We start from the raw sequence: 70,140 nt of genomic DNA, 5'->3' as shown, positions 1-70,140 counted from the left end.
GCTTGGCCGCAAAGTCATTCATTGCTCTCAGAATGTCCTCGGCTGCCTTGGCCTGCTGCTCGGGCGTCAGCGATGTCTTGGGCTTGGTGCTCTTCACACTCGTGCTCGATTTGCCGAACCACGGCGAGAACACCTGGTACAGTACGCTACCCAGGGTCAGCACCAGCAGCGCGATTACCAGCTTACGGCTGCCGGCAGCTGGGCCAGGCATGCCGCTGCCCAGGCCCTTCTTGCGCAGCCGCTCGGCCTCGATCTTCTGCTCCTTCTCCGGGTTCAGCGACTTCTTCACGCTGCCGCGTTTGTTGATGTTCTTGTCGTAGATCTCAGACCGCTTGCGGAGCTGTGCTGGCATAGGCATGGTGAATGGTGGGCTATTATTTTGAAGGGTCGGTTGAAAATCAGACTGGTTGATGACAATGTGAGACGGAAAGGAGAAGAGCTCTGTGACATTGGCTGGGCGCTCTGGCTTCCAGCCGCCTCCGACGTTGCACACAGGCAGTAGATCTGATCCATTTCGGAATATTGGAAATCATATCAGCATGTTTTGTGCAAACTTGGCGTGGAAGCAACCGTCTACTGGATGATCGTCTCAACCCACGATATATCCTGCACCATATAAAGTGGTGTTCCGCTCATGGCTGAGTTGTAAATGCCATGTAGTACTAGACTTATCGCGCTCGCGGTTCGATCTCGGCTAGCCAGTATGGTTTAGACAGTCGATAATGTGGCAAGGAGTCTGCCACGGGGCTTCATCGACACAGGCGATGGTGGTTTGGCTCGCCATTGCTGGCAGCAGCAGAGCCATCGGAGGCAGAGTCAGCAGCGAAACCTTGCAAGAGCCTTGCCTGTCTGGCACAGCAGGAGGTATGTGCCCACAAAGAGAGCCCAGCGCAATCAGCCTATAGGTATTGTATACCGATATTTATCGCGGAAGATTTGCAAAGCAAAAGCAGGATTTCATCCCACTATCCAGGATAGATAGTTCTTGCATAGTCAGACGTATCCATCGAGTGGTTGCCGATGCACATCACCAAATCGAGCCCCGCACCAAGGTATGCCGCGGCTGGCAGTCACGAAGATTAAATAACGGAATGTAAGGGAGGGGGTTGTACGGAAGTCGGAATGTGTGGAAAGGGGTGAGGTATTTGAAAAAAGCCAGATGACGCAGGAAGGGCCACTTCTAAATGTAGGATATGTGTTGGCCAGTAAGCCAATGGTGCCTTTTTTAAGCACTCAAAAGCCAATGAGACCGATTGCGGGCCGTGCAGACAACCTGCTATCGCCCCCACCGGCTTAAGCTCATGGTTCCAAGTTTGGGTGCTGATGATGTGGAAGTCGGGCGGTTTGTTTACATTACTGCATCAACAAAATGCGAACTGAGATGGATGGTGCTTTGATAGAACGAAGGTTCTGGGTTCGGTTTTTCGAGTGTTCTCAAGACATATATTTGTCACTTTAGGATCTGAATTCATCGGCCAAAAGAGAGAATACTGTTTTTCTAGGCGTTCGCAGAGTGAGCCACACCCGCTTTCTGTGAGGCTCAAAAGACCTTGAATTTTTCAGCTATTTAACAATGTTCTAGTGGACGATCGGCCACTTTTTGGGCTATAAAACCATATACAGAGGTAAAGATTTTAGAGATATGGTCGGGTATAAGAGGATATGTGGGCTAAAAGATAGACGTTGAAGAAAGGATGGGAGAACGACAAGAAGGAAAAGATGCTAAGCTACAAGGAAGAGGAAGAAAATATATGCGGGTAGATATGAAGCAGCAACAGAAAGAAAGGTGCGTATTTTGTGTAGCGACACTTAGATGCCAGCCCTTGGATTGAACTCGAGGATAGGCGCGCCAATCTCCTTGATCTCCTCAAAGTTCGGCCTCAAGTCGAACGTCTTGCTGAGCACGATCTTGAAAATACTCTTCACATTGATCGAATGCATCGACGAGCAAAAGATAACCGGCGCCCGCATCGCTCGCGCCACAGCCCGCGCCTGCTCGGTAACCACATACCGCTCCTCCTTGCTCACCCACAGATCATCAACAAATTTGTCGTACTTGGTGCCTACCAGGATGGGGACAGCCGAGCCATTGAATGCGCGCGCCTGCCGGAACCACTGGGGAATCGAGTTTAGCGTGTCGCGCCGCGTCAGGTCAAACAGAAACAGGATCGCAGATGAGTCCGAGCAGACAAGAGGAAGCATGTTCAGGAACTCGCGCTCACCACCCAGATCCCAGATGCTGAAGCGCACGCGTGTGTTCCGCAAGTGTATCGTCTTCTCCAGGTAGTTGACGCCCAAGGTCTGCACGATTGTCTGGTCGAATTGGCCAAACACATACCGCACCATTAGTGTCGTCTTGCCGATCTGGGCGTCGCCGAGCATGCCCACCTTGATCACAATCCTACACGAAAACAGGCATGAAAAATCAGATGCAGGCTCAATTGGACAGGCACAAAGCAGCGGGTAGTGGACAAAACCAGTGCAGACATTCCATTAATTGGGACCGGCGCTTGTTGCTCCCCACATCCGCTCATTTACTGCACCGGCTCACCATAACAAACAGCACAAAGGCAACACCTACTCATCGTCTGCTTCCGTTTCTGCATACGCTGCCGTCTCAACCATGCCGCTGTCTATCTCTCGACTCGTCCGCCCCGAATACATGTCTGGAAGACGGTTTTTTGCAGCAAGGAAATCAATGCGGGAATGGATTATCAGTTGCACTACACCCGGCTGTAAGATATGAAGTTCTGGCTGGTGGAGGCGGGGCTTTATGCTTCTTCGCGGGCGCTTCGAGAAATGACGAGGCCAGAAATGCAGAAAGAAGCAAAGAAAGAAAGCAGAAAGCGTCTGTTGCGTAAAAGTACAGGAGGTGAATTCGTGGTGGACCTGGAAAAAAGAGCGAGGGCTGTCTTGTTGGCCTTGCGGAGAACCCAGCTGGTTTGTTTACGTTTGGCCTGTTCTGGAAGGTCTCTCACACTGTCGAGCGAACTAAATTAGCACTAAATTCTGGTCCTCCTATCCTGTGGATACAGCCAACAAAAAGTAAATAAAATCCTGCAACGAAAAAAGGAAAGGAAGCACAGATTGCAGAGCAAGAGAAAACGAAATGAGGCAGCGGCAGAGAAAAAAGAGGGGGAGTAGGGTGCGATATCGAGATACCCAGAAACTCTGCATCACACGGCAGTCGCCCAACGGCCAGCAGCAGGCTATTGTGGCCAAAGCGCATGCGTCGCTGAGACGGGCAGCCAAGAATAAGCAGCGGGTAGAGAGAAGGCTGGATTTGACTGCGTAGAGCCGGGGAGCTGTTACTCATACATACACAGGCCCGTCTCGAAGCAGCTAACAATGGCTGGGAACAATGGCTGGCAAGAGGCCCAGCACCGAAGGTACGATCCGATGAAAGAAAATGGCCGCCGGGCTGGCGAGTCATGTCTGACTGTCAAAGTGCTGAGACAGACTCTGAGGCATGCAAGACTTTGGCAGGGATGCAGCCATCGCCATTCGAAACCTCACTGCAGTCTGTCCGACAAGTTGGGTGGTTCTCGAAAGCCAGGCCTGTTGGCTGTCTATTCGGAAAATACACTGTTCAAAAAGGTATTAACACCGCCTGCTGCTCTTTGTGGAAAGAGGCTCACGTCGACGATGACGCCGACGTGCTGACAGCCAGGGCCGACGTGGGCGCCGGTGTCGAAGCCTGCGATTCCTTGGGCGTCGCTGCCGCGCTGTTCTTGGCCGAAACACTCGTGCGGGTGCGCTTGGCTGCTGGCTCTGGCGTGCCAGCACGAGAGCCACTGCGGCTGGTTACAGTGCTGTTCTTGCGCGCCCTAGGCTTGCGCTTTTCGCGCGGCTGCAATCCACCACGTCGCCCACGGCTGCCGCGCGACCCGGGTCCGCCGCGCTTCAGTAGGAGCTGCATCTTTTGACGCTCAGCCTCCTGGTCGTTTTGCTTCTGGATCGCCGCGTCCAGCACAGCATCAGAAGCGCCCGTGACCTCGGGCAGCTCCTCAATGGGTCTTGGCGGCGGCAGCACAATGGCCGTCTCCCATGGCTCTTGGCCGTCGACAGCAGGCACATTCGGCACGCCTGGGAGTGGAAAGCTGCTGTACAGTCGATTGGAAGTGGCCTGGGCGAGCCGCTCCATCACCAGCCGCTCGTTGCGCACCTTGTCATCGTCATCGGTAGCCTCGTCGAGCAGCAGAGTGACAAGCTCCTTCGAGTTCATCTCAAAGTTGGACGAGAATCCCTCACCGAATGTTTCACCATCGGCTTCGGCGTCGCCCGACCGTATCGTCGATATAGCTGCGGCGCTCTTCTGGTCGCCGCCAGCAATGACCATGCGGTGGATTTCGTCCTTCTGCCGTGCACGCTGCAGAATCCGCTCTTCGACAGTACCACGGGTGATCAGTCCGGTACACAACCACCTGCTTGGTCTGGCCCAGCCGGTGGGCACGGTCCATGGCCTGGCTGTCGACGGTCGGGTTCCAGTCGCTCTCAAAGAAGATGACCGTGTCAGCTGCAGTCAGGTTGATGCCAAGACCACCAGCGCGCGTGCTGAGCAGGAAAATGAAGATGTCGTCGCGTGTCTGCCAGTCCATAACCATGTCTCGGCGGTCGGAGATCCTGGACGATCCGTCCAGACGCAGATACGTATACTTGCGGTAGGCAAGGTACTCCTCGAACAGGTCAATCATCTTGGTCATCTGGAAGTAGAGCAGCACCCGGTGGCCCTCAGCCTTCAGCCGCGTCAGCAGCTTGTCCAGCACAGCCATCTTGCCCGAGTACCGAATCAGCTTGTCCATCGATGGCATCCAGATATCGCTGCCGCCCTGTGCCCGGAACGGCCGCGTCCAGTCGTCGCTCGCAAACGTCTTGCCACCCGTGATGCGTGATGCCAGCGGGTTGAGCAGCATGTAGTCGGCGTTCTCCCAGGCTGCGGACCGGTCGCTGACCGCTAGTTCGATTGGTGGGGCTACAGCTGGCGGCTTGTACGCTGGCGGCACAGTACTAAGCAGCGAGTGAGCAAACTCGCTGGCTGTGATCTGTGCCAGACCGCGCAGGTTGGGTGACACTGCCAGGTTCTCCCGCGTGAACAAGTTGCTCAGCACATGCAGAGCCGATCCCTGGGCAGCATAGCGCAGCGAGTCTGGAACCTCATCACCGTCGTGGCCAGACATCAGCAGGCTCTGTCGCAGACCGCTTTCTTTGGCATCGACGGCTTCAATGTCGTCCAGCCGCTGCGCCAACGAACCCGAGAATGCCCTGGTGGCAATGCTCGCTGACGGCGTGCACAGACGGAGCAGCGACATCAGGCTGGACTCCGACTGCTGCGACGCAATGTTCTCTGGCGTCCACAGCGACAGCCTGTTGTTGAGAATGTGGTCACGCACCGTGAGCACATTGGGTAGCATGGGCGAGTCACGGTACAGGAGCTTGGGCATCTTGAACTCGAGTAGGCTACGTGTTGCGTAGCTGCACCACAGCTCATCGCCCTCGCGGACCAGCGAGCCCGTGGTCGGGAACGACCCACAGACATAGGGGCTCTCGACCTCAGCACGCTCAAACAGCTCCGGGTGACTGCAGACCTTGCGGAACTGCATGACCAGGTTCATTAGGCTCTCGTCCGAGTCGTCCTTACCACCACGCGATCCATTGCCGCCGTTCTGCACCCGCTCCAGCAGCTCAGGAACCGAGATCTTGCTCATGAGGCCGCGATACATGATCTTTTGCCGCTGTGTCAGATCGCACGGCACCAGGTGCTCGATCTTCTCGCCCAGCTCGTGCTGCACGTGCCGCTTGTTGCGTCGCAGCATAAACGGCTTCAGAATCATGTGTAGACGGTGCAGCTGGTGCTGATTCATCACCGACCGATTCTCGGCGTGCGCCTCGATATCGCGCGAGAACCACTCGCTGAACTCCTCGTGCGAGTCAAACAGCGTTGGCATGATAAAGTGCAGCAGCGCCCACAGCTCCTGCATGCTGTTCTGGATGGGTGTACCCGTCAAAAGCAGCCGGTTACGGCAGTGGAAGCCAAGCAGCGTCTTCCAACGTGCCGAAGTTGAGCTTTTGATCGCCTGCGCCTCGTCCAGCACCATGTACTGCCACTTGACGCGGTTCAGGTACGACTCATCCGAGACCACCAGTTGGTACGAGGTGACCAGTACGTGGAATGCAGAGTCCTTGCGCGAGAGGTTCTGCGGGTTATACAGTGACTTGCGCAGCACTTTGCGGTCCTTCTGCGAGCCCCAGTACGGCAGGACCTTGAACTCGGGCACAAACCGCGTCAGCTCCTGCTGCCAGTTGTGCAGTGTCGAAGCGGGGCGCAACCACCATGAACGGCCCCCAGATATTGTGTGTCTCGGCAAGGTACGCCAGCAGCGGAGATCGACTGCACTGTCTTGCCAAGACCCATCTCGTCAGCCAGGATGCCGTTGATGCCCTGCTCGTACAGGTTGGCCAGCCAGTTCAGGCCCTTGAGCTGGTACTCCTTGAGCTGGCACATAAGCATGTGCGGCTGCGCCACTTCGGTACCAGACAGGGTCTCGGGCTGCTGGAAGTCCATCGTATCGAGTGCATTGGCTACATTGCCGTCAGCAGCCTCGCCCTGCTGCTCGGCCAGCTGCTCCTTGCGCTGGGCGTCAAACTCACGTGTCTTCTCCTGCTGCTGCGCCAAAGCATTCTGGGCGCTGAGCTTAGCGTGGGCTTGGATCGATGCATCGTCGGCCTCATCAAAGTCGAGCTCGCCGAACGCAGTGGATGCACCGCTCGGCCCGTCTGCCTTGCCGGTGCTGCCCTTGGATCCGCCGCTGATCTTGTCGCCAATGAAATGGCTGTACAACTCAGTCTGAGTGATCAGGAAGTTGAGCTTGCGCGCCTGTCGCCTGGCTTCACGCGCCTCCTCCTCCTGGCGCTGGCGGTCAATCGCCTCTTTCTCCGCGCGCTTGCGCATCTCACGCTCCTCCTTCTCATGCCGCTTCCAAAACATCAGCATCTCGCGCATGCTGCGCCGAGCCCTTGTCAGCAGCTCCTTGGGTGGTCTCTGGATATACGTCGGCTGATGCGGGTTGAGCTGGATGACACGCGTGGACGGTGGCCCATAGATGCGGCGGATTTCGCGCTGCGCCAGCTGGGAGATCTTGAGCAGATTGCCGTTGCGCAGAACAACATTCGCCTGCATGTGCCGGTAAGCCCTCGGAATGTAGTCGACGGCAATGTGTGCCCACATGCTCTTGCGTCCATCGCTCTCACGCTGAGCCTCGTCCTCGCGACGCATCTGCGCGATTTCCTCCTCGGTCATATGCGGCTCAATGCCACGCATGTCCGACAGAGGGGAGTCGTTGCGGCGGTAGCCATAGTCGTACTGCGCATCGTGCCCATCGTCGACCACGCCAGGCGACGCAGGCCGAGACGGGGTAAAGTAGCCCATCGCTGGCGGCTGCATTGAGCCGAGCTGCGACACAGCAAACGGCGAGTCAAATTCGCCACTCTCACCCCGATAGCCGTTCTGCCCACGACGCGTCGACTGGCTGGCGTTGCGACGGTGGTGTGGCCCGTTCTTGCGCTTGCGTGATCCAGGCATCTGGTCGTGAACGTCGTCCATTAGATCGTACTCGTCCTCGCGCGGCAAGCCCGATGGCTGGTGGTAGCTCTCATCTTGCGTGTTGCGAGTACCCTCCATATGCTCAGTGTACCGCTGCAGATACGGGCCGTACTTGCGCATGATGTGCTCCTGCATGCGCTCATACTTTTGCCGCGACTTCTCCTCGTACTTCTCAATGGCACGAGAGTTGCGTTGCCGCACGTGCTGGATGTACTCTTGCACATGCTGATCAACGCTGGAGTCGCCGTTCTCGAGGCTGCGGTGGATGGCAGTGGTCGTTGTCACGGCTGCAGCACCGTCGCCCTCGTCGGCATTAGGCACTGCTACCTCCTGGTCGCCAGTGGACCTGTGTGTATATCCGTTACCATCAAAGGCGGATGCGTTCTGCTCTAGCACCGACGGATCGTCCTCATCGGCATCCTCGTCGTAGACAAACTGGCTGCTGAGCTCAACCTTCCTGGATCCGCGGCCCTTGCGACCCGTCTTGCGTCGGCCACTACCCTTGGTGCTGTTGGCAGTGCTGTCGTCCCCTGTGGCATTGTTGCTTTGAGCGGCCGTGCCTGCAGAAGTGGAAGTCCGGCGGCGGGTGCCTTGCGCACGCGACTGGCGACGGCGCTTCGCAGGAGGCGGCTTGGGCTGATCAAGAGTCAGGCTGCTCGCTGTGCGGTTGGCCAACGGCTGGCTGTCCTCGTCGCTAAAGGCGGCCATCGACTCACCCGCCTTTCCTGCGGACGCCGGAGGCAGCGCGGGCGTAGCGTCGTCGTCAGATACCACGATGGGGCCCTGCTGCTTCGCATGCCAGGTGGACTGCCGCTTGGCCAGTGGTACATCAGGCGACCGGCCGGAATCGTGCTCTGAACGCATGGGTGGTCCACTTTGCTCCTGCTGCTGCTGCTGTTGCTGCTGCTGCTCTATCTGGTCCTCTGGGATGGGATTTTGGCCGGGGTAGTTCTCAAAGTAGCCAGCCTGCGGATGGTTGTGATAATGCGACGAGGGCGGGGGCGGTGTGTAGCGCTGGAATGCAGACGAAGTGCGGTGCGCATACTCTGCTTGTTCGCCTGCTGCCTCTGCACTGTTCCCAACCAGCTGCGAGATCGACATCATTCTGTGCGAATCCGCATGAGGCTCGCCCTGCGGCTGGTAGCGCGCCTGAGTATCCGCATATCCTGATCCAGGTGGCACTGGGCTCCGGTACTCTCTGCCAGCCCGATCATAATGCCCGTGTCTACCGTAGCTGCCGTTGCTGTACTGGTAGTCGTAGTCTGCCTGGTGCTGGTCGTGCTGGTGGTACTGCTGCTGGGCTGATGCTGACGATGGTCGGTCAGCTAAAAGCGAGGCAATACCAAATCCGGATGACTGCTGCCCATGCCCAGTCCTCTCAACAGACCCTACCCGATCGTTGCTGCCCTAAAAATGTAAAATGCCGTAGAAGCGTCAGTAACCCGAAACTCCATTTTCGTTTACACGCACTCATTCACACGCACTGGCAGTGGCAGTTACCGTGCACTTGACTTACATAGTAGCCCATCTCCACAGTATATCCTGGGTTTGTTCCGTATGCGGACGAGCCCTGCGGCGGATTTGACGACCGCTGGTATTGCTGCGGCTGTGGTGTTGCTCCTGCAGGATCGGGGGTGCGTCCGTTATAGGCTTGACGTGCAGGATCCGGTGTAGTGTACTCATACCCCTGGGTACCAGCCTGCCGGTTCAGGTGCATGTCGAGATTGTATCTGCGGTCAGGTATCTGGCTGTCCTGTGCGTAGCTGGACTCTGGATATCCAGCTGGATACGTCGAGTGTGATCGGTACGCAGTGTCCCCAGCTGCTGGTGCTACTGAGCTGTATTCTGGACCTGACACATGCATCTCGCTCTGCGAATTGCGGTATCCATATCCTGCGGTAGCACCTCCGTCGGCCGCCCCGCTGGTCTGCGGGTACCGATCATAGTAGCTGGTCGAATGGTGCGGGCCATCAGCGCCATTGCCGGAGCTGATCGAATGTTGGCCGTACGATGATGTGGCCGGCTGGCTGTATCCGTAGCGTGCATAGTACTCGTCCTGCTGCTGTTGTTGGTAGTGGTGGCTGTGGTGGTCCGACCGGTACCCAGAGGTCTGCTGGGCGTACCCCTGCCAGCCAGCTTCCCGCCGGTCATAGTCATATGCGTACCGCTGTGCCTCGTAATCATAGTCGCGCTGCCGCGAACTATATGGCTCTTGCCGGTAACCTGCATAGTCAGCATGTGCCTGATCTTGGTATGCCTGCTGCTGGTTCGCATATTCGTAGGCACGATTGTCCTGTGCGTATTCCCGACTGCTAGAAGGCTGGTGCTGCTGGTGCTGCTGTTGTTGTTGCTCTTGTTCTTGTTCTTGCTGCTGCTGCTGCTGTTGCTGTCGAGGGTACTCATACCCAGCCCTGCTGTAGTGAGCGTAATCATCGCCACCATGAGAGTACCCGTGCTGATGGTACGGCTGTGCCCGTGGGCTGCTGTAGGCAGGTGCTGTCTGCCGGTATCCAGGCGCATCTACAGGTTGATAATTTGCCGGTTGCCGGTACGCTCCGTCCTGCTGCTGCGGTTGTGGTTGCGGTTGCGGTTGCTGCTGGTAGTGGTGGTCAACAGACCCGTCCTCGCCACCGCTTCTATTGGCGCCTGGTGACAGGATGCGATTGAGGTTGTGGGCACCGGAGCCGTCGCTGTTAGATGTGCGGTCGTAAGACATTGTGTATAATCAGCCTAGCCCCTTGCGTTATCTGAGGACAAGTGGAAAGGGGAAGTATAAATCACAGAAAAAAGTGCAACAGAAAATGGAGGCAGGAAGGAGAGAAAGATGGTGGTGGGGGCACTGAAATAAGGACGCTCTGGGGCTATTGAGCAATTTTCCGGATGTATTTACTCTGCAGCAAACGACGACACGAAAAACCCGCCGAGACCTGTGATGATGTCTCCTATTTCGCAAATGATGGCGATTGATGGGGAGAAGTGTATGCCTTCTGTGGTTCACAGGGCACGCCTAATGTCTTTTTTATCCCGAGTGCCAGGCTAAAGGACTCAGAAGCGGTGACCGTGGTGTCAGGGCTCTTGGACCGAAATTTAAGAAAAGGGCGGTGGTTGAAGATCTGGTGTTTAGCAATTTAGCTTCAACGCGCCAGGGAGACACTAGCGGTTTAGGCCCACGCGGTGAGAAAGATAATATACGAGGTTTGAAATTTGCCGGGACCAAATGCGAAATTAGGCTGTGGACCGGTTTCTGACAACTGCGAAATCGCGCCAAAAGTGTGCGCTAAAGCCGATATCGAAAGTATAGGAGCGAAAACAAACTGTGGGAAAAAGAGAGGAATAAACGGCAGAGAACGAAAAATTTCGTGGACGGAAAGGAGAACTTGCGAGGCGAACGCAATTCTTTTTTTTAACACCAAGTTTTGCTTGTCAGGGGGGAGGGGCCCGGCTGCCCGGCTGATGCGGGTTGCGACCCGCGCCCATGAGTTTTTTTCAAGATTTTCGCGGGCTTTCCTATTTTCTCGGCATTGTGATTGGGTAGTCAGGATAATGGCTTGAGGGGGTTATAGAAAAGCAACACATCATAGTCGAAAAATCGGCGAAGGAGCCGGCTCCAGAAACGACGATGGCGCTCCAATGGCCCAGTAGGCGCGCCAGCGGCGTTTTTGTGAACCATGGCCCGCGAGTCGCCAGCATACTTGGGGGCTCCAAGGGGACGAGTGCATGCCCGGTCTCAGCTGACTTTCAAAAAAAATAAGCGCTAATGATGAAGGGAGGTGATGGTGCGCGACGGGTTACATGCAGGCCACAGACGGAAAATCATGGACCACTTTTTCCGGACGAAGCAAGGCCAAGACGACGTAAAAAATTTTCAACCCGGGAGAACCGGGGGCTCCTTCTCGTCAACGCCGTCACCAAAGCAACTCGAATTTCTTTTGGCCTTGCAGGCTTTATACCGCTCTGGCACAATCCAATGCAATTATATACGATTTCGGGGCTCAGCCACACCAAGAACATAAAATCACGCTACGCATATGCGCACGCATGGGTGGGTGCCGATGATGGCTTATCGATATGGTGTACCCCACATGGCATTGCACTCGCTGTGTTTACATCCCTTCCTCCCCGTATATACTTTCAGAAGCCCTTGCCAAGGAGTGGAGCACCGGATGGATCCTGAATGCGCTGCAATGGCTGGAAATAGGGATGACGATCTCCCCCACGGGCTGGCGTTGTCTGTGCATTATTGTGAAAATTAACGATCAGAGTGGCGATTGTCAGCAGTCACGTGGACAATGTCTTGTCAAGAGCTTGAGGTGCTATCATTTACTAGGACTAAGCGTTCGCCTACAAGAACACGCGCCGGCGACTTGTCTCCAGGTCGGCCTTATAGATCCACTCGTACTCGCCATTGAGCGGATCATACAGGCCCTTCTGCAGCCACCTCAAGCGCAGCGTAAACCTGGGCCCGATCTCCTGCAGATCAACCCTCTTGCCGCTTCTAAACACATACCGGTGGCGGCGGAAGAAGATAAAGTCTCTCTGGTTGTGGAAGGTCACCGCCTGGCGACCCTGGAACTCGGGCACTTGCGGGAACAGCGCAGCAAACATCCTTCCGACAGTGTGGCCGAGGCGGGTCGTAAACTGGTTCAGAATCAGCTCCGGGTGGTGCGCCGTCGCGCGTGCATGGCCCGAGATCTCCTTGCCGCCCTTGACCCGCGTCAGCCGGAAATGTGCCGTCGGGCCCTCTGGCAAATGCACAATCGTCAGGTGCGTCGGCTCCTTGTGGTCCTCGGACACCACCATTAGGTCGGTGTAGTCGCGGTTGCGGCAAAACTGGATAATCTGCTGCAGCTCAAACTTCTTGCCGCGCTTGATGTACTCGAGATTCGGAATCACAGACAGCAGCTCCTTCACAAACGACACTGTCTTGCCACCGGCATTCGGCGTCGTCGTTATAAGCACCTTGGGCGTTTGTCCGCTAAAGTACTGTGCAAACTCGTCCTCCTCCTCGTCCTTCGCCACCTCCTCGTCGGCATCGGCTACAACAGCCTCATCAAACTCGCGAGTGTTCTCTTGCGTGGCAGGCACGTTCTCGCGCAGCCGCTTCTCGCGCAGCTCGGGGTTCTCCGCCTCCTCCCTCTTCATCTCCTTGCGCTTCTGCCGCTTCGCCTTGGCCTTCAGTGTCTTCTGTTTTCCGTAGATCTCTTCGCGCCGCGCCTTGTTCCGGACATCGGCGGGCCGAATTCTGGGCACTGAATTGTCAGGCATGGCTGCTTTCGAATTTGTGTGTACGATATGGAGTTTTGTCTGCTAAATAGAGAGAAAGAAAATTTTCGGGTGGGCAACCGCAGAAAAGTGCTGAGCAGAAAAAACCCAGACAAATCCAGTGATCTGATTGTGGTGATATTTCACCGACGTCCACGGCTGCCACCAGCTCCGCCGAATCCGCCAAGACCAGGCATGCCGCCGCCGCCCATCATCTGCTTCATCATCTCCTGCATACCGCCCATGCCGCCGCCGCCGCCGCCTCCCATCATCTGCTTCATCATGTCCTGCACACCGCCCATACCGCCCATCTGCTGGATCATCTTCTGCATGCCGCCCATGCCGCCCATCTGCTTCAGCATATTCGGGTTCATGGCTGCAGCCGGATTCTTGGCCATCTGCTGCATCATGTTGGGGTTCATCTTGCTCAGCATGCCCTTTGGCCCGCCCATCCGCTTGATCATCTGACCAAACTGCTGGTGCTGGTGCAGCATCGCCTGGATATCGACTAGCCGCACGCCCGAGCCGCGCGCCACGCGCCGCAGCCGCTTCTCGTCGGTAAACATCTTGCCGTCGCTGTTCAGCTCGTCTTCCGTCATCGAGTCGAATACACACATGTAGCTGCGCAGCCGGCGCGTGCTCTCCTCAGCATCCATGCCCGCCATCATCTCGGGCGTCATGCCGGGCATCATGCCCATGATTTTGCTCAGCGGGCCCATTTTCAGGATGTTTGTCAGCTGGTCACGCATGTCCTTGAGCGTGAACACACCCTTGGCAATGTTCTTCATCATGTCCTCGTTCTTCTCCAGGTGCAGATCCTGCACGGTCTCCACCAGGCCGCTGAGGTCACCCATGCCCAGCATCTTGCTGACAAACGGCCGTGCCGAGAACCGATCCAGGTCGTGCATGTGCTCACCGGTTCCAATGAAAATAATCGGGCTGCTGGTCGCCGCCACCGCACTGATAGCACCTCCGCCCTTGGCGTGGCCATCCATCTTGGTGATAATAATCGACCCAATGTCCACCGATTCCTTGAAGGCGCGCGCCTGCGCATCGGCTGCCTGGCCGATAGTCCCGTCCATCACAAAGATCGTGTTGTCGGGCTGCACAGCCTGGGAAATCTGCACCATCTCGGCAAACAGCTCAGCCTCCTGCTTGTGCCGTCCGCTGGTATCGACAATGATAATGTCAAACTTGTCGGCCTTGAACTTGTCCACGCCCTCCCGCGCAATCTGCACTGGGTCCGCCTCAGTATAGCTTCCGTAGTACGGAATGTGCACGCGCGACGCATTCTGCTTCAGCTGATCGAATGCTCCCGCACGGAACGTATCGGCACACACAAGCCCCACCTTCATGCCCTTGCGCTTATAGTATGCCGCCAGCTTCGTACACGACGTTGTCTTTCCGCTTCCCTGCAGACCAACAAACATGATGACGTTCTGCTTGCCCTTGCGCGGCTTCCACGGCTCCACGCCTGGATCCACCAGACCGCACAGCTCGTCGAACACCGCCGTCTGGATTATCTTGCGCTTGTTGGCGCTCGATGCTAGCTCCTCGACATTTACCCGCTTCTTGACGTTCTGCCGCAGCTGCTGCACGAGCCTTACATTCACATCTGATTCGAGCAGCGCACCGCAGATGTCACGCAGCAGCGCATCCAGAGCCTTGTCGTCAATGACAGACTCCCGCGACAGCGCCTGCAGCGCGCCGTTGATACGCGCTCCGAGTTCGTTCAAAACCATGCTGTGGGATTAGAGTATATGTGGAACGATTTGGATAAAAGGTAATTGTGAATTGGCGAGAGCACACGGAGAAGAGAAAACTCGCTGCTCTTCAGCCAGCTTTCAGCGAAAAAAAAAAACTAGGCGGCTGCCCCGAGTCACATGATTTATACGGGACATGTATTGATTGGACAAATGGTTGAGGGGGCTTTAGTAGCGCGCAGTGATGGCACCGTCGACCCACTTGCCGAGCGGCTTCTTTGAGAACTTGTCCTCCCAGTCGGCGTTGTCCTCAGTCTTGGAGATATCGTAGACGACGTTGCCCGGACTATGGTCTGGTGGACCAATCCCTGGCACTCGCGCTCCTGGTACGGAGTGAGCTTGTTGCGGAAGTGCAGCTTGTCTTTGGTGATGCTGTTGGTCTCCTCGGGGTTCCAGACGACGAAATCAGCATCCAGGCCGACAGCAATCTGGCCCTTGCGGTCCTTGAGACCCGAGTGGATAGCAGTGCGCTCCGAGATCAACCGCACGACATCCTGGACCTTCAGGCCGCGACGCTGGCCCTCAGTCCACAACAGCGGCAGACCAATGCCAACCGAGGCGATGCCGCCCCAGGCCTTGACAAAGTCGCCCTCGACGGAGCCCTGCGAGATGTGGCCGCCGCAGCACGGGTGAAGCTTGAGATCGGGGGTGCAGGGCGAGTGGTCCGAGACAACAAAGTCAATGGTCCCGTCCAGGACTGCCTCCCAGAGTTTGTCGCGGTTCGCCTGGCTGCGGATGGGCGGACAGCACTTGTACTCGGTGCTCTTGGCCGGCACATCTTCGGCGCTGATGGTCAGGTAGTGGAAGCACGTCTCGACTGTCAGAGGCAGGCCCTCGGCCTTGGCGGCGCGGATCGCCGGCAGCGCATCGGCAGCCGACAGGTGGACGATGTGGCAGGGAACGTGGGGAGCAAACTCGCGGCACATCTTGATGACAAGATCAATGGCCTTGACCTCCATGTTGGGCGGGCGTGAGTCCAAGAAGGTCTTATACGCAGTCGGGTCCTGCTCCTCGTTCGACAGTCGCGCCGGTCTCCATCTCGGCGTGGAACATGATCAGCCCGCTCTCCTTCATTGAGCTCGGTCATCGCCAAGCGCAGCTGCTCCTCGTTGACTGGTGGGAACTCGGCAACGCCAGAATCGCACAGGAAGCATTTGAAGCCGCGGGCACCAGCCGCCAGCATCGGGACCAGGTCCTGGGCGTTGCCTGGAACAACCCCACCCCATGTGCCGACGTCAACCCACATGCCGTCCTTGAAGCTGTCGCGCTTCTGCTCGTATGCATCAACGGTGACGGTCGACGGAATGCAGTTCAGCGGCATGTCGACGATGGTCGTGACTCCACCGGCAGCGGCAGCATGCGAGGCGGTGACGACTCCCTCCCACTGCGTGCGGCCAGGTTGGTTGATGTGAACGTGGCCGTCGACGATTCCGGGCATCAGCAGCTTGTCGCCGGCGTCAAGGGTAGCACCAGTGGGCCTGTACTCGGCCTCGATGCGAGCCACCTTGCCCGCGCCATCGACGTAGATGGTGGCGGGGCCGACCTCGGATGTCGAGTTGAGAAGAACGCGCTTGCCGGTGAAAACAGTCTCCTGGCTCATGGTGTGCGATAATTTACTGAAGAAAGCGTGTAGAGTCGAATCGGCAGATGATGAGAAAAAAGGAGCCTCCTGTGGGAGAGAACAAGCAGACAGACGACTGCTCTTTTATAGCTGCTGGCACCCCGTCTTATCTTTACCAAAGAGTCTAGTAGGCGTCACCGAGACAGAATAGGGGAGGGGAACGACGGTACTATGCTCTAAGGATCACATAAAACACCCGCACTAGTGGTTGAGACGGAAATAGCGGCGAATTTCCAAGATCTACTCTTTCTTTGCTCGCTTACTGCCCTTGCGCTCCATCCACAGCCGGTTGCGCACCTCAACCGGCTCGGCCCGCTTGCGTTGAACTATTGGCACGTACTTGCCCACATGCTTGACCTTCCCTCCGCCCAGGATAAAATCTGCTCCACCAGGCTTGGGCGCCGGCTTGTACTCGTTCCACGGCAGGCTCTGGCCATCGCCGACGGGGACCACAGCGTTCTGCACAATATCCAGTAGGGCGCTGGCCATCACGGCCTGCGTGTTCAACTCACCCCACTGCCTCGACAGCTCGCGCGTCAGCACCGTCATATTGCCCATGTCCGTGCCGGGTGTCTTGACGCGGATCCACTGCACGTCCTCCTCGTCATATGCGCAGTCAGCAAGCACCAGCGGCAAGTCAGACGCCATTTCGTACTCGGGCTTGCCATTAGTTGTCTCAACGTCCAGCAGCGTATCGACAATACTCGGCTCCTCGAGCCCCTGACCGACCATCAGTAGGACCGCCATCATGCAGCGCACCTGATGCCACAGGAATGCCGTGCCACGCAGCTCCAGCTGCCACCAGCGCGACGCTGGGTTCTGCGAATCGCCCACGAGCGACACACGCTCTGGCACCGGCCGGATCGCAATGTCCATCACGGTGCGCTCAAAATTTTTGATCTGTTTTGCCGGATCCAGTCGGCAGAAATTACGGAAATCGTGCGATCCGAGGTACCGCTGGGCCGCATCCTGCATGCGCGCAATGTCCAGGCCCTTTTCGGTGAAAAAGTACCGATAGAACCGCCACCGGCACGAGAAGCGCGCGTCAAATGTGGGGCTTACCGGCGACCACGCCAGGATCCGGATCTCTGCTGGCAGTATCTTGTTTAGCATGTTGATATACGGGAGCTCCTTGTCATCCGTCGGCAACCGCACGGGCCGCCTATCATTGCGATCGTCGCGGAACACATCATCGCCCTCAGCCTCCTCCTCAGTCAGGAATTTGCCAGCTGAGCGCACATACAAGGCGATGACCTGCCCAAACCCGCTGACGCCGCGGTCCGTGCGCCCGCACCTGGAGTAATCGCACTCGTCCTCACTGGCAATCAGCTTGCATCTGGCAAGCGCTTTAAACAGCTCTCCCTCAACCGTAGGGTACTCGTCCTCGATCTCGCGCTTCTCTGCATTCGCCAGTGCATTGCCCTGCCGCGCCAGCCCGTGATACGGCCACCCAAAGTAGCTGAACTTGAAGGCAACTTTGCGCTGCGGGAAACTGTCAAAGTTGAACCTGTCTGCACGCCGCTGCTTCTTGGCTTTACGGACCAGCACGTGTTCCGGCTCCGTGGGCTGCTCGGCAGGCTGTTCGGCAGGTTGCTCAGCAGGCTGCTCCAGAGATCGGATCCTGGCAATCAGCGCCTCCTTGCTCCAGGAATCGTAGTCGGGCGTCTGCGACATTGTTGGTGGCCGGGTCGTGTATCTCTGTATTGCAATCCTGAATATCCCGTGTACACGCTGAACTCGTGCAAGCATGAACCAAGAAAATATAAAATGCCTCGACTATGTTAATCGACCATACCGCAGCCGACCCCGTCTCTCGCTCCCGATATCCTCCCAGCATCGCCAAAGGCAATATTTTGGGCTCCTCTCAACACATGCCCATTTTCGATCTTCGATGCATACAAACTGTCCATGTATTTTTAATGCCCTCAAAACCTTAGAACCCAGCCGGCGTTGTGCGCGGGATCGGCCGCTTTGTGAAGTGTGGCACCTTGTGCACTCCCTTCCGGTGGTTCTTGGCCGTCCGCGAGAACGTCGTGTACTTGTCGCGCGCCAGCATCTCCGCCTCCCGCGGCATGTCCTTGACCGCGTCCAGCTGCTTGCACTGCACGCCCGAGGCCAGCAGCGTATCGACGACGCTGTCCACCTCGCGCAGGCGCTTGCGCACGTTGGCCTTGCGCGTCTTGCTCAGCCGCCAGGGAATCCGCCACGCACGGCCGCCGAGTGTCGCCATGGTGGGCTTGAACGCGCCTAGGAAGGACCCAAACATTCTTTGTATAGAGAGGGAGAGGCGATTATGAAATGAGAATTGCACGAAATTGAAGAGCAGAAAACTGCAAAACTGCAAATTTACTGAAGATAAAAAGGCGCGTGATTTGATCACGATTTTGTTATTTGGCCCACTTCCTGTTTGCTGCTGACACGATTGACTTTTTCAGCGGCGTAGCTAGCACGCCCGCCGCACAGATGGTCTGATCCAGCTCTGCACTGGTCAGCTGTCCGCCGAACTTGTTGACAAAATGGAGCATGCACACGCTCAGCTTCCTTGACCTGCTGTTCGCCGGCACTACTACATGCAGCATCTCTGTCCATCGCGCACCTAGCCCGCTGCCTCCGGACACAGCGTCAGATGGTAGTGCACTGATTGCTGCCTCAGCAATTGTCCACAACGCATCGTTGTCGGCAAAGTCCCGCGAATTCTTCTTTGCCACTGCAACAACTTCGCCCAAAACCCACATAACGGTCACCATAGGCATATCCACGGCTTTCAACAGCTTTACTGCCAAGCCTGCTGCCGGCCCTGTCAATTTGCCTGGCTCTTCGATGAGCTTTGCAATCAGCCCCTGTGCAATGGCCATGGACTGTGTTGAGAGCATTGCGCTAAGCTGGCTGTGTACCACAGCTGGAATCACCTGCTGGCTGGAGAACCACTCGCTGGCAGCGGCACGCCCTAGCAAGTAATGTTGGTTCTCAAGGCTCACTGCTGAGTTTGATAGCACGGATTTGATGAACTGCGCAAGAGCTGGGCCACTGGCATTGTGCACGTCCAGGCCAGCATCACATACCCGCCGCAACGTTGCGTTCGGGAGCTGCCAGACACGTATTGCTGCATCATAGTCAGTGATCGCTGATAGCATCTCAATTGCCCAGCTGATATCCTCCATGTCGTCGCTTGCTTCAGGCGACTGCGTTTCTGCCGCCTCCGGTGCTTTCTCCAGATGCTGCTGCTGTCGAGCTAGCTGCAATGGCGTTGCTCGGCCAACAAATGGCGGATTGGTCAGAGGGCTGCTGAGCTGGACATCCGAGCATAGGGTGTACCTTGTTGTCTCCGAAGGATCGCGCGTTTCCTTGAGATACTGCACCACAGCACCCCATGGATCCGGATCGGTTTCTGCTACTGCACGATAGCTGGACATGACAAGCGACACTGTTGGAAAACACACCACCCGTGCGTAACCCCGTCCTAGCATCCCCTGCGATATATTCGCTGCCTGCATTGTTCGACAGAAATGGTTCCATGGACTTCTCACACCTCAGGGCTGGCTTTTCGCAATGATTTATTCATTCGAGCAGGCCCTCTACAAGGAGACACCCGCTGTTATAAAACAATAGTCTTTTGGGTGAAAAGTGCATTGCACACCACGAAAAGGGTGCTGACCACAGCCGTTCGAGCACGAGCAAACGTGCTCAGTGAGCCAAGCCAACGGGCGAAGTGATTAATTTACTTCGAGCGGGCACGCATCTTTCTGCGCTTGCGCTTCAGGCGTCTGGTACGCTTCTTCTTCCACTTGTCTCTCATCTACAAAAGGATACACGTGTTTAGATAAAAGGCTCATCCATGCATGCACGTATCCCGCTTCCTCCCCAAACCCGCGCCCGTCGTTGGTAGCCGCTCTTCCGTCAATGGATACGATCGATTCGCAGTCCAAAAATAAATGGCGATAGATTCGTACCTTTGTTGATTTTTAGGATGAAAAAGAGAATGAGAGAGATCAATCAGCTTCCCCGCGTCAGACTGCTCCTTTATAGATCCCATCACGTGCACTAATCTGTGGAGATTGGATTACCCATTTGCTGATCTGCCAATGGTCTGCTTTGCTGCTGTGCCTCGTTGGGTCAACAACGCCATGCTGTTCGGGGATCACGAACCGCTGGATCCCTCCTAGAAGCGTGCAACAAAAAACATATCTTTTGAGCGGGATCCTGCAGGCCTGGAGCCATGGTGGTGCTCTCTTGCCAATGCCAGCAAGATACGCTCGAACAGCGCGCTATCCTCAAGCTATAGCGAGAACAAATGTATTTGCTACACATTTCACGCCTGCGACCTAAACACCATCGGTCTCAGTGGTGCTGCAAGGCCCGACCGCTGCTACTTCTGAGGGGCTGCCGTCTGGACTGGTGGGGCCCGTACTGCTGCCTGTTGCTGCTGCTGCATTGCCGATCTAGGCCGTGGTCCGCCGCTGTGCGCTTGCGAAAGAAGCTCGCGCAGCCTCCTCACGTGTGCCTCATACTGTTCATACAGACGTGCCTCCAGCAGACTGCTGGCTCGCCCTGAGCTGCCTCCAACACGACCACCATTGTGTCCGTCGCTGTTGCTGTAAATAAGCTCCAGCAGCTGGCGGTAGTTTTCTAGCGAGAACATGGCTCCATTGTCTGCGATATGCTTGAGAATTCCGTCTGCGCCGAGGTTGTACAGCTCATAGAACTTGAGCGCCCGATCCAGTCCGCCCTCTTCCGGCAGCGCAATGTTGGTCAGGTTCTGCTGCAGAGCCAGGATGTTGCGCGTCATCTTGCGACTTCCCGATTCGTTGTAGTGCCGGATATGCCGGATGTTCGTGATCAGAGTGTGTGCCATCAGGATCGAGATACCGCCAAACACCAGGTTTAGGCGGTCTGCTGGCAAGCAGCTCTCCATCTTCTCCTCGATCGTAGAAATGTCGGCGTTGAGTGACTGGATGTATGTGTCGGGCTCCATCGAGTTGGCAATCAAGGCCGATGCGTAGTCTCCCTCGCGCGTGGCAAGATCCAGATAATACGTACAGTGTGCGCGCACCTCGATACGCAGCACAATCAGACACTTGACCGACAGCCGGTGGTACTTGTCGACCAGCTCAGCCCGGTCAGCCTCGTGCTTCTTGAGCAGTGCCGCGGCAGTCGCCTTCTCGTGGTTCTTGGCCAAAACCTTGGCGCGGTCTTCCGAGATCTTGGTCAGCTGCATCAGCAGCCACTCGAGTGTCTGATGCAGCTGCGCAAGCGTCACCAGCCGCTTGACATCAAAGATAAGCTCGTCAATGCTCAGCGACCGCTCTGTACGCAGGCTCTCCTCGAGCCGGATCTCGTTGTCCGTATCGACTGCCAGCTGTGACTTGTTCTGGGCACCAATAAGCTTGATTCGTCTGTCAAATAGCTGCAAAAACTCGTCGGAATTTGCCCATTTGACGCTGGTGTACTCGGAATTCTTGTTGTGGACTGTCTCCAGGAACAGCCGATTGCAGCACTCGTAGAATCTGCCAGACATCTGCAGCAGAATATTCCAGTTCTCGCCGCGTAGAAGGTTCAGGCTGTTGAGCAGCCGGCTGAAGCTGCGGAACAGCGGTACCAGAACAGCGGCACTGCGGAATATCGGTCGCCCATTCCAGTGCGTATTCAAGTCGACCTGGAACGCATCGCTGGAGGTGGTGATCGCGTCAAACTTGCGCATTGCATGTGCTTCAGCACACGGCAAAAAAACGCTCTTGAAGAAAATATGCAAGTATTCCTCAGCCTCAGGCTCCTTGTTCGGGGACCCAGACCCAGGCACCTGCATCGACATGCGGTTCTGCGACGCCTGGTCGCCAGCAAGCATGCTGCGGCGCGCCATTGCTGCTGTCAGAGCCGTGGCCAGCATGGGCCGGATGCGTCGGGTGAACTGCAACGCCAGATTGAGCATCGTCGGCGCATGGTCGATGTTGGCAGGCACCAGCATCGTGTGCTGCAGCCCGTTCTGCTGGTCCGAGTACTCGTCCACAACTGTTGTGAGGCCAATATCCTTACGCTTGCCAGCAATCGATACAGTCATATCCTGGAAGCGGCTTTCGATCTGCGCGTACATGGATTCAACTGCGCTCGCCATCTCGTCAGTGCTCTCCATATGGAACAGGTCCTTCATTCCTGACCGCATGCCGCTGGTACGCGTGATATCGACATTGCTCAGGGCCTGAGTATCGACTGGTACCAGGTAGTCTTTAAGAATTGACAGGATCTCGGTTTTCATGGCACTCCACACATCCAAGATTGTGTACAGCCGCGTGCGCCGTGACCGATCGCCCAGCACGCCATTACTGGTACCTGGCGAAGCAACTATTGAATACCGTTCGCGGCGGTCCATGCTATGCATAACGTCAAGCACAAAGTCGTGGTACTCGAGTACAGTTTCAAGTCGGGCAAACAGTATGCGTGCAAAGTCAATCAAGATTTCGCGGTCCGTGTCCTGGCCCATGGTCTCCTCCTGGGACTGCTGCTGCTGGTTGCTACTGCTGCTCGTCTTTGTAATCAGCGCCCGGTTGCGCTCTTCGACTTCGGCTACGATACCATCGATCAGACGAGACAACTCCAGGCTGACCGAGCTCTTGATCTCCTGCATTGCTTCGCTCGTGTTGTCGAGCGTAACCAGGCTCTCCAGAAGCATCTCGACGTATGCAAACGAGTCAGCCTCAGGGTTGTCCTCATCGCCGCTATCGTTGGCAGAATTGCCTTTGGCAGTGGCACCCTTTGCACGCCTGCCATCACGTCTACCTGCCTTGCGTGGCTTTGCGCTACCGCTACCGGTATTGCTGCCGTCGACTGCTTCCTCAGAGCCCTCATCGTCCTCGCCCTCGGTACCCATCTTGCGCTCGCAGTATGGGCTCTTCAAGTAAATGTGGCTGTGCAGCTCATCGATAATAATCTGTAGCAAGTCTGCCTTCTCCTTCTCCAGCTGCTGACGCAGCCCAGCCAGCGCGTCAATCGGATTCAGTTCCGGGTCCAACACAAACTGCATGTCTTCCACAAGTTTGCTGACAGCAGTCAGGAACTTCTTCTCGCGCACGTACCCTGCGATCTCCTCGGGCAACCTCTTGATCTCCTCCAGGCGATCCAGGATGGCCACAATCGACCCCAGTTGGTTGCTCTTGGTGTACAGCTGGTCTAGGCTGCTGCGCTCCTCCGTAATCATGCGCCGTACTTTGTACAAGTTGTTCTTGACGTGGTTGACCGAGCCTGACGCGCCCTGGATCTTGTCGTGCAACCCGCTGAACGTCAGAATCGAGTTGTTGAACCCACCATAGTATTCATTCACAATGCCGTCCAAAGACTCATTCAAGAGCATGTGGTACTGCTGGAATTCGTCGTAGCTCTTTCCTAGCGAGCTTGAGTCCATCATCTCCAATGCAAGCGAGACCGGATTAAAGTCCTGGCGCTTCAGCCCCTCGAGGCTCCGAGGAAGTTGCCAAATTGCATCTACAGAAAATGTGAATTGCCAATTAGTCTAGATGCCTGGAGAAAAGGCATTCACCCTGGGTAGTGTTCGAAAAGCACACGCTAGTGCTTGCAGACTTGTACCTTCTGCCTGGCGCAAGGCAAGCTCTTTGCGCTCCTCACTGGACGCTATTTCATCTTCAGGCAGTCGTCCAAACTGTGATTGCTGCTGCTGGAACCGCTGTCGATTAGATTGCTGGCGGTGCATTAGTGCAGAAAAATATATTATATTTGTCTAAAAATGTGGAAAAGCGTAAAAGAACAAGTGACACGACACACCCAAGAATGCAGCGATTTTCGCTGCTGAAATGATGCTGGCCCCTTACCCTAGACACTAGACAGCCGGGTTTACCGCCTGAACCCAGCATGCACTCGGGGAAGCAGTCAACCTTCGCCCAAGTAGAAGAAGTTATAGCAAGAGATCGGTATGATTACCTCACCGCCTTTTGCTAACTCCGCTGCCTTTCACTGGATATGGTTGCCTCTTTAACGTAAATTTTGCAACTTGAACCTACAGAAGGAAATCTAGGTAGAGAGGTTAGTACCGTTGCGCAGCTGGTGATGGCAATCATGGTGACACCATGTTAGTTGCCACGTCAACCAACAGCGAGAGCGGCTCCCACGCTGAATTGATGGAGATATCCTGTGGAAGCCTGTGATTATTACAATCACAGCCTGCAGCCCTGGCTTCGCCGATGCGCCCAGATACTGCATAACGACGAAATCTTCAAAGAGGGTAGCGCGCGGCATCCATAGTTTTTTTTCTCCCTTCTCTCGCCTCCTTTTTTCGCTAGTTTTGCAACCCCATATATCTGAAACCACACATAGCAAATGGTAATGGAACTACGTATCATATATGTTTGCAATATTGACACATCACAACACTAGATATTTTGCCAAACATGGACATCAACTTGTTGGAAAACTGTAAGCATTGATTGCTTCAATGTATATTCATTCAATTGTTTTCTTGCGCTCCTTGCCAAGATCGACATGTCTAATTGCTGAACAGAATATGACCAATATTCCACTAAATGCAGCAGCTACGTAAAACGCACTGTGCATGCTGTCAGCCCAAAGATGGATGATTCTTGACTGGATATCGTGCGGAATAGTATCACTGTAAATGTTGCGCTGGTCTCCAAGAGTAGACGCTATATCTGACGCATGCGTAGGGAATTCGTTCACCAAGCCGGTGATACCTGTCTTGATGCGGCTGTCCAGGATCGAAGTCATAATGCTGGTAGCCAGGATTCCACCCAGTGTTCGAATGAAGGCAAATGATGTTGTCACTGTTGCCATGTGCCTGCCAGAAACACTAGCTTGACAGACAATTAAAGCTGGCTGAGATATGAAACCAATGCCAAGACCAGCTAGAAATAGATAGATAACTCGCTCTGCCATTCCAGTGCTCGCTTTGTACAGCAAAAGTAAGGACGCACCAGCTGCAGCAAGGACTGCACCAACACGAATCGGTATGAGGAATCGACCAGTTCTGGTCATGTATATACCACACAGAGGCGATGCCAATACAACCCCAAGGGCCATAGGAAGAATATGCAATCCACCTGATATAGTTGACGCGTGCTTGATCGCGAGTTCCCAGGTAGGAATGACATTTGACAGACCATACATGACCCCACCTGTGGCAAATACCCCCCCTAAGGCTGCAAGGACATTGTGGTTTCCTAGGAGACGTACTGGGATGATTGGGTCAGCAACAAAGCGGTACTCGACATATCCAAACACAAGCAGTACGACAAATCCGCAAATGAGACACGCCAGGACCTGCGCCGATGTCCACTCGTACTGCTGGCCACCCCAAGACAGTCCAAGCAAAATAGGAACCATCCCAATGGTGAACAACACACAGCCGATAAAGTCAATGCGCTTGATTTTCTCCTTGAACGTTCCCTTGGTCTTTGGCAGCTTGAGCGTGAAGAAGATCAGGGCCATGGAAATGATGCAAATCGGAATATTGATCCAGAATACGATTCGCCATGAAGCATGCTCGACGATGCCGCCACCCATCACCGGTCCGACCACAGTGGCAATTCCCACTATAGCAGCAAATATACCAATATATTTGCCGCGTTCGCGCTCGCTGAAAATATCACCCAGCATTACTATCGTCAAACCCATACCCCCTCCACCGCCGATCCCCTGGATTGTGCGGCTGGCGATGAGCATGTTCATCGACTGCGATGCCCCGCAGAGAACGGAGCCAACCAAAAATATGGCGGTACAGGTAAGAGTTGTTTCGACACGGCCAAGGATGTCGCTGATTTTTCCGATAATCGCCTGTACAATCGTCGACGATAGCATGTACGTGGTGATGATCCAGACAGCCTGGCCTAGCGCGTCGAAATCACTGGCAACTGGTACATAAATGCTGGCCATGATAGTTGCATCCAGGGATGAAATGAATGAAAGTGAAGCTAAACTAGCAATTGCGCCAATAAGCTGCTTCTTGGAAAGCGTATATGAAGCCAAATCACCACCGGCTGCTTCGTTGGAAGCAACGGAACTACCACTGGCCGCTTCACTAGAGTGACTCTCTGCACCTGCACCAGCCTCAAGTGCTTTCTCGGAAATAGGCTGCTCATTGATATCTGGCACAGCTTCCATAGCGCCCGAATCCTGCACAGTGAGGGTCTCGTCGAGAGCGGTTTTAGTCCCGGTCTCGGTGACAGACATTATAGATTAGAGAATAAACTTGTAGGGGTGAAGAGTGAGGCTAAGCGTCAAGTTTCTTTCTTTTCAGCTGATATGCTGGCACTCTGCCTCCATGCAGTACTCAAGGGGCTACTCGTCCCATGCCTTGCTTATATCTTTTGTGTAGAGTGCTGAGGCCGAGAAACTTGAGTCCAACAGAAATGGCAAACAACCACACTATACAGTTCCTAACATTGTTCACTCGAATAGCGATTACTATATTGTGTGGACATCCAACAATTTGATTTCGCCACCAAACAAGTAAAATAGCACCCATGCAACAATGCCATATGCCGTTTTGTGGCGGTGGTTGCTTGGCCCACCCCTCTCCCTATTGTTAAAATGTTGACAACAGGGAATTAGCTGGCAGACATGCTGGTGCTCGCACAGGTTGAACCTTTGCTCAAAATACATGGAGGTAGCAGTCTCGTTGTTTGTCGAACGCTCGGCCATCAGTTTCAGGCGCTCTTCCCTGGCCTTTTCAAGCGACATGGGCCACTCAATGTGCTCGAACAAGCAGTCGTTGATTGTAAGAGGCAGGCTGCCAAATCGCGGGAGCTCGAACAGCTTCTCAGCCCACCAGTCCTGCTGCTGCGGGGGAACGACCTTGGTTGATGGGATCCTCATGGATGGATCGATGAGGAAAAATGCAAGGATCTTGCGGTGGCCAGGCTTCGACGGATCCTTGAGCTTGAAGCCAGAGACCTGGTGCTGGTAGATATTTGGGAAGCAAATGCAGCGACCGCTGAGTGCCTCAACGCTGCCGAGTTCTTGAGACAACATAGCATCTAGATTGCCATCCACTTCAATGCCATATCCAAGCCTTATTCCACGCTTATCACCTTGCTCATAGTGAATCAACCTCTTGATGGACTGACGGAAGTTGAGCCTGCTCTCTGTGATATTGTCGACATCGTAGTAGTAGATTCCCGTGGCAACGATATGCTCGTTGGCCATGGCTTCAACATGCCAGCTGCCTCCCTCGTACTCTGGCTTGTCTGGAGTCAGCACGATGTTCGACATCTTGACGATCGCCTGAAGGCGACAACTACGGAAGCTGAAGGCAGGAATAGGACGGTCTGGCATTTTGAACTCCTCTGGAGGAGGCGGAATGAACTCCCTGGTTTCTAGCCACCTTCTATACTCGTCGTCAAACCCAACCACATCACTTTCTCCTGAATCCGCGCCATCGCTTTCGACCAAGTCTGGGTTTCCATCTTCTGAAAATCACGCATATGGGTCAGGTACGACGCGGCGGCCACGCATAAACGCAAGATCCGTGACCACGTTCTCAAACATGGGCACGAAACGAGCAAAGATGTTTGCAATAGTTGGATACAGCCTTGCATGCCTCACAGGATGGAGGTTGTTGATGTACGACTCGACTTCGACCGAACCATCGTCGCGAACATGGAACTCACTAGGGAGCCAGCAGTATTGCCTCGACAAATAATCGCCGTCGACTGGAACGTTGCCCATACCTGAGTCTGCCGTTTCCTTGCGCCACTCATGAACACCGCACGGCCGACACTTGATAGTCAGCGGTTCCAGGGCGGCAGCTGGCGAGGCGATGGGCTGGCACAGGAAAGACCCGTCGTAAAAGAGTGGGTACAGCGACGGATGGATGAGGTTCAGCACCTGCTCGTTCGTGCTCGGGTGCCAGTCTTTCAGCTTGGCGTAGTAGTCGAGTTCTTCCAGAACATACTTGATTTCTAGATCAGTCAGACCCTGGCTTTTGGCCTCAGTAGTCCACTTCTGGCGAATCGCACCGTCCTGCATCTTGACGGTCTAGCCTGGCTTGGCCCTGATAGCACCGCTCATTGTGACCATACGCATCTCCATTACCGTGCGCATTTCAGTGTCCACTTTGGCGTACACAGCACCGCCGCCAAGCTTCTTATGGAGACATTTGAATAGTGTATTGATACTCATTGGAGGAGCAAAGGAGTAGAAAGACGGAATCCAGCGGAAGAAAAGAAGACAGTAAATGACTGGGCTTTGTCGTGCTTGTTTCTGAGTGATGGTCAAAGGGCATTTTATAGTCATTTTCATGGCAAATTATCCGCAGCCATTTTGCGCAGGTTCTGCGGCTTGAGCCGAGTTGCACATCCAGATCATCCATTCGGATATACGGGAACTGAAAGCGGTGCTTCTGAGCATTCGAATATTTATTCAGCAAACAAGGACCTCCACCAGCAGACTGGCACCGTCGCTTTGTGCGTCGCTGATCTGAATGGACTGTGTGTCCATGCTATGCGACTGAATGGCGTTCTCTTCGTCCCCATGATGCTGCGCAGCAACATCCTTGTAATATTGAACCCTGAGATGAAAGTGGATAGAGCTTTTTAAACTGTCCACAGAAATATACATGTCTTCAGGTTTACTCTCAGTACCATTTTGTGGATACTCCGGATGTTCCATCCAATCTTATGATGGATAATCTCCTTATATCCCCAGGATCCACTAAATATTATTTGAGAATTAATGAATAGACCTATATCAAATACCCAGCTAGGCGTACTCACTATATTAATGTCGACAAAACGAATATATTCAAGTTAAAAGTATGGAGCGGGAGCTACTATATCCACCGGCACACGCATAAATTTGTGCTAGAATCCAGGTCCCAATTAGGTCAGAGAGACGAAGGAGGAAAGCACCAGAAGGACAAGCACGGATCTCATGTTTAGACGAGAGCCAACATTAGCCTTGCTCTCAGTCACAGTGGTGGCCACAGTCACAGTGGCACCTTCAGTCTTGGGGGTGACATAAGTGGAAGAAGTGCCTGTAGTGGGGGAGCTGTCTCCGGAAGAAGCGCTGGTCCTAGTCGACAAGCTGCCCTCAGCCAGGGAACTGCCCTTGGGTGAGGAAAACTCCCCGGTGCGAGAATACTGAATAATGGCATTCTTCAGGTTTTCGATATCCTCGCGGGCGGGGTGGTTCCCGGGGCAGTTGAAGTCGCGGCAGTCGCTGCCATTGCAGCACGTGAAGATGTCGAAATTCTTGTTACAATCAATGTTGATATTGTTGACGTTCTTCCAAAGCAGATCAACCATGCCATCGTGCGCCATGAAGAAGGCAGAGTACTGGCCGTTGGCACGTCCGGGCTTGCAGGAAACCATTATTTCGTCTTAGATAGACTTGCTGCTGGTAGGGGGTTTAGAAATATTGTCCAAGAAGTGGATAAAGCTGTGACGAGCTGTGTTGCTTTGGTAATGTGGTACGATCAAGACGGTGGGTGGGCTCTGCCTGCTTTATACTGAAGCTGGTCTCTAAAATAAATGTTCTTTTTTGACCTACTCACCACACCTTTGGCAGGGTGCCCACACAGACCACAGTGAATGCGGAAGCCCTGAGAGGGAGAAGGAAAAATCGCCGCCCTTGCCAAAAATAAATTATCGCCAAGGTGGGCTTTAGAAAAAGCGAACATTCCAGTAATCTCCCTTAGTGAGATATGCAGAAAAGCGAAGGGCCTGCTAGAGTAAGATATCCCCAACAGGAAGCTCTATGGCCACCTATCTGAGCTGCTATGTGTAGTGTGGTTTGAAAATCAGGCTTGGCTGAGATTCTTTAGATCTCAAGACAAGAGCTCGCGGGGATTATATTTTTGGGTAGATTTATTCATAATTCATCAAGGACTGTGCATTTGCGGACTACCGAGACTACTACACTGGTGCTGCCATGGGGAGGTGTTCTATAGGCAATGTATCGGCCGACTTGGCATGCAGATTGCTTGCAGAACTGAATGCTCGAAATTGCCGCCGCAGTTACATTCAGGCCATTCATGGCAGTATCCTAGCTCCACATGTCAGTACCAGATCCATAGCTGGGTGATGAAATAAAGTTATACTGAGGATATGTTGATGAGCTTTGGATATAACATTGCTGCTCAAAGGACAGTAGTTTCAGGTAATCATATTATCAGCGATAGTAATGTATGTAGGCGGTGTTTGTAGCCCAATGGTTACCAAATAAACAGCGTACATGTAATAAAAACGAAAAATGTTGATAGTTATGAGTGTCATATGTAAATATTTAATAGCGACTCGGTTGGAAATGGCGGCTATTGGTTTTCAAGTAAATCCGGTTACTGACTACTGGCAATACGCTTATTGAGCTCACCATGCAAACGGTATACAAAGCGAATTGGTTGATCGATGAGTATTTCTGCCTTGGCTATATTAGGCATCCTGTCCATGATATAATCGCAGACGGCATCCTCATAGCTGTATTCCCGGTCATACAACCTATAGTAGAAGCTCCCGGTAAACGCAATGCTTTCTACACTAGTCCATTGGCCACCATCAAACCCCTGGTTCTGTAGGGTCTCGTGGAAGTAGAACAGCATGGTTAGTTGGACACCAACAACATACATTGCCTTTGCATTGCTGCACATGCCCGAGGACGTGATAAAGGGAATGTTGGATGCCCATTGGTATTTCTGGTGGGCCTCTTCGGTGGCTCGCTCGTTGGGCTTGGTTCTGCTCTGGACGATAATGGTCTGGGAAAGAGGGTGTTTCAGGACATCCATCCATAGGCGGCATACGCAGGCATAGTTAAGGAGCTCGTGGTACTTGAAAATGGTGAGCTCGTCAGTCATCACTTGATTGGCGAGTATGCCTAGTACACGGTATATGATATTGCCGTTTTCCAGTGTGTGAACATTAGAAATGCTTTGGACCATGGAGAGATACAAAAATACAATTGTGTGGGGCTAGTGTTGGTGGGAGTAGATTCGTGTAGTCATGGCTAGTTTTTTCTCAGCGCTCTCGAATATCAATGCATTATGAGATGCGGCTTGCATCACAATTTGCATTGTGATCAGCGTCGATAAGAAATGGAGCATCCTTACATATGGATCAAAAATTGTAGCCCATTACTGGGTTGATGTTGATATCAGGTATAAATGAACATTACTACACACAAAGTCAGCAAAACACCTGTTTTTTTTTAACAATGTCGATATCACCAATTGACCGTGCACCGCCGTGCCAGATGCCACTCATAGCCACTGACTGGCTGTACACGAACGAAGGCAACGAAAACATGGTGTTTGCATACACTGGTACCGACGAAACACTGCGCGGATGGCTACTGCGGTTGACAAAAAGCCCCGTAGGCAAGTGCACCGACATGCCTGAGCACCAGCAGCTCCACTACAAGCAAGATAGTATCGGGTACACAAGGCAGGTAGTCGGCAGTTTGATCGGCAGCGAGTATATTCTCCCGCAGCGTCTAGTATCGGTAACCAAGGAGTTCATAACGGCGCTGGGAGGGCTGGCGGAGGACTCACGGCCTAGCCACCGCAAACACCGGCAGATCGATACTGGGCAGCGCATTGCAGTGGTTACACCAAACATGATCGGACCCGGCATACTTACAGTGGAGGTGAAGCCCAAATGGGGGTATTTGCCTGACGCCGAGCAGATTTCGGCGGCGACGCAGGTAAAACGCACAGTTTGCCGGTACTGCATGCACCAGCGGCTGAAGCACACAGAGCGCATTAGCGGGTTCTGCCCACTGGACCTGTATTCAAACGACCAGCAGCGCGTACTGCAGGCGCTCGGGCATCTAGCCGAGTCACCACAAAACAACCTGCGTGTGTTCGCCGATGGCCGGCAAATCGAGCTTCCCAACAGCAAAACAGTCGACTGGAAAAAGACTAGCAAGGAGATAGCGCGGGTTTTGGAGCAGGAGGGGCTTCTTTTGCGGCTCAAGCAGCTGCAGCAGAGGCTGGACCGGTTCGACATTGAGGGTGTGTTTCCGATGTACCAGCGAGCACAAAGCGATGGCATATTTGTGAGCGGGCAGCCGGACATTGGCGACTGGGTTGAGGCAGAGCGGCGGTTTTTGGCACGTGCGGATGCCGACGTGTGTTCGGACAAACAGGCAGTTCTGGAGTTCCTGCTGGCAACGACGCTGAAGGACATTTCGGTTCTGATCCAGCTGGCTTCATCGGATGCTGCTGCAGACCAGCCTGGGGCAGGCGTTGTGTCATGGAAGACGGCTTCTGTTGCTGGACAGCACGTGCGGTACCGCATGGTGATCATCGACGCCGACCCAAAGAAGCTCTCCAAGCTGCCCGATTACCTGGCAAAGGACCAGGAGATTGTGTTAAATTACCTGCAAGTAGGTGAGGACAGAAGATGCGTTGAATAAAAGAAGAATAACTGTTAAAGTGTGTCTACGCGAGCCTGCGACGCGGGCCGCGGGTTGGCCGGCAACGGCGGCGGCAAACGTGCCGGAGCCAGACTCGTATCCTGAGTGCTGGTGGTAGCGCTGGACGACGACCGATCGCGACGGATAGCCTTTGTCATTTCGTACTTCATCTGGCTGGCCCTCAGCTCCAGCTGCTGGTCGACAAAGGCCGCCGCGTCCTTATCGTAGCGCAGCCGCAGCAGCCGCAGAATCACGTCGCTCTTGTCAGTGACCAGCATGTTCTGGCGACGCAGCTTGTTGGCAGTGGCGGCGTTGCGGTGGGCCCAAACGGAGCGGGTGCGCGCCAGGGTGGGCGTGGCGGGGCTGGGGAATACGGGCGTGCGGACCTCCTCGGTGTGCGAGGGCGTCGAGAGGTTCTCGCTGGACGAGTCGAAGCCGGTGGTGTAGCCGCTGAAGCGCGGGCGCGTCAGGTTATCGGTGTTGAGCGGATGCAGGTCCTGCTGCGTGGGGATAGGCGGCAGTGGCCGCTCGTACCGCGACAGGTCATCGAGTGTCGGTTGGGCGTTCAGCGCCGGCAGAGGTGGCTCGGCGGCTGGCTCGGCAGCCTGGGCAGCCTGGGCAGCCTGGGCACGCTCAGTGGATGCAGTGCGGGCGGTGGCAATGGCCGAGGCATGCAGCTCATGCATGTACTCCTCCATCAGCTCCTTGGTGGTCATAAAGTACATGTCGCGGACGACCTTGAGCTCGCGGAACTTGCGGCTCGTCAGGATTTCTTCGGAGATGCCGTCGTGGTCGTCACCCCCTTCAAAGTACCACTTTAGGAATTGCAGGCAGTCGAAGACGTTGTTGACGTCGGACTCGGTCAGCGGCTTGGCCAGGCCCTTGGCGCGGCCATGCAGTGGTGGCAACAGGATGTCTTCGAAGGCATTGAGGATCTCCTTCCAGACACGGGCAATCACGCCGTTGGCGGTGTCCACGTTGAGATCAAAGAACAGCACATGCAGGTTCTCCTCGAGATAGTCGATCAGCGGCAGCAGCGCCTCGTGGCAGCTCTCTTGGGTCACGCGTACGGTGGCGGGGCCGCTGTCGGACAGCTTCAGGAACTGGATGGAGCGCTCGATGGCCGACACGTTGCTGGCCAGGCGCGTGTGGCGGAAGCGCGGCTTCTGGACGACCAGAATCTGCCGCAGGTAGTCGCGGACGTACACCGCCAGCTGCTCGACGATGCGCTGCTGCAGGTCAGCCAGCGTGTGCTCGAGGCAGCGGAACATGCGGCCGCTGTAAAAGTCGACGTCGTCGCGCTCGCCATCAACGGTGACGCGCATCAGCAGGTGCCCAGCGGGCTCAAGGTCTAGCATAACGTCCTGTGTGCCCTCAGTCTGGCCAGCCATCTGCGGCGACAGCACAAAGTACCCGCGGCAGTGCACCTTCTCCTTGTGGCCCAGCCGCTTGGGGCCGTCACGTGTACATACCCGCACCTCAACCGGCGTAGCTTGCGGGGGTGCTGGTGGCCGGCAATGCCACGTCGAACGACTGGTTCCACCGCGGATTCATGGAGTTCAGTGCTACTGCGCGCGTCTTGCCGATTTTCTCGCGGTGGACTGAGCCGTCGTCGGTCTGCGACGCAATGCTCAGCTTGATGTACGGCTGCGCACTGGTATCCACCTGCACGTCGTGTGCACGCCGGTACAGCTCAAGGTTCTCCCCATGGACTACTTTGAGCGAGAACAGGAATCCGCTGGGTGCCGACGCCGTCAGTGACGGCCGTGTCTCGCCGCCCAGCGCGTCTGTCAGCTTGCGGATCTCCAGCTCGTCGTACAGCTCGTGCAGCCGGTCCATTGCCACTGCAAGATTGTTGAGCTTGACGCACGCATCGCCGCCCACCTGCAGCCCGGTGGCCTGGTCGAGCCGAGCTGCCGCTGCTTGCACCGCCGGGGCCACCGCCAGCGACTGCTCGCGGTATTTGCGGTTCAGCCGTACCCCGCCGAATCCATCGGAACGGCTGCCCGGCCGGTCCTCGGCTGACAGGCTCAGGCTGACCAGGAACTGCTTGACCATTTCGTCGGCGTATGTCTCAAAGCACTGGCACAGCGTTTTCATGAAGTGCGTCAGGAACCGCGCTTCTGCCTCAATGTCGGGCCAGGCAATGCGGCGGATCGTACCCACTTGCTGCGAGAAACACGTGATTAGATCGATGGCGGATGTCGAATGCCGCGGTGCAGGCTCGCTGCCAGCCGGAGTCTCAATGACCTTGTCCATGGCCAGTGCGTTGCGCACCCAGCCGTCCGACTCGGTGGCCAGCTGGCTGAGCCACAGTGCCGTCGCTTCATCAAAAAGGCGCTGCGTGTCGATGCCCTCGAGCGCGCGGTCCGAGTAGCGGCTGTGGATTTTGGCCATGCGCTGCAGCAGCCCAAACAGGGCCAGCGCAGCTTCGATGTTGGCATTCTCAGTGCAGTACCCGGCATGCTCAAGGTGTTGCATCAGATCAGTGTAGAAATACTCGATCTGGAGTTCGCCAACGATCCCAGCAATGTCGAACCGCCGATCGCCGTCGCACAAGAGCGGCTCGGTGAAGATACTCCGGCAGTTTTCGTAATCGCCGAGCACAAGCTCGCCCAGGAACTCGTAGCTCTCGAGCTTTGCTGGACCCGACGGTTCAATGCCAAAGTACCGGTCCTTGAGGCAGCTGTAGCGGTACTGGATTGATCCCTCCAGCATACTGATGACCTCATCGCGCCGCCCGGGGATGTTGGGCATGGGCTGGTTGGGGACTACCGGGCAGGTGACGTCGTTAATGACCAGACAGCGCAGCGTGCGCTTCAAGACCGCATTGTGGTCGGGCCGCTGCTGGTCCAGCTCCTCGATGACGTCCTCGACACACCCAAGCGTGTGGAACTCTATGGCCTTTTCGATGTTCAGCAGATACGTGTAGTGCGAGACCGGCCACTCGTGCGGCTTGATCATGTGGATGATGCGTTCGACCTTGCCAAACGCGTCCAGCAGGTACGCAGCCGGCAGGATGCCCTCGATGTAGTAATCCTTGACTACATCCAGGTAGCAGGCCGTGCGGTAGGGGACACTGATACGCCATGCGATCATGCACTGTTTGAGCAGGTCCTCGCCCGCCATCGACAGCGGCAGAGTTGTTTTTGGGTCTGCAGTGTCGAGATTGCCGATAATGTCGTGCACCACAGCGCGCTGCACCAGCATGCGATAGTGTGATGCCGCACTGGCTGGAATGTACTCAAACGCAGAGTCGGCGTCGACTGCGCCGGCGAGCTCGCTGGCTGGTGGCCGCATGGGCTGCGCTCCCAGCTTGCCGCCAGCAATGAAGTTTTGTTTGAGGGAGCTGGTGATGATCAGCTGCTCCAGCGATGTGATCTCGCGCTGCTTCCAGCATTCGTACGCCTGCCGCGAGGCAAAGTCTGCAGGTGTGCCCACAAAGCTCTGGTCCTGCTTGACTACTGCCAAGCACGCCCGCAGATCGCTCACCGCCTTCTAGAAACAAAGAAGCAAAAAAAATCACGTTGAGTTGTACGTAAGTCGGAGAATGTCCCGCGTGCATTGGCTCTGTACTGCAACTTACCTCCTGTGTCACCACTCGCCGCAGTTCAGCCATGATCGAGTTGTGCTCATGATCCGGCACTTGGAACACGCTCTTCAGCCATGCGCAGATCGACTTGTCTGACTGCGAGCTGTCCAGCGTCGATGTGCCGCTGACCGTTGACGGTGCATCTGACTGTGCCCGCAGCCGGGCTCCGCCCCCCGTCTGCAGCACCGGTGAGTTGCCCTCGCTGAAGTCGTCCAGTTTGAGAAGCGCCAGCCCAGCCTCGCGCGATGCCTGGGCCTTCTTCTGCAGCACCGTCCTGAGCAGCTTGACAAACTTGTCCGCCTGGCTGCGCACGGTACGCGCAACATCCGCGTCATTGACGATGCCCTGCGCATGGCACCGCTTGCGGGCAATGTCCGAAAACATTATCACTAGGTCCTCAACCGTGCCGCGCTCGCCCAGTGCCTCACTGTGGGCACGGCTCTTCAGGTGCACATGCAGGTCTGCGTAGCAGCCGGCAGTAAACGGGTGAACCGACGACTCGCTTGCTGACGTCTTCGCCTGCCGCGCCACCGCCCGCACAATCCCGCTGGTGAGCCGCCCTGCATTGGGGCCCTCGTTTGCATGCGAGCCGCCCACCAGCCCAGTCAGCTTGCCCAGCGCCTTGAGCCGGCCGCCGCCATTCGCCTCCTTCAGCATGCGCGACGCATTGTCACCGAAATCGAACAAACTGGAGCGCCAGTTCTTGTACTTTCTGCCTGCCTGAATGTGCGGCCCCAGGTCCCCCGGCTCGCCATTCTGTGGCCGCACCAGCGTCGGCGTGCGATTGTTCAGGTTTGGTGTCCCGCTGGCCACCCCCACCGTCCGCACTGCAAACTGCGTTCCACCACTCACTGTATGCGCTCCCGACGCATGCGCTGCCCGCGCTGTCCCCGAGCTGACACTCGCTGAGCGTACCCGCAGCTGCTCGTTCTCGGCGTCCAGCAGAATTGCATACCGCAGCGCGTACTGGTATGTGATGCGCTCGTCGATTCCTGCTGGCGCATTCAGGCTGCGCATGCTGTATGTGCTGAGGTTTGTGCTGGAGAACTGGGTTCCTAGGTTGGGTGCCGCGCTGGATGCCGCTGTGCTCTGCCGTGTCATCACTGCCGGTCCGTCAAGAGAGGCAGCCGATCCGTAGAGGCTGTCGTGCCGGATGGCCTGGAGGTTGCGCTGGAAGTCTACTGCTGTGGGCAGTGCTGAGAGGTCCTGCGGGCCGCCGTGCAGTGATGCACCCGACCCACCGTACTGGTCTGTGTATTCGCTCGTGTACTGCTGGTTCATACAAAGAATACAGAAAAATAGGGCTTTAAAAAATGGAAAAAGAACAGAGGTTGCTCGTGTCAAGATGCACCCCAGTGGTGCTCCTTTTCTGGGTCCTCGGTTAAAAATAGCTCAGGGAAAGAAAGCTAAATAGATAAACGGAACGCCAAGGTTTTTTGTTTATGAAATGGAGCAAAGCAAGAAAGAGAAAGAACTCTAGACCGCTTCGTCTGGGCGAGCACATATAATCCCCCACCCCCACACAGGATGCATGCTGGACGGAAGGGATTCACATCTGTTGTGCTCAAGCTGTACCAAGATCGTCGCTGCTTCTGGATGTCAGCAAGGTTCTTAAACCCCTCCTGAGTGTTCTTGGTACAAACCATTCAGAGACAATTGTAACCTGTCAAAACTCACCCACCTGCGCCCGACTATTCCCATGCTAGCGGCAATTGGTGGTCATGCGCAATACATGTTTTCCGATAGCATGCACGCTACAAGCGGAGCAGACGATGCTTTTCTTGTGTTGTTTTGATATTGCTGATGCTCTCCCCAAACCTAATTACAAATGACGGCATTGCCTGCGGGCCCATGCCAGGCGGCACATCGCTGTAGTCGTGCTGCGCTGTCAGCTCCAGCCTTTCTACTCCTGAGCATGCTGGTATGTACAATGCGATTTCTTCCAAAACAAGCAGTCGCCAGGAGCTTTCTCCCCACATCTGGAACTGTGGCGAGTGAAAAAAATCAACGGGATATCCGGCTCCCAGCTCAAGCTCCTCCCGATGACTCGGCTCATCGCTCGTTTTTCACCACCTCTTCATTATCTTAAGCATTCCGACACTCTTGCTCTCCAATTCGACACACTTTTTTACTACACAATTATGAAGATTGACAAAATTCTCTCAGCACTCGAGTCTGGCCTAGGAGCAACCCGCTTGTCGCCCAACATCTCCGGCCTGACACTGACTCTCTCGCAGCGCACGCGTGCCTCAGGCGCCCGCCACTTCTGGCGCGAGCACCTGCGGCGGATCCAGTTCGCCAACCCCGCCCTGCCGATCACAGTGAACTACCCGCGCGAGCCATGCCCGCCAAAACTCGATATCCAGTTCGCCAACGCCAGCGTTGAGACAATCAGCGTCTCGGGCATGAAATCGGAAGACATCTGCAAAAGGCTGCTCGAGAAGAGCGTCTGACAGTTTTTTAGTTTCAAAATAAAATTTTCCCTACTGTGTTGTGCTGATCAGCTCTTGCGCCAGGGCCTCGAATTCGGGCTGCTGCTGCCGGAGACTGCGGATCGCTGCCACCGGGTCGGGGTCGGAGAGCGCTGCTGCGATTAGCGTCCGCAGACTCGGGCTCTGCAGCTGCTCTTTGAGGCGGATCGAGGACGAGAGCTTCTGCAGGTCGGCTGGCTTGAGCCGGTGCTTTTCCTCCTCTTCCTCGTTGTCTATCTCGGGGATGTTGGCGGATACCTGCGGCTTGGGCGTTGGCTTGGGCGGCTCGGGTGCGGGTGCTGCGCATGGCTCGCTCTTGTGGATCTTGAAGCATTTGACTGAACAGTACCCGGCCAAGCACTTTGGGCACTTGTACTTAGACGCCGCGTCGTGGCAGACTGTGCACTGCGCCATGCTACTCTTCGGCTATGAGAATGAAAATAAAAGCGGACAAGGTCCAGAATCGGTCTCATAGCGGTTTGGTAATACGCATGTCTGCGAAACCTGCATTAAAATGGGCTTTCGCAGTCAAGAAACAGCCCAGAACCCATTTATGCAGCGTCTGTGCGTACCCAGCAAAACAAAAAAAAAAAAACAAGCAAATACCGCCCTCGCCCGCTCACATCATTCTGCCCTTCGCACATCTGCCAATAATGCGTGCTCTGAAATCCTACAACTTCCAATTCTCCAACCTACGCGTGCCACACCCGAGCCTGGACTTCCTACGCTTTACGCGTGCGGAGGAACCCGCCGACGACACAAACTTCACCGCCATCGTGTCGACACCGATAACCATCGACCTGTCGGTCTTCCACGGCTACCTGCACGGCTCCTCGATCGCCGAAATCGTCGCCACCCTGCAGACTGAGCCCGACATGCAAGGGGCCCCGGCCTCCGCCATTGCCGAGTACGTCAAAGGCCAGATGTACCTGTTCCAGCACATCGAATATTTCCTGCACCGGCCGCGGTACTTTCTGGAGCAGCAGCACATGTTGCCGCTCAGCATGCAAGCCAGGACGTCGCTGATCGAGCGCTACTATATGTTTGACGAGCCCGTGATGCTCGAGCTGCTGGGGCGCAAGCTGACGTCGCGCACGCGCACTGCATTGCCGGAGGTCGCAGCGCGCGCAAACATTGCCGTGGCCAGCTGCCGCAGGCAGTTCGAGAATGCAAAGCGCATCGCCAAGCAGGTGGACGACGTCGAGGGCGTGTCGCTGGCAACCGAGATCATGCAAAAGTTCGCTCTGCCCGAGGAGCTGGCGAGCCAGTACACGCATATTCTGTTTCTCACCATCAACCGCATTGACACTACCAAGCGCTGTTTGGCCCACTTTTCATTCAGCGACTTTGACTTTTGCGCTTGCACCATTATCGAGCTCTGGACATCGCCCGCCAGCACCATGACATTGGATAGCATTGACACTGATCTGACCGCAGCCGCCCAGCAGCTGAAGGGAATGCTTGTTGATGACCGCGAGCGATTCGATGCGTTGTTCGCCAGCCTCCGCCAGGCCATCCAGACGCCTGGCCAGCCGCTAGTGGCCATTCTAGAGAACCGAAATGGCAAGGGCCTTGCGCAGGTGCGCGCGGTTATGCGGTCCTCGTTTGCCATTGTCGCCGGCCTGGCTACAACGTCGACTCTGCGTAATGTCCTGGGGCTCATTGTCGAAAAGATTGTCGATGCATTCGTCGCCCTGGGGCTACGCTCGGAGGATATGGTGGTTATGTACAATGCGTTTGTCGTGCAGGCAACGCGGCTCCTCGGCGAACAGCATGGCCAGGATACGGCAGCGCTGGTCAATGCGCTTGAGAGATCTCTGACAGGCATCAGGCTGCTTGGCTGCCGCCTGTTCCGATACAAGCCCAGCCTGTTTGACCAGCTCAACAAGATCCGGCCCACATAGCGCGCTGCTGTCTTATATGTAAAATCTTAATTTTTTAGTTGCGAGATATAGAAAAAAAGCTTGTGGAAAAGGGAGAAGTGAGCCCGTGGACATGCGAATGATGCTTCGTAATTTTAGATAACACCGTACTGGACTGGGATCAGGGCCACAGACTCCGAATAGTCCACCTGCTGGCCGTCGGGCGTCGCGATTCCAGTGATGTCGAGGTCATAGTACGACTTGCTGCATGCAAACGAGATCATGACCGGGAAGAAAGCTCCGGCATCGTCGCCAGGCACACTAAAGTCCAGACTGCCATCCTTGTTGCTGGCGTCAACAGTTGGGATCTGCCAGTCGAGCGTGCTGCGCGCATGGTTCACGCTGTACAGCCCATCGACATCGCCCACCGTCGGCTGCGCGCCGTGCGGGATTGGGATCGACACCACAACATCGTCCAGCACCAGCCGCTCGTTTGTCAGCTCATATTCAATGTTCACATCAATTGAGCCGTGGCCGTTGGGCGTCGGCCAGCAGTTGATCGTGAACGGCACCGCGTCCTCGTCACCCGAGACGATGCGCCACTTGAGCACGCCAATGGGCTGGCCCAGTGGGAACGAGCCGTTGGCGTCGCGCAGCGCAATCACCGACTCGGCGTGGAATTTCTTCTTGTCGATCTTGGGGTGCGTCTTGACCTGCGCGTTGTGCGTGTCGTTCGACAGCAAGCCCAGCTGCACGTTCGCATACGCTTCATCGTTGACCACCAATGACAGATCACCCTTGACCTCCATCTGCTCCAGCCCACCGTCCCGATTAACGATGGCTGTGATGTGCTCCTCGACCTGCACATGCACGCCCTTCATGTCGACAGCAGGCAGCGGTGCAGCAGCGGCAGCGGGAGCCGTCGCAGGAACCTCTTCGGTGATCGACAGGTCCTGCTGGAACTGCTGCACAAGATCAACTTCATTCTTCATGGCACCCATGATGTCGGCACCCTTGGGCTTGCGACCCAGCCTCATGCCGCGTGCGGTTGATGTGAATGCCGACGTGGATGCTGCCGGTGCCGTGTTCTGCGCGAACGATTGACGCACGGGCTCCGGCTCCTGCGACAGCAGCGGCTCGTAGCTGCCGCCCATCCGGCCACCGCCGCTGCCTATCATCGAACCGCTGGAGCCCGACCCAATGCCTCCCAGGCTCGGGTTGCCCATGCCGCGCTTAGCCGCCTCCCGGCGCTGCTGATCAAACATCTTGGCTTTCCGCTTGAGCTCCTGCTTCGCCTCGCGCTCCTTGTTCCGCTCGATGATCTCCTGGATCTTCTCCTCGTGGCTCTCCATCTCCATGATCGTGCGCAGCTTGCCCAGATCCACGTTGTCCCTGTACCCAAGCGTGATGATCTCGTCGAATGACGACAGGATCTCAAATCCGTGCATGATCACGTCCTGCTGGTCGCCGATGTCACAGATGTCAGAGACTGCGCGCGCAATCAGATGCAGCGTGTCCATGTCCTGCACAATGTTGTTCTGCCGACTCGTGATCAGAACCGCGTACATGTCCTCACCGATCGGCTGGTATACGTACCGGATCGTCTCGGTCTCCACCGTTGTATGCTGCTGCTTAGGGACCATCAGCTTGGGAAACGACGCCAGGAGTCCCTCGATGCGCGTGCGGGGCATCTCAACAAACTGCCGCGACACCAGGGCTACAAGGATGCTGGTGTTTTTAGTAGCCCAACTCGCAAAGTCCTCAGATGACCCTCCCCTGTCCTCATTCAATTCTCCATTGTAACGTACCCTTGCCGGTCTTTGTACAGATAGACGACGCAAGCACAACCTAGAATGCAAAGAGAGAGGCAGGATTTGGTGAGTGTGCGTTCAGCCTATACTATGTCGGTGCTATACTGTACTGGGCTGGGCTTGAATTCCAGCCGCCTGAATTCAGGCTGCTCTTTACCATTTCGTTAATTCTCTCTGTGTATGTGCTAAAGACAGATGCGAGTGGTCAAATCGGAGAAAGAGATGTGCCAAACAGTGCAGTCTGAAGAAGAAAAAGGTGCTGAAAGTCTTTCGGTGAAAGGGGGAACAGACGTAAGCCTGGAGAGTGAAAATGCCAGGGCTAGCTGCTGGCTCGGCTGGCAGGTGTGGGTGCGGGAAGGGCTTCTGACGCGCTGCTTCCACACTGAGCGCTGCAAGAAAAACATGGCCACAGCCCATTGGCCCGGCCCACCGACCAAGAAAAAAGGCGTGGAAATCGCCCACCCACCCTCCAGCACACCAGCGCCGTGGCTGCAGCCTGTTCAGGATGCACTCGACATACCCGCCATCTGCACATTGCATATACACTGGAATAATGATGTTGATGTTGTTGATGTTGTGGTGGATATTTGGAAAATATAACGTTTTTGCTGCTCGCTAGAGACCACATTGTATTGATTTGACAAACAAGAAGTGAGGAGAATAGCAAGCAGTGTGCCTGGCAGGGGCGCGAAGCGAGTAGCTTACTTCAACTTCTTCTTGGGGCGGAGCTGGTTGGTGTGTCCGCACTTCTTCTTGCGGCAGTTGGTGGCACGAGGCGGCAGACGAGCGTAGCACTTGCGGCAGATCATCTTATCGCAGTTGTAGGTCGACGCCAGGGCCTTGAGCGACGGCTCAATGATACCACCACGCAGGCGGAGCACCAGGTGAAGGGTCGACTCCTTCTGGATGTTGTAGTCCGAAAGGGTGCGGCCGTCCTCGAGCTGCTTGCCGGCGAAGATCAGGCGCTGCTGGTCAGGGGGGATACCCTCCTTGTCCTGGATCTTCTGCTTAACGTTATCGATGGTGTCGGAAGACTCCACCTCGAGGGTGATGGTCTTGCCCGTCAGGGTCTTAACGAAAATCTGCATGGCTACAAAAAGGTGGACGCAATTGAGCATTAGTGTGTCGTCGACCGTCCTCACTCAAGCAACCCAGCAATGCGCACATTCCAGAGAAAGCCAACAGCGTCGCCCTGGTGCCAAGAATTCCGAGCATCCACTCCATTTCGAATTCGCGCATTGGAATTCCAGAGTGTGCTGCCGTACTTCTGGCCTCCATTCTGCCGCCATGATTTTCCGTATCCATCCACGCATGGATTCGCCACACCGTTTCCCCCGACACCCCGACGGATGCGCGCAAGCGTCTAATTATTCCAGAACTTACTTAGCGAAAACTCTCGATAAAATAAAGTGAAAGATGGATCCGAGGCTGACTGTCGCGCCGAACTTGTTTTGTGGTTTGCCCACTCCAGCGCTGGTTTGATCCGTGATCTGATTCTGTTCGATCAGCTCTCTAAAAACAACTCCTATTATCCATAGATTATGGGTTGAGCTTTCCCCTACGCTGAAATCACATGAATTGACCTGCACTTTTGGTACCAGGAGTGCCCTGATGAAGCCCTGGAGGGAATTCGAACCACCTACCGCGCCACCCATATAGCACACATAGCTTTCTGATAGAGATGGCAATGTGTGTCGTTTGCGTGCAACTGGCTGTCTTCGAGAAGATGTGCAAACGCTGCTAAGGGCATCACAGCAGCAGCAGCAGCAGCTCCCACTGCTCGCCGCTTTTTGGCTGCTGTTCTGTAGATCTGCCCCACATACCCACGTGACTCCTACGACCAGTTGGGACTTTGGGGTTGGTACCGGGTTAATTTGTCAGAGCTGCCGAGTTCTGCACTTCAGCTCTGTTATCTTCGCTTTAAGAATAAGCTATCTACTTTACCTTCTGCCACACGTAGTCGAAATGTCAGGTAAATTGCTCAGTCGACTCCCCGCATACACGCCCGCACGGAACCGTGTTGCTCATTACTCTCACGTAGCCGCCTACCTCGCCAAGGAAAGAGCCGTCGCCATCGAGGCCGTCGAGCGCGCATCCCTCGTGTGCCAAGCCGTGTTCAAGCATCTGGTCACTGGCGAAACACTAGTCAAGAAGGACAAGTCCCCTGTGACCGTTGCTGATTTCAGCGCCCAGGCTGTGGTCAACTCAATCCTAGAGCGGCACTTCCCTGCCGACCCGATCGTGGGTGAAGAGGATTCAAAGGACCTGCAGGGTGACGCTGGCCGCGTACTGCGCGAAAAGGTCGTCGAGCTGACTAACACCACCACAGAAGCGCCCATGACAACCGATGAGATTCTGCGCGCAATCGACCGTGGCCAGTACGCCGGTGGCTCGTCTGGCCGCCATTGGACGCTGGACCCGATTGACGGAACTAAGGGATTCTTGCGTGGCGAGCAGTTCGCTGTGTGCCTGGCGCTGATCATCGACGGCCAGGTGCGTCTGGGTGTTGTCGGGTGTCCGAACCTGCCCTATGATATGAGCAAGCCAGACGGCGAGCGCGGAGTGCTGATGGTGGCCGTCGAGGGCCAGGGTGCGTTCCAGCGGAAGCTCAATTCTGGCTCAGATGATGTCGAGACGCCTATCCACGTGTCTAATGTCCCTGATACTAAGGATGCCAGCTTCTGCGAGTCTGTCGAGTCAGGACATTCGAACCATGGCGACAATGCCAACATTGCCAAGCTACTCGGAATCACCAAGCCCTCGGTGCGCATGGACAGCCAGTGCAAGTACGCGGCTGTGGCCCGCGGCGACGCCGATATTTATCTGCGCCTGCCCGTGTCTGACACCTATGTCGAGAAGATCTGGGACCATGGTGCTGGCAACGTGATCATCCGTGAGGCTGGTGGCCGAGTGTCCGACATCCACGGCAAGCCACTGGACTTCTCCCTTGGCCGCACGCTCAGCGCCAACAAGGGTGTTGTCGCTGCCAGTGCGAGCATTTTTGATGACGTTATCAAGGCTGTGCAGGAGACACTTGCAGGCAAGCTTTAATGACCTCCTGTTGTTTTATACAAAGATATGCGACTCATACATCTCTACACACACTCGGTTGACATTGCTGATGATTGTATCCACAGCATGCTGCCAGCCCTTGCCCTTGCCCTTGCTGCTTGCCCAGTACTTCAGGTGCTTGAGCATGCGTTCTGAGGCGGACAAGTCATGGAACTTGACCAAAGACGTGGCGTAATTGCTGAATTCGTCAACATCCTCGTCGAGAGGGCCGTGCGAGTATGCACCAACCCACTGCCGGACAAGATCAAGTACGTCGTCCAGGCTGCTTGCATTGAACAGTACCGGGACTGCATGCGTGCTATCCTCATCCTTTGCCACGCCTTCAGAAGAACATGGGTCAGCCACTGGTAGGCGTTCTTGTGGACCAACACTTGCCGTGTCCTCTTCGTTCCTGGCTGGTGTTGACGTGGTTGGCGTTGGCGTGGTCTTGGTGTGCTCGCGTGCAAGCTCTCGGCGGATGTTTATTGGCAGCTCTTCCCACACACTTCTGTCCATCTGCGATGGCATTACCGGATCCAGCACCTCGGCCTTTCGGAATGCTTGCATCAGACTCTGGCCACCTTTGCTACCGGAATTTGGCGGGAACACTAGCTTGCGTGGGCGGCCTCGACCACTGTACCCTGAACTCCCGCTCGCCTTCCGCCCGGGCTTGCGCGTAGCAGATGAAGAGCCGCTGGACGTTGGAGTGGCCCTGGTCTTTAGCGCACCTTTTCCTTGAACAATGTTTATGCTGGGGTCGATCTGCTGGTATACCGCCTGTAACTCCTGGCGAATCGACTCTGGCAATTCATTAAAAACGCTAGAGTCCAACTGTGACGCCGACGGCAGCTCGATGACAGGAATGGCACCGCTGGGCTTCGATGTGTCAGCTGCGGGTTTTGTCAGCAGATCGCCAATGTCGCCTGCTACATCCATCGAGTTGAGCTTTGACACCTGGATCCCAACCGACCGAATGTCCAGAGGGTCGATTTTAAGCTGCTGCAGCAGGTCAACGCATACAGCTGAGATTTTGGCCGGGTCATTGGTCATTGACGAAAGCCCCGTGCTCTTGCTCAGGCTGTCACAGATGCCGTGCCCGAGAAACTTGTGCGGTTTGCCTTCGCCTTCCCGTCGCCTCTTTACCTTCAATGTCACCCCTCTCCCTGTGCGCTTGGCGGCACACATCATTTCGCATACAACTGCTGACAGCTGTCCAATAAATTGGTCTGCCTCCTGCTGGCTCGAAAAACGGACTCCCCAGCCAACGTCTGCCCCAAACACCTGGCGCAGCTTGTCTGACTCCAGCACTCGGTCGTCGATTCCGCGGCTGTGATTGTACAGTGTTTGACCTGTCTTTTCGCCACAGATGGCCTGAAGCTCTGCCAGAGCTGTTTTACGGATATCCTTGACTGATGTGATGTTGTGCTGTGCAAGATCTTGTTCAAGCGTATAACCAACACCTGGCAGATCACGCACCCTCAAGTCAATGTCTTCAAATTGCTCTGCAGAGATGGCAAAGACCCCGTCTGGCTTTGCTTTATTTGTAGCCACCCGTGCCAGGAGGATACTGGACCCGATTCCGATACTGGCAGTGCACTGCGTCTGCTCGAGGATGATCTGGCGGATATGCTGCGCTAAACGCTCTGGCTTGCCGTCAAAGTCACGATACACAACCTCGGTGACGTCAAGAAGAGCCTCGTCGATGCTGGCTGCCTGGATCTCGTCGGCAATTTGTGTGAGCTCCTCGTAGAATTTCCGCGATATACGCTTGTACGTGTCAAAGTAGTACGGCACTGTCATCAGCCCTGGGCACCTCTCACGCGCCGGTCCCAGGAACATGCCGTTGCGGACCCCAAACGACCGAGCGACATAGTTGCACGATGCAATTTGGCTGGTACTCCCTGGATGGCCCATGCCCTGTAGACTACCCTCATTGATCTGGTTGCTGTCTGATGGCTGCAGCTGCTTTGAATGGCAAACGACAACAGGCTTGTCTTTCAGATAAGGATGTGACAGCAGACTCGCTGTGACGAAGAAGCAGTCAAAATCGACATGCATAATAATGCGCTGACTCCGACCCACCTTGTCTGCACCCGTGCCCTTCTTATACTTGGTCCGCAGCTGTGCAACATAATCCTTCATCTCGGCCCGCCATGCTGACATGTGGTGCAGGCGAGAGTTCTCGTAATACCGCTTGATAAAGTCCTTGTCAGATGCCAAGTTCTTTCGCACCCAGCTCCGATTGAGCCCTTCATTGAATCTGTCGATCACAGGCGCTGGTCTTGTCAGCAGTCCGAGATCGGATGGCCCTGGGCCTTGCGTCGGCCGCTGGGCAGCCAACTGCGACAGTGGGTCATTGAGTGCTTTTATGCTGGCACCAGTATTGCCTTGGCCGATAAGCTTGTATTTGTGCCACGACAACTGCTTTCCAACACGCACGCTGTCAACAACCCACTCTGGTCGAACCACCTTATAGTGTCTAAACTCCTTTTCCTTGGTCAGCGTCAGACTCGATGCAATAATATGCGTTACCTGCGTCTTGGATAGATAGTGGAGAAACTGGCCGCCGCGTTCAATCAGCAGTCGCTTCAATTCGTAATGTGACGGCTGCGTGTATCCGTTGATGTGGAACACGACGCCAGAGAATATCGCCTCGTGTGCTGGTAGTTTAGCAATGCGCTGCTCGGCTTGCTCGGCTAGCTTGCGCTTGCGTTCGCCAATATATGTGTGGAAGTCGCCGAACCCTGGCACTACAGTGCCAGACTCTTTAGCTTGCTCAACACCAAGCAGCCTCATGGTGGAGTCTGCACCCTCTGGTTCCTTATGTTCGGCAGTGGCAAGATAGGTGCTCCTGCCATAGCGCTCGCTATCAGGCAAGACTGGCTCCAGCTGGTACTCGACGACAGAGTTATCATTCTCGTCTTCTGTTGTTTTGCTTGTAAGGTTAGACATTATATAAAAATTGGCTGCTGAATATATATCTGTATACACATGGGAAGCAGAAGATGCAAACGGGAGAGTTAACCGAGGACAAAAGGTACAAGTCGTGTGCCTAGCGCACCCACCTTCAATAAAAACAATCAACCTTTTCCGCAGTCGGTGTATGGGAATGCATCATTTCTAGACTACCGATTTTGCCATTGTGGAAAAATGCTCCCACTGTTTCTGCGCTGCCTCCATCTCGTCGGCTATGTCTTTAAGTGCACTGGTTGTCTGCTCTATGTCTTTCTCCAGCGTCTTCAGACGGTCTTCGTCAATCACTAGCTGGTCCTCCTCCTGCCCCAGAAGGAAGTTCATGTATGAATCGTCAAACTCAAAATTCCCTGTGTCCTTTGGTCGACTGCGGGCATGCCGCTTCAATGATGCCTGTGTGGACGTGATGCCAGCATTGCGAAGCTGTTCGTTCTCCCAGTCGCTAGCCTCGCTGGCTTCCTGAGCCTCCTCAATCAGTTGCTCTTTGGCTAAACGCGAGCTTTCTCTGTATTGCTCACGCTCCTTCTTGTCGATTATTACAGCATCGTCTTCGTCCTCAGCCGCTACGTTTCCTAAGATGTCATCGTCGTCATCGTATGGATTGTCAAGGCCTGGCCCGCTAATTCGTGACCCGGCAAGGTTATCTGACAGGGAAATGTAGTCAGGCTCGTTGCTCCTGCCACCGAATCCTTCATCGTCCTCGTCAAATTCGCCGTCCAGTCCGTATGCTCCTGCTGCCTGACGCTGTCGCCGCAATATCTTGGCTTGCAGAATCTGCTGCGCATCGGGGATTCCGTCGGTTGCAAATGGATACGGCGCTTGCTGACCCTTTACTGGATTTCTCTCTGGCTCATCAACAGCTGATTTGATACTCGCTCCTTCATCTTTGGAATGCGGTATGCGCGTGTCCGCTGCAGAAGTATCTTGGTCTGGCACTACACTCCCATTCCATTTACCTGGCGTAGGCTCTGTAGGTGCTGCCTCTGCGCTAAAGTTGAGCCCTGTACTGCCGCCAATTGTCCGCTCAGGCTTTGCGGCTGGTTTTGCTGAGCGCTTGACGATGTCAGCCGTAGCGCCGTCGTCTTCGAAGGCACTGTCGTCCTTTTTGCGGATGTTGCGGCGCCCTTTTGACTTTTTAAATCCAAACATAGCTCCAAGTAGAGAGTGAAATGGTGACCTGAGTGATGTTGACAAATGAGACCGCGCAGATCGTGGCCTCCCTCCTCATTGGCGCACATAGGCAATGCACAGCGACAGTTTATGGGGAGTGTGTTACTGGCCCACCCACCACGCCTATACGTGCTATTGCATTGCCGGCGCCCCTTCCCCTCCTTTCAAACAATACATGGCACTATTTAACGCTGGGCTGCGCGCACATAGGCTCCGCTTAGCTGGCTATCTTTAGAGGTCGGCCAATTCCCACCACCACCTTGCGTACTCGCATTTGAAGCGCAAAGCTGACTTTCTGGAATGCTCTTTCCTGCGCAGCACCGTGATTGACTAGGACTGAACTCGACCTCAGCATGGGCAAAGTGCCTCTCACAATTCTAAAATTGGGTTTCCAGGATAAACAAATCAGCAGTGGAAATTTTTAGCGGGATATCCCTATTTTTAGCGTGACAAATGGATGTTCAAAGCGCCTTACCTGTTGCGTACTGCAAGCACGCACCCCCTCTCTCGCGTGAATGGCGCCGTCTTTCGGATTGTTCGACTCAAAAACCTTGCTTCTACTATACTGCTGGAATAATCGCCAGCACTGTCCTGAATCCCCTCCCTCCCCCGCACTTTAAGCCGTATAAGTGGGAGGCCGCGGACTGGTCTCTGCTCGATTCCGCCATTCTCTCTGCCCCAAATACATTCCTGCTCTGCTCCTCCCCCACTCCTCATAATTCCTCAGTCTAAGAACACAGCCTGTTATTTTGCACAATGAAGGTTTTTGCCTCGTCTGTCATCGCTGCTGCCGCCATGGCTCTTGCTCAAGCATGCACCATTAATGTTCGCGTTGCCCGTGACTCTACTGTTTCATACAACGGTATGACCTGCGACAACAACATCCCCTGCAACTCGATCCCGTTCGGCTTGGACAAGGCTCTTACGGCGTTCAGAGGCAACCGCGACTTCGAGCGCGTTCTACTGGGATTTGACTTACCTACTACCAAGCCGATTTCCAAGTGTGTGCTCAAGATCCCGACTCCAATTGAGGTTGCCACAACTGGCGAGTACACGCTGACCGCCTTAGTTACAGATAACAACTGGAATGAGACCGCTGTGGCTGGTGCTAACAAGGATATGAGTGGAACACAAGTTGGCTCGGTCAAGGTTGTGGCTGGCCAGACCCCTGGCGACATCGATGTCACCTCTGCCTGCCAGAATGCTAAGGATGACAAGCTCAGCCTCTTTATCGATACCAGCTTCCCCATGGTTCGCTTCAACTCCATCCAGTCGGGAAGCCCTGCCATCTTCTCCCTTGACATCACGTACTGAGCGTTGCTGTGGCATGGCACTCACAGGCGGATTGCTCCCGCGGAAAACAGATTCTTATTTATATTTGCTTGGTCTTTGTGGTTTTACGGAACAAAGACTTTAACACTCATGGCTGCACCACATACCAAGCACCAGTGACTGGGCTACTATTTGATACACCCTGGCCGACTACACGACTGATTAATATATGAAGCGGTGGGCAGCTAAACTTTTTCTCGATTTTGTGCGGGATGGCATCTGATCGGATTAGCGACACGTCACCATGTAACCCTACTTGTACGATACAGTGCCGATGGGCAATCAGAGATTCCTCGGAACTATATGGCAGTGTACAAAAAGTGGCGTGGTATAAACAAACTGCTGCACAACAAGACCAGTCAGCGTTGCTGAATATTTTTGAATGGTACTATTAGGAAAAATAGCGTTTGTAGAGTCTATACCGGCACCAGTTAAACAGCTTGCTAAATGTAGTTATTTGTTACTGAAAACGCCCAAGATTGCCGGCCACGGTACAGGCTACCTGTTGCTCGATCGCTCAATTCAGCTGTCTCTTGTGAGGCATCTGATCAATTGGCAGCCAACCTGTATCGAATACAGCTAAAACCTGCTCTATACTCAGCTTTCCAGGCTGACGACGTCTGAATGAATGGAAGCAGATAAATATGGTAGTATTGTCTGTTCCCTGGAGTGAAGGACAAGACTTAGTCTGCAAAGGCGCTAGACAATATTCACAGCTGTGTGCAATATGGCATAGTCGCATAACGGCCTGCTGTCCATAGAGGGTGGACAGCTGAATCCTCCGCTGCAAAAAGCAGACCCACACCACTTGCTTAGAGTGGTGAGGCTTAGCCTCGAGCCTACCAGCTACCGACTAACGCTCCTCGAAGATAGGATCATGCGTGGCCGGTATTTCCTCTGGGCTATGACTTGTGCGACACTACTTCATCGTATTGTCAAAGACTATCAGCAGACCTTTTGCAACCACCACAAAGTCGGTCCTTGGCTGATTCGGTGTTTAACAGAATCACAAATTCATGCAAATTTGGGGATGCACAATAAACCCCTTGCAAAGCTAGGCACGGTATTCCTCTCGGCCATGACTTTTTCTGGTTTTCATGACACAGCAGGTTCTCCTGTCTTTTGTAGCCGATGTATTTAATGCGGGCCCGCCGCCTGAGAAATGAGAAAAATCTTACTCTCCTCATCCCGATATACTTTACATTCCATATTCCTAACTCCAAACCCTCAGTCTATTGCCCATGAACAAGCTGGAAAACGAAACTATCAGCTCAGCGTATAACATTAACTTTGAAAAGTCGTGGCTGGACCTTGGTCCTGAGGAAAACAAAAGCAAAAGCAGGCTATCGCTAAAATTCTGGCACAAGAGTCGGTCATCAAAACATGAGCAGACCTCCAATATAGATAGTATGCAGCGCTCAAGAAGTAAATCGATGCAGATTCGCAAGCCACCAATTAATTTTTCACTCTTCCGCTGAAGGCCCGCGTACATCTACTCTTTGCAGGAAGCTGCTTCATGAACTCATCTTTCATATGTATCATAACACGAGGCAATAATAAAACATTTACGTACTGAATTTAAAGCATTCCTTAATAGCTTTGTCACAAATTCAAACCAGAGTTCTCGGTATTCTGTATTGTCGATGCCAATTTATTATACTGTTTTTAAATAGGAAGCAATAAAATAAGCTATTTTATTATTTCTTACCCTATTTGTTGATGCAATGCCTTCATGTCAAGTGCATAATTGTTGCAATAGCATATTAAACAATATGCTATATGCAATTCTGGACTCAATCAGTATGATCTGTGTACCTGAAAGTCGAAGCTAGATATAGCTTTATTTATCATAAAGAATTATTTGATGCATAATAATAACAGATGCTATTATTACTATAACTCTATATGCATACCATCCATTATTTGTAGCAATAAGGTATATAAAGATAATACTTTTTTGCTCTTACTGCAACTCCTAGGTCTATTTGAAGCTATCTAAAAGGGGCTGCTCTTAGACTTATAAGTTTTAATAATCTCTAATTTAGTTAGTTGCATAATTATATAAACATTTTCAAAGCAGTTTTTGGCTACTAGGTATTTTTAGTATAGATAATAATTATTATTATATCCAGAATATCTATGTGCATATAAATAATTACTAAGCTAAAATTTTTATTAGCTATTTTACTAAAAGTGCCAGTAGTTACTATATACTTAAATAATTAATAAGTAGATAAGTAACTCTATATATCCTCTATTAAGCCAGAACATAGAGAGCAGATAGAGATATTATGCTAAAGTAGGATAGAATTTCTGAATAGCCAATTTCATATATAGTACTAGAAAAGGATCATAAGTGCATAGGCTTACTCTTAGCAACTACAGAATAGTTAAATGTGTTGTAGGAGCCCTTTGAAGGTTACTCGTAGTTCTAGCAACTCAAAAACCATCAGATACCTTGATTTCACAAGGCATACTGTTTTGCGCGTTACAGTGCAGTATGTGATAGAGTGGAGCAATGGCGCAATCTGAAACAGGTTACTGAAAGACATCAAACTTAAAAAGGATGAAAACAACGAGAGCAAATTGGGTTAGCTTGTTGAGCAGGATCCGATGATCAGGGGCTTTAGCTCAGTGGTAGAGCAATCGGCTGCAGTCCGATAGGTCACCGGTTCAACTCCGGTAGGTCCCTCTTTTTGCAGAATTTTTGCATTCTCGTTTGCCAGCCTGAATGCCGCCCCCAAAGTGGCCAATTCTGATTGCAGTTTTCACAAGAGTATACTTGTTGAACTATGCCTCGGTAATAATAATCCACCGAGCATCTGCCTCGTTTTTGCAAGTGCATCAAAGCGTACACTGAGATATCAAGGTGCTATTCCTGAAGTCTGGAGCTATCCAGAAGACCGATGGATTCCAGGTATAGGCAAAGGGAGTAAGCAAAAATACTGACCACAGATTGGACAATATGCTATTCTGGCCAACAACCAATATTTATACTATTTAAAATTGCAAAGGTGAGGTTGCAAATAACGAGTCAACCTGCTCACCTACCAGCCATGCAACGAGTCCCCAATACTAATCCAGAGTCTGGGTGCGAGGATGTTCATAATTCTTTCTTGCTCTCCTTGCGCATAAAACATTCGCAAAATACCTATGCCCACTGACTCCTCCCCTTGCATTAAGAAGTAACCAATACCAACCTCTCGTTCTAGCCTTCCACTGTAGGTATAGGCCTCAAGATTTGCTCTGAATTGGACATGGTACATCCAGTATCAGCTGTGTATACAGTATCATAGGTGGATGCTTGTCTCTGACTTGATTGTGTATTAAGTTTAACTGGTAGGCCTAACCACTTGGCGTTTGGTGATCTACTTGCTAACTCTTGGGCTGCAATATTATATCTGATAGTATCCATGGTTGATATTTTATGCAAATTATTACGCTTTGTTAGAAAAAAAACTCGGCAATGTTTGTCCAAAATTCGTTTTTTCAAAATATTTTCCTTGACTTTGGGTGACACCGTCAAGTTGACAAGCACATCCTTGCATGGTGGAGGTGAGGGTAGAAGAATGATGGAGCCTTCTCCAAAATCCGGAATTATAGTAGCAAAGCTCTGCACACCATTGCCGAAATCTGCCTTGTAGATACCGAGCCGGGTCTGATTTGATATCCAAAGAGTAAGCCTGTAGGAAGTCATGCCAACGATGAAGTTGCCCAGGCTAGTACCTCCGGACTCTAAAAGCTCATAGAGCGATCCAATGTATGGGGGTGTTGCGAGTGACACTGCCTGACGCACCTGGAAAGCAATTGTGGCCAATGCCTCTGGGCTAATTTGCCTTGTAGCGTATTCAGCTGAAGTAGGGATGAAAACCTGATGGATTGGATTTCCGATATAGTTTAAATCCTCCATACTAAGGCGATGGCGGACATCGCAAGATATTCCAAGGCAGTGTCCGTCCTTTATTCCCATCGCGCGACTGATAGCACTTGAAATCCACCCAGATCCACCGCCAGTAGCCTCCATTGTGGCCTGCGTTAGTACTTTGTACGTTAGTGCCGAAATGAGATCGTTATCCGAGACGCGGGTTCCAGGAGGGACATAGTTGAGCACTTGGCTGCGAAGCTCATCAAGTTTGACGCGTGGAATTCGGAATAGGCAGCCTTCGACTGGATTCTTGCTGCTCGAGTAGCGCATCAGTTTTCCACGCATATTTGGAGAGAGCCAGCTTATCCAGTTTGTCAAATACGAACTTTTAGTGTACATGTCCCGCGTGGTTTGGTTAAGTGGAGCCCGTTCGCTAGGCATTAGCCTACGGATAACAGCACGATCAAAGCAATACCTGCTTTCTTGTACCGGCTGTCCAGTAATAAGCGCACGGGTCTGGTCTCCCCAGCAGTTTAGAAACTCGAAGCAACCATATCCGTCTGTGACTGCGTGGGCAAAACTGGTCGATATGATGACGCCACTATTGTCCTTCAGACGTATTACGTGTATGTTGGCGAGCTTAATCCGGTTTGTTTCAGCGTCAGGGCATGCAATAGTACCAGTGGTTGACAAGTTGGCTGGCCATGCCGACTGGTTAAAGCTGAGTGACTCAATGTCGCTGAAAGAAACATCAGATTGCGACTCAATGTATCCGGGAATGTTGAGATTATCCTTGTCTATAACAATCTCCATGCGGCCGTCAGCTCGTTGGGAAAGGTCACCGACAAAAAGAGGGAACAGGTTGAGTGTCTTGTAGAACGCCGTCTCAAGCTTATCGGCCGGCATAAAATCGGTAGTGGCATCTCGATTTGAATAAAAGTTCACGTGGCGGATATTGACATAGGAGATAATTTCATCAAAAGCACTGAGCGGATAGACACCGGATTCAATTTTGACTAGTAAATCGTCCATTTTCTGCGACACAAGTTTAGGGGAAGGGGTTGGCAAGCAAACAAGTAGCGAAATAGCAAAGTGAAAACCAGTCGTATTTCCAACGGCGCTAAGCGCACTGTACTCAAGGGGTCTCTTATATATTGCTGCAGAATCCTTGATTTGTGCTTATCTTCTCACTCCTACTTTTTCCTCAACCAATAGCAGTGCAAATGTTTGGAGATTTTCATGTATGGGCCTTGAATGCACATGCATGAGGCTGTGAACCGCAATTTCCACTTGCCTGATTTGGACCCACGATGAGCTGGAAGCTTGCGGATCAGTACTCGATCTGCTAGGTGTAAACAGCGATGAATTCCCAACAACTTTGGTTCACAATGGGCTATAAAGGCATCACCAATACCACGCGGTGTTATTACTTACCATACATACTGTTGGGTGGGTCAGTCGCTTTGCATAGAGGTACATAAAGCTAGCTGCGAGGTAATGCTTGTTGCCACAAACATTGCATCCGTTGTGATGCGTGTGCATAGAGATTTTGGAATTGGTGTTAATACCAGAAAGAGAATGCGAAAGCGAAAAATGTGCTATGCAGCTGCATTGGCGCACATATGCTTAGCCATTGGCACTGGTCAGCCTATTGCGTTCTGCCAAATCCTAGTACCGACACCAACAATAATTATGACGTTGGTGTTCCAGACGGCAACGGGCGCTATGATCCTGCTAAGGATATTGGGCGACCAGACCCCAGCTTATGACCCTGACAATGGCCGTGTTTGGTCAGAGAATGGGTTTTGCATCAAACCAACGATGGAGCCTGCCCTGGCTAGGATACAACCATATGGCATATGTCATTTGCCACATGCCCTTGTTTTTTCTCCTTTTCTCCTTTTTTGTTCTTTTAATAATAACTTTTAACCCCCTAAAAATACATAGTAAAACTCCAAACCAACACGCTCAGTTTGGAATGCTTCGGCTGAAGTGCACTGGCCAATGCAATTGACATGACCTTTTGTGCTGGTTCTCCTAATGTGCTCAGGATCAAACGAAGCAGTGTTGGGTTGCTGTTCTTGTTGACATCAGGCCGCCAACGCCGCCCTGCGCCTCCATGCTCAAGTTTTACCTCACTCTTGCAATAGCCCCAAGCCCCAAACAGCCCATTATTCTCCTCTGTTGATTTTACACCTACTTCCCTCCATATATGCTAATAAACAATTTTTCATCTTATTGTTTCAGTTCTCCTTGTCCTCATACAAAGTGATGACTTGGGTTGATATAAGTTCACACCTACCACTTGCAATTAGCTAAAAATGGAGTACTCAAGACTCTTATCCCTATTATTTGTTCTATTCGTATATGTACCAGCCAGTATCTGTAGAACTGCAAGCAATGCTATGAAGCACATGTCTGCTAGAAATTGAGCCGGTTGTTGCTAAGCGTAGTAAGTGTTGTTGGCCTCGAAATGGCAACGCATTTCAAAACCACCACACCAAATCAACCACACAAAAGTTGGACATCCAGAACCACCCAATCCCGCCTTTTCTCCTCAGTTATTTTTCCCATCTCAGTTTTCCATAAAGCTTGAGAACATTTATTCCATGAAACATTAACAAGTGTGTTCAAAATCGATGCGTTATGTAGCTTTTTGTTTGTACCCCAATCAGGTAATTACTACTTCTGACTCCTCTGGTATCGACATATGTACTTGTGTTGCCATATGAAGTCGAATTCAAGGGGGCTGTCAAACTGTGTTTTGAATCACTCAGTTCTGTTGTCTGTTGGCTGGCTGTAGATGCTTTTCTAGTCGGGCTAATTTCCTTATTAGTTCAAGCGTGCGGTAGCATCAGGTTACACGACAAATGCTAATCGTCACCACCGCGTTGCGGTGTTTGGAGCTGGTTCAGTGCAATATAAACGCGCGTCCTTCTATTCGCCCGCAACAATGAGTGTGAAATGAGAAGGCTGTGCGCAAATATTGCTTGCGGACATAAATCGGAAGTCGAGTGGCGTTGCAGAACGAAGCTGCATGGCTGGAAATGGAAATGGGCACGCAAGGGATGCGTTCCCTCCCTTTTTCTTCCCGAGTGGCCGGAGAAAGCGCAGTTGACGTTGTGACAAGGGGCCCAGCCACAGCGCTCTTGTCGATTCACAAAACACTAGTTGCCGTTACTCACATGACTGGGTGTTTACGACAATTAATGCGCTCGCTGCTTAAATTGAAGGGACAGCGAAAAACGCTATTGCTGGAATAGAGCAGTGAGATGGGTTGTCATCTAGTAGCACGGGATGCCGGGGTGGCTGCAGCAACGACAATGGAGGTTGCATTCAAGGGCTGATGAATTTGGCAGGCGGGAGGTTGCCAATCTGCATCCCGCCTTGCATAAGTCACACTGCCCTGCGTCCTGCTGGCCCTTGTGCTGGCAGGCGTGTCACTCTGAGCACATCCAGCATCCTGCAAAAACCAAAAATAAAGGGTAGGGGTACCCATATGACCCTTCATTTGCCGAGACGCCCACTATATGCGGGAAAAGCTCAACGATAATGGATGGGCAGGACACCCACATGCATTGTGCATAAATTTTTTGCATTCTCCTTCCAAGCTGCAAGGGATGTGGGTGCCAGAAATAAAGCAGGATGGCCTGTCGGGGGAGGGGAGGGAGCGGGCATCCGAAGAAGAGCGAAATGGTTGGCATTGTGCCTGGGCGACTGCATGCCCAGCCGTACCGGAGCGTGGAACTGGCAGTGTAGTGCTTAATGGCTGCGGCTGCGGCGATGCCGGGAAGGGGGCAATTTATTTGTGGACAGCACGTATCCCTGAATCTATTTTATTGTAGTCAATGACTCGCGACGTGTCCTGCAGCAAGGTGCTATGCCAATCGGAGCGCAGCCGAGGGCCAAGACATGCGGCCGCGATGTCATGTGCACCTGGCCAATTAGCCGTCTAGTATAGTGGCTGCTATATATATGAGCCCATAGAGAACCCGGCTGCCGAGGCATTTGCTAATGTAAATAGCGTCCCCGGGCAATAATCGAAAAATTGGGGATGCCTGTGGCGAGGGCGTGGCTCGCACACACTTGGGATGGAGACGGAGCTGGCAAAGGCTCCGAGGCAACAGGAGTCATCACCGAAAGGAGAATAGGGAAATCGCCCATTTGCTACAGATCTAGTCCCCCGGGCCAAGGCTGGATCGCAGGGCATAGCGCTCTCACCGAAGCAGGAGGGGAGGCTCAGATATGCATAGCCCTCCCCAAATGCCAATTTGTCAGCATCGACTGGGCGCTGGCTGTGCTTAAATCAACAAGACAAAAAATTCACCGCAGAAAGGGCGGCCGCGATCGACACCACCGCGCATCCTGCGCTGCCTTATTCTGCCAGTGCACGCGGTTCCTCAGTGCGTCGCCGGCGGGATTTGCCAGGAACGCAAGGGGCCGTATCCAAGAACAAAATAATGCGCCGGGTGATAGTAGAATCAAGTTTCCTGGGTGTTGTTTTGTTTGCTTCTGGGCGTCCCTGGCAAGGTCGCTTGGCAAGGCCCAGCTATGCGGATCTCCTTTTTGCAAACGGGCAAATATACAAAACCAAAACAAATGTCTGCATTGGAAGAAGTGCGCTGCACGCAAGGATGATAGTGCGTGGTTCTCACTGTCTGGAGATGATGTGGGCTGTGGTGGCGATCGCGCTAGAATTAGCAGCCGCGGGTATGGGCAGGGGGTAGCCGATGCTGGCAAGGCATCTTTGTTTATGAGCTTGTGTGCAATCCATGCTGTGCTGCATAGATTCCATGCTGTGCCTGCACCATGGCAGCAGCCATCACTGATGGCCCACTGCATGTAGCGCGGCATGGAATCATCGAGGTTCCTAAAAGCTGCTCAGCATGGCTCTCAGTATGGTTCCGGTTTCGGCCTTTGGGTCTGGCTTGGCCAAGAGATCAGCGAATTATGTCATTGACGGACAGCAAACACGCTTGAAACCCGATTAGCGAGGGGCGGGGATCGGGGAAAGCCGTGCCAACAGCAAGCAGTCAGGGCGCCAGCCAGTGGAATTCCCCCCTGTGTCTACAAAGCCCACCACAGCCAAAGAACAGAGAGCAGAAATCGCAGCCGCCATCCTTCTCCACCCACAGTGCGATGGACCGACGAATCAGCGATTTCACACGCGCAGGCATCGGGTACGCAATAGGCATGCACATCGAGCACCCGCCGCGGCAGCATCTGGAAGGAACCAATGTTCGCATTCAGTGCGAATTAAAAGGGACATGGCGGTTCGATTTTTACCCCTTTCAAGGGTCGTGCAAGCGCATGCATCGGGACGGGGAGAGCACGCATGGCTTGAGCTGCAGCTGAGCAGAAACCTTTGTCTCTTGGGCCAGGGACATCACCACTCTTGTCGGCATACACAGCGGCGATCCGCGGCGACGATTTGCGTTTCTCCATTCTACAAACATACCGAAGAGCAGCCGCGCGTATGTCTGCCCACTTCTCCTTGCAAAATCGTCTAAACTCTCAAGGCCACAATATATCCAGAGACTGGCCAGCCGGCCTTGCTGGCCTTTGTCCTGCCGATCAGCACATACTGGCCTGCACGCAAATATGTATCTGGATCCTTGTTTAAAAGCTGTTTTCCAGCCGAGGAGGGCTAGGAATGGAGCTTGGAGTAGGGGCGGACGACGGTAGATCGCATCTGTATGCCTGCTCCACTGAGCATAAAGCGCACATGAGTACTTTGGCCAGGTCACCAGGTGCATGGACAACAAGCATAAGGACGACATGCGTTGTTGTTTTGCTGCCAGAGTGTGCTTGCCATCGCTTCTTGCATGGCTGTGTCTGATGATTGTCGCTTGCCATGGGCTCTTGCGCAGAATTCGAGTGCGGCACGACATATCAGCCGGACAGAGAAGAAAAACAGGTGTCGATGCTGGTGTCAGGGCGGAGTAGTGGGCTTTGTACGGTGTCAAATTGCAAATGTATGGAAACGTAAAGCAAGGAAAAATTAATGCATTTACTGCGCGCGGGTTGAATGATGCATGCTTGTGATGAATTGGTGCAAAGTGCCTCAGTAGTAAGCCATGGGGCCAGCAGCCGCGGTGCGGGGAGCCGCAGTAGACGGCTGCTTGGGCATGCTGTGATGGTACTCGTGCGATGTCGCCGGGGATCCCGGAGCGGCATTATTAGCTGCCAGCATGTGGACTGCCGGAAGCCCATACGGCTGAGTTGGTGCCCGCTGACCAGTCACCTGCGGCTGCTGATATTGCTGGGGGACAGATGTCGGCACGCTCGCCGAGTGCCGCTGGGCATGGTGGGGATGGGCATAGGGATGGTGGACAGGGGCAGTGTTGGCATAGTTTGGCGTGCCATACATGCCAGGGCTCGCCCGGTACGGGTCGACAACAGGGTCGAGGAAGACAACTTTTGCGCGGGCTGCCATTTCGCCGCGACTTTTGACGACAAGTGCGTGCGGTAGTGCTGCATCATGTTGTCTTGCCGCGAGAAGCGGCTGGTGCAGCCCGGGAACAGGCAGGGGAAGTTCTTCTCGCCCGTGTGTATCCGCTGGTGGCGGGCCAGGTGGCCGCTGGTGGTGAACGCTTTGCCGCACCCGGTGAATGTGCACTTGTACTTGCGCTTGGCCATGGTCTTGTTGGTCTGTGTGGGAGGGGGAGGCGGTGCCTGGCGGTGGAGCGGCATCACAGGGAGGCTGTGCGTCCGATTGTTGGCCGGCGGGGGCACTGCTGATGACTCGGATGTCACTAGTCCCACAGCCTGGACCAGCGTGTTCAGGGAAGGCAGCGATGACGGGGCCTGTTGCGGTGTAGCGCCAGGTGTTGACTGGGCGCGGAACGGGCTGTAGCTAGCCGTTGAGTACACGGGCGAGGGCCCAGGAACAGACAAGCACCGCTTGTGGTCGTGTGTGGCAGCAGGATCCTGGTCAGAGTCATTGAGGATGCTGACTCTGCTTCCGTCGGCAGTCCTTGTTGACAGCGACGGAATTGAATGGCGCGCGCACTTCAGGGGTGGCGGCCGAGCGTAAGAGCACTCGGAGAGACCCAGGTGCATCGGGGTCCGCATGGTTGCGGGACCCGTAGCTGCCGAGTGGTTGATGTGGTTGAAGAGACCCGGCGAAGAGCGGGTGCTTCCAGGAGTGGTGATTGCAGGGTTCATTGTGGGAATAAGAGATGTGGGGTAGATGTCAATGTACAGACGAGTGAAGGGAGAACCAACCTTCGGGAGTATTTGTAATAAGAGCAAGAAGAGAAGGACCAAAAAGGACAGTGGTGATGCAGGTAGAGGAAAAGAATACACGAGCTCAGCAATTAAAAACAAGGTCAGGTACCCGCCAGAGGAAAGGGAAAAGGGGGAGGAATCAAGGCGCTTCTATATAAACGGCGGGCGCAGAGGCAGGAGCCTGAGCGCCTTTTGCTTGCCTGCTGGATTACCAACCCACACTCTCTTCAAAGTACAGGAAAATGGCCAGCATGCGTCGCCCGTCGTAGTCAGAATAAGGTAAAAAGGTTTCTGATACGAAGAGCGGGGGGTGTAGAGGGGAGGGGTCGATCTACCGGGCCGTTTCTATTTGTTTGTTGGTCGAGTGGCGGAGCTCACTGGTACAAAAAGGGGGAACCGGGGACAAAGTCCATCGGGTGGCGGGATGCGAGAAGGGGTGGGTGATCGCCCCTCCTTGTCGCTCGGTAAACAACCGCCCCCTCAAGCCCACTGTGCATGGCCCTGGCGTGCCAATGTGGATGAGTTAGAGCGCTGTGACATGGCGCCTCTGCAACCACAGCCGCAGATGCCGACATACACAGGCACAGACACAGGCATGGTCATAGCCGTTCGCACCAAAACAAGCAGGAAACCCGACACAGCCGCTAGTGGAAGGGAGACCCTTCGGGATTGTGGGGAGAACACAAGCTGCTCTGACGAGGCAATGCGAGCAGACGGACTTGGCAGCAATGGTGACCAGTGGAACCTCAATGCAGATGCGAAACAGGAGCGTTAGTGTACTACATTGCAGCTGCTTTTGGCAACTCAACCAGGCCACAGCGATGAGTGTTGCAATCGCTCAGGGATAGGGAAAAGCAGAGATCGGCCACTGCCAGCAGCATCTGGCGATTAACAGGCTGCCCATGCATGAGTTTCAATGTCTTTTGCGGCCACCTCGTTCTTCTCACTGGCACTGTCGAACCAAGCGGACGCTGCACCAGATGCACCTTTCATAGGCCAGGCCCATGTCGAGTGATGTCAGTAAAAAGAAAACTGGTTTTTATGTCATTACCAGTTGTTTACCGCGCGCGCGCCGTCCTGTCTCCCTCCCCCGCCTTGTTCTCGGAAACCGCACTGTGTGACAACGTAGAAAAATTAGTAACAGTGCAACGGGTCAACAAAAACTGAGGCCAGCGAATTGCGGTTTGGGAAAAAGAATAGTAAATGATATCTCTACTGTCCGGGGCACACAGCAAGTTGTCATCTCTCCAGGCATCAGTGGATGCCAGGCCGAGTCTGTGACGTGGCTAGCAGGTTTGGGTGCAATTGCCGTCCCAGCGTGGTGTGTGTGTGCCTTCGTGTTGCCCTGTCACCTCGAAAAATACCAGTTGTTCTGGCACGGTTCACCAACCTATGTTCACAGATGAAAGGTGTGGGCTCCCTTTTTTGTTGTCCACCACCCTTCCTTAACCATGCCCTCACACCACTTGTTGCCACTTGAAATCAAAACAAAATGGTGCAGTGCGCTACTGTCCGTTGGAGGGAATAGGGAGGTAATAAAAAAGAGGGACAGGCACGAAGCTGGACAAATGAATCCCAGGAAGCGGAGACAACAGAAAGTGCATGCGCTTGCAGTCTGTCTAGCTAAAAGGCTGTAATCATTGTCGGTTCAACTGAATACAAGGAGAGGGAGAAGGTCAGGGATAATGCCGGATCCTTCTTTCGGCACACACAATATCTGCATTCTACGCTCACCCCTCCCTTCCCCCACCTCGCTGTCCAGTCGGTCCCCTTTGCCCACGACCGGGCTGGCTGGATCGACTGGTGGTGTGAGCTAATGAGGCACCCCTATGCGCATGTAGTGAAAAGGGACACACCAACAAACAATATCTGCTTGAAAACCTGAAGCGTGCAATCCATACGCAGACGCTGCATGAAAGGGAGATGGCAGGAGCAGCCATGCCAACAAAATAAACAGGGCAGTGCGTGTGCTTTGTTTGCAGGATTTATACGTTGGTGTTTAGAGCCATCCAGCCCAGCCATCGCGCTCTTTGTGGATTGAGAATAGCCCCATGCATGGACAAACAGACGGACAACACTGAATATGATCGGTTCTGCGCTTTCCCAGACCGAGTCCTCCAAGTTGGTTGAAGCAGAAGGTGAAGCAGGCGGGTAAAATGGGGCGCATTGGACCTAATTTGCTGCTACCCAAACCGGATCATGTAAATGCTGTTCATGTACACAGAGCATACGGGGCACAATGGACCACGAAATATATTAGGTGGCGCCCTTGCATGGACAATATGCCATCCGGATTTCAGCCGACGCATGTACGGGTATTCCCCTAGGACTCAGAAGAAGCAGCACACTGTGCCAGGAGTTGTCGACGCAATTGCCCAAAACTGGCTGCCTGCCTCTTTGTTATATATCGGTGATGGCGTGTTTGCATTTGGTTACAAAACAAGCCCTTGGGGCCCCGGTCTTGCATACAGCTATGCAGCCATACAGCCGTGGCCCCAGGACCACATGTCCGCGACGAGGGATGCCGCAAGACCATACTGCAATTGCGCCTTCATCTCAAAGGCGGGATCAAAACAATTCCTGGCCGCGACACCCAGGTGTCCTGCCTGGCCATTTTTGGATTGGTAAATAATTGTGTCAAATGCCAGCTACGCATAGCACCAGGGGTGTTCCGTCAGCGCAATGTGGACAGTTCCTGGTTGCATGAATAAGCGGATATACTAAGACGCAATTGATTTGGCGTTGGAAGTTGTTTATTTAATTTTCTCTCTATCGTCTACTGGTTGCGCAAAAATCGACTGGTGCTGTGTGGCCGACAGGCGAGCAAACAGACGAGCACTATCCTCATCAGCAATGATTGTCCGTTCCTCCAGCATAGACAGGCCAAGAGCACCCGCTAGAAATCATTGGGAGAACGGACAATATTTTATAGTGACACTGAGGGCTGGCAGGTGGTGGCCATGACCGCAGATCGTGCTCGCAGCAGCAGCGAATGGGTGGGTTCTTTGGTTCGATGTCATGGTCGGAGCCTGATCCGCCCATTGCCACTTCAGGACATCATGAAGGTACCCAATACCTTGCAGGTGCGGTACGATTTGCATTCGTATGCTTGGCTCGCCCTTTTTCCCACATTGGGGCCGTCAGCAGGACACGGACGCTCATTCGCCTAGGAGTCACACCGATCATCATCAATCCTACCCGGGTTCACCCTTCCCGAAAAGCCCCACACCCCCCAACGGTCCGCTCTCCTAGGCTCATTCAGCGCACGCTAGCTGTCCTTTTTCTCCTTCAACCGAAGATTTGCAATTTGCAATATCTCTCCTGAAGACCCGAGTGCGCAAAGCTTCCTTAATGCATGGTCACAGCATTGAATATCAAGCACTATGAGCCGTTCCTCTACCATATCTATCGATGCACGCAGACCATCTTGAGGCAATCGTGCAATCCTGGTGCTGAAAATCGTTTCAGTCTGCAGTCAACGGAATTCGGTGCTCACACTCTTTCTCAATCAGCGCTTCAGCGAATAGCTGTACACTGACAAAACCGGGTGGCACTTTGAAAATAGAGACCAAACGTAAGTGATGTGGAAGGAATGCAAGCCCGAATGTGGCATTGCGCACTGCAACAGATGTGAACCATCGAATACCATGACCAGTTATTATCGCATCTTCACCAACAAACCACCCGCGTGATTGTTCATACTTCCACCATTCATTGGCGACTTAATGGACTTCACCTTAAATGCCGTTGTGAACAGGGGAAGCTGATGATACCCATTGAGGAACAGGACTCTAACTTGCCAAAACTTTAAAAGGAAATAGTAAACAGGTTGCCAGGCAAACAGGATGTGGCGATGGAAACAAGCCCTATCTTTGTCTACTGGTATCCGCCTTCTTCTACTACAACAATAGGGCCATGAGCACACACACCAACCACAGAGTTTATCTACTATTTAACCTTGGTGACAGCATTGGGTCACAGACGACAGGCAATTGTAGGATGGAGTGACATGCACACAGGTGGCTGTTGCTGTATTGAAGCAGATAGCACACAAAAGCCACTGTCACTCCTGCTTGAGTACATTCCTGAAGACCCGTATCTTGTAAAACGCAGACCCGTTTTAGGAAGTATTCATACAGTGTTTATCTGTTTTTGTATGCTCATTATCTGCTTCTTTAAATCAGCATTATGTTGGTGCCAGCACAATTCGGTGGCCATATGCCACTACAGCGGCAAATGGGCCGTTGCGGCTGCGGTGGCACATGTCAGATCCTGCTTCCGAGTTGCTGATCCAGGCAATGATCTGGCTGGCTCAACCAGGTACAGCTGAAGCATGTGGCTACAGGTTCTACACCATTACAATGCCGCAGCCCACCTTCGAATAATGGCAGGACCAGTGAAAACGACAATACTCAAATACTCTAAAGCTATGTGTATTACCTTGGTTGGTAGGCTATGTACCATTGTTGCAAGTTCAGATGCGGTTTGGAATGTATATTCCCAGATACTTCATTAATAGGCTGTGTAAGTTGCTGCTACGGATATGATCTATTCTACTAAAAAAATACTCTTGTGAAACAGCAATCAGAATTGGCCACTTTGGGGGCGGCATTCAGGCTGGCAAACGAGAATGCAAAAATTCTGCAAAAAGAGGGACCTACCGGAGTTGAACCGGTGACCTATCGGACTGCAGCCGATTGCTCTACCACTGAGCTAAAGCCCCTGATCATCAGATCCTGCTCAACAAGCTAACCCAATTTGCTCTCGTTGTTTTCATCCTTTTTAAGTTTGATGTCTTTCAGTAACCTGTTTCAGATTGCGCCATTGCTCCACTCTACCACATACTGCACTGTAACGCGCAAAACAGTATGCCTTGTGAAATCAAGGTATCTGATGGTTTTTGAGTTGCTAGAACTACGGGTAACCTTCAAAGGGCTCCTATAGCACATTTAACTATTCTGTAGTTGCTAAGAGTAAGCCTATATATTTATAATCCTTATCTAGTACTATAGATGCAATTGGCCATTCAGAAATACCATCCTACTTTAGTATGATAGAGGTCATTTATAGAAGAGGTCATTCACAGATAAGAAAATTTTAAGAGACTATACATCTTTTACTAGAATAACTAATTAATAAAATATAAATCATTTACTAGTATTTAATAAATATTTATAAACTAGAATATTTAGAAATATATAAAAAGATATTAGTAACTATGAATAACCTCTAGTAGTAGGTACTATCAAATAAATTCTATTACTATATTTACTGGAAGGATAATGCTACCTCTAGTATATCCTACTATATATATCTCTCAGTTATAAAGAGATTGGCATTAAAGAACCAACCCCTACAATCTCAGGTTAGCTAATTTATACTCAATAGTTGACTGAAGGGATTTTTAGCTATAAGTACTAGCTAGTGCCTACAGATTCTCAGTTTAGTTCTAATAATTAGATTAGTAATAGGCATAAGCAATAGATCAATAATTTATATAAAAGAGGCATATATGCATGGGGTATCACTTCTGGGACAATGCTTCCAAGGACTAAAGCAGCAAAAACAATGGAAAGGGCTGACAAACATTAATCTACATCATTATTTACAGTCAAATTTTCGGGAGAACAAGAATTCGTAGGCAGATCGGTTTGGCTTAATCCGGCTGTTTCAGGGGGTCTAGCTCAAATGGGAGAGCGCGCGCTTAGCATGCGCGAGGCACTGGGATCGATACCCAGGTCCTCCATTTCTGTTTTGCCTATCAAGCCCATGATTTTGCTCTAGCTTGTTCCTACTGGCCGAAGGGGTTGCTTAGCCTCACTTTTTTTATAGCCCCATTTTTATAGGTGGACTGCTGGTAGTATGCCTAATTAGATGTGCTGTTGGTGTGTTTACTTGGCTGTGTGAGCAGTAAATGCCAATTAATGGTTAATATGTCCTGCTCTAAGCTACAATCGCAGCCCAATCATTTCATGCTTTCTCTTGTTTTTGAACACATACTAATTAAGCTTTTTCCTTTTCTACTCTAATGGCCTACTCCCCAAATTTTGAAAGATACATAGAGAGCCTGCGTGGTAAGGTAGTCATTGTTACTGGCGCAGCTAGCGGATTTGGCAAGCGGCTCTCGGAGCTGCTAGCAGAGTGCCAAGCCCAGGTAATGATGGTCGACATCAACCCAGACATCAAGCTGATTTCTGAAGAAATCAACAAGCACGTCGGAACTACTGCAACCGCATGTGTCATCTGCGATGTGCGTGAGGCATCCTGCATCCAAGAGTACTTTGATAAGGCAATCGAGGTGTTTGGATATATCGATATTGTGGTCAATAACGCTGGAATTGCTAATGAATGCTCGCTGTTCAGCCAAAGCGACAATGTCGAGCTTGATAGAATCATCGACATTAATCTGCGTGCGCCCATGGTGGCGACCCGTATTGCCGTCCGGTATTTCAAGCAAACCGAAAGACAAGGTGTCGTGGTTAATACAGCGTCAGTCGGTGGGTTATTGCCGATTTCGCTTATGGAGAGCTATGGTACTACAAAAGCAGGCCTGATTTTCTTCACAACGTCGTGCCGCGGACTGGCACCGGGTATACGTGTTAATGCCGTCGCACCGTACTTTGCCGACACGTCGCTGGTTGCGCACAACCGACTGGTAAAACTCGTACCCACTCATCAGGCAGATTGGGCTGATGAGCACAGACAAGGTTGTCAAGACCATGATCAAGGCAATGTGCGATGAGACACTGGCAGGTGACACGCTGCTAATCTCAATGGGCAACAAGGCACTGAAGCTTTGCTTCTACGACAAACTGACTGCCGATGTTACGTCGTACATTGCCAGTGGGACGGTGAGCAAGTATGCTGGCAACATATACAAGCTGTTCGCATCCGGTTTGGATTACATTATCAAGATTATTAGAAGCCCGGTTGACTAAGCTGTAGGGTGATATTACATGCATGATCTTTACCTATATATAAGATTTTATAGTCAAAAAAGTGTCCGACCGTCCGCTAGAACCTTATTAATTGGTTAGAAATAAAACCTTTAAACCTCAAAGCGGGTTTGGGTGGCTTGCTCCATAAACTCCTTTTTGATCTTGTGCGGGATCTGACCTCATCGGTGAAACCAGGGTGACAAGTTGTTATTGTAGTGGTCACAGGTCTCTACTGGATATCTCCATTGGTTCAGCGCAAGAGCTGCTCTCATTGTCGGTCGGCCTGATAACTTCCATAGAGTCATCATGGTGGTCATCACCGGCTACGCAACACTCTTAGGATACTTATTTATGAGCACCTATTGAATAAGGCCATATAGCGCTTCTAGCCGTCATGCAATATTTGTGGGTTTATTTTATAAATTAATTTGTCTTATGAACATGCGAAAGCAGTAGTATTTGGGCCACAATGGACCCAGTCTGTATAGACTGATTCAAGAGACTGTATCAGTGCTAAGGCCCCAAGAATCATGCAAGCCAGATCATTTTTAATAAAAAGTTTCTTAATGCTAATGCCTCTGCAATACAGCAAAACTGAACAGCATTATTTCTCTTACTTGCCTACCGAATTTCTCAAATGAATATTACCCGCAGCACTACTGTCATAAAGATATCACTTGGTAGTACTGGTTTCTGTGATTCTATGTTGCCCCGCCTAGAGCAGTTTGTACACAGCGTCAATATCATCAAAGAGCATACATACATGCTTGCACGATGGGATATTACTCCATCAGCTAGCTGACGATGATGCTTTTGACCCTGCAACATTTGTGAAAAAGGGATTCTTTCGTTTTATTTATTTATTCATTTATCGCAACCTGAAGGCGAAGACTGTCATATCTGCCGGATTTCGTCAACCGGAAGGACAAGTCAGAACTGTCGAGCGCAGATTTCGGTGATGTAGTTAGATACCATATTTATGATTATCTATTACATAATGGCGATATCGAGCTACATGGTGTACGCAAATGAATCAGTAGCGCACATATGGATACCGAGCTGATGACAGCATACAAGAACAACATTGTGTTGCACTATGGCACTTGCCTACAGCGGATTCTGGCCAAATTGATTGATATTCGCAGCCGCAAAAACACACTGCACAGTACAATGGGCAATGTGTCCAAGGCTGAGTTCAATAATGCATGTCAAGTGTGTATTTATACACCTGCAC

At 53.1% G+C, this 70,140-nt stretch overlaps 6 protein-coding genes and 3 non-coding genes across 9 annotated transcripts; 2 read left to right on the top strand and 7 right to left on the bottom strand.

Annotated features, from left to right (window-relative positions):
• Positions 1-18,179: 18,179 nt before the first annotated feature.
• DL89DRAFT_227853 (uncharacterized protein) lies at positions 18,180-18,512 on the bottom strand (the record flags this gene model as incomplete). The annotated part of the gene is made up of 1 exon (XM_040884867.1): positions 18,180-18,512. One exon carries the CDS (start codon positions 18,510-18,512, stop codon positions 18,180-18,182), a length of 333 nt encoding a protein of 110 aa, XP_040739604.1.
• Positions 18,513-24,916: 6,404 nt separating this feature from the next.
• On the bottom strand, positions 24,917-26,188 carry DL89DRAFT_203134 (MFS general substrate transporter; the record flags this gene model as incomplete). Its single annotated transcript, XM_040884016.1, has 1 exon — positions 24,917-26,188. A coding segment is annotated over one exon (1,272 nt), but the record flags the coding sequence as incomplete, so codon positions are not given.
• Positions 26,189-28,989: 2,801 nt separating this feature from the next.
• DL89DRAFT_271043 (uncharacterized protein) lies at positions 28,990-29,664 on the bottom strand. The gene has a single exon (XM_040888866.1). The coding sequence runs from the start codon at positions 29,572-29,574 to the stop codon at positions 29,083-29,085; it is 492 nt and encodes a 163-aa protein (XP_040739602.1). The 5' UTR covers positions 29,575-29,664; the 3' UTR covers positions 28,990-29,082.
• Positions 29,665-48,434: 18,770 nt separating this feature from the next.
• DL89DRAFT_116700 (uncharacterized protein) lies at positions 48,435-49,587 on the bottom strand. The gene has a single exon (XM_040883164.1). The coding sequence runs from the start codon at positions 49,518-49,520 to the stop codon at positions 48,519-48,521; it is 1,002 nt and encodes a 333-aa protein (XP_040739601.1). The 5' UTR covers positions 49,521-49,587; the 3' UTR covers positions 48,435-48,518.
• Positions 49,588-53,493: 3,906 nt separating this feature from the next.
• DL89DRAFT_t162 lies at positions 53,494-53,565 on the top strand. Its single transcript has one exon. It is a non-coding gene; the product is annotated as a tRNA-Cys (tRNA).
• Positions 53,566-58,014: 4,449 nt separating this feature from the next.
• On the bottom strand, positions 58,015-58,447 carry DL89DRAFT_271033 (uncharacterized protein). Its single transcript, XM_040888865.1, has one exon. The coding sequence runs from the start codon at positions 58,235-58,237 to the stop codon at positions 58,019-58,021; it is 219 nt and encodes a 72-aa protein (XP_040739600.1). The 5' UTR covers positions 58,238-58,447; the 3' UTR covers positions 58,015-58,018.
• Positions 58,448-60,730: 2,283 nt separating this feature from the next.
• On the bottom strand, positions 60,731-62,260 carry DL89DRAFT_250431 (uncharacterized protein). The gene has a single exon (XM_040885177.1). It carries the CDS (start codon positions 61,903-61,905, stop codon positions 60,979-60,981), a length of 927 nt encoding a protein of 308 aa, XP_040739599.1. The 5' UTR covers positions 61,906-62,260; the 3' UTR covers positions 60,731-60,978.
• Positions 62,261-66,619: 4,359 nt separating this feature from the next.
• Positions 66,620-66,691, bottom strand: DL89DRAFT_t161. Its single transcript has one exon. It is a non-coding gene; the product is annotated as a tRNA-Cys (tRNA).
• A 950-nt stretch (positions 66,692-67,641) lies between these two features.
• Positions 67,642-67,714, top strand: DL89DRAFT_t163. The gene has a single exon. It is a non-coding gene; the product is annotated as a tRNA-Ala (tRNA).
• The last annotated feature ends 2,426 nt before the right edge of the window (positions 67,715-70,140 follow it).

Source organism: Linderina pennispora, assembly GCF_002104995.1.
Source record: "Linderina pennispora strain ATCC 12442 chromosome Unknown DL89scaffold_33, whole genome shotgun sequence".
Classification (NCBI taxonomy): Eukaryota; Fungi; Kickxellomycota; class Kickxellomycetes; order Kickxellales; family Kickxellaceae; genus Linderina; species Linderina pennispora.
This window is presented reverse-complemented; position numbering and strand designations above follow the sequence as displayed.

What these genes read in the sequence shown, in the direction of transcription:
- DL89DRAFT_271033 (XM_040888865.1), bottom strand. Translation starts at nt 58,237, where the DNA reads ATGGGTACCCCTACCCTTTATTTTTGGTTTTTGCAGGATGCTGGATGT.
- DL89DRAFT_116700 (XM_040883164.1), bottom strand. Translation starts at nt 49,520, where the DNA reads ATGTTTGGATTTAAAAAGTCAAAAGGGCGCCGCAACATCCGCAAAAAG.
- DL89DRAFT_250431 (XM_040885177.1), bottom strand. Translation starts at nt 61,905, where the DNA reads ATGAACCCTGCAATCACCACTCCTGGAAGCACCCGCTCTTCGCCGGGT.
- DL89DRAFT_271043 (XM_040888866.1), bottom strand. Translation starts at nt 29,574, where the DNA reads ATGGTTTCCTGCAAGCCCGGACGTGCCAACGGCCAGTACTCTGCCTTC.